The sequence below is a fragment of the Antedon mediterranea genome, chromosome 7 (assembly GCF_964355755.1).
Source record: "Antedon mediterranea chromosome 7, ecAntMedi1.1, whole genome shotgun sequence".
NCBI classification, from domain to species: domain Eukaryota; kingdom Metazoa; phylum Echinodermata; class Crinoidea; order Comatulida; family Antedonidae; genus Antedon; species Antedon mediterranea.
In genome coordinates, this window is record NC_092676.1 from 8,994,040 (window position 1) to 9,066,128 (window position 72,089).

Consider the following 72,089-nt stretch of genomic DNA (forward strand, 5'->3'; position numbering starts at 1 on the left):
GACGCACCTTAACAAGTTGAAGTGTGCCACTGATAAAAAAAAAAAGTACAATGCCAAAAAATTGTTATTATTAATTATATCGATGTACTTTACAAAGTTATATAAAGTCTAAACTAAAAACACCTTCGTATAGCTACTGTCACTACCTAAAACTTAAATTCCCGAATTATGTATATAATCAAAATAAAGAAAAAGAGTAACACACTAATCATTTTTATCTAGTCACGCCCTTGTTATGAATAAAGCGTTAACAATTATCGTTGGCGCCAAAGCCCGTTGCCAATTCAATCATAGGTTTCCGAGAGGGTGTATTGAATAGACTATTTAAATCGTGGTAAATATTAAGTTGGTATCATTTTCAATATAGTATTCCGAAATAGTGTAAAAAAATATAGCTATAGCTATAAAAAAATGTCTGGACGTGGTAAAGGAGGCAAAGCTAAAGGAAAGGCCAAGAGCCGATCAAGCCGTGCTGGACTTCAATTCCCAGTCGGTGGTGTTCACCGATTTTTACGAAAGGGCAACTATGCATCCCGGGTTGGTGCTGGTGCTCCAGTCTACATGGCTGCTGTACTTGAGTATTTGACTGCTGAAATCTTAGAATTGGCCGGTAACGCTGCACGTGATAACAAGAAAAGCAGAATTATCCCTCGTCATCTGCAACTTGTCATCCGGAATGACGAAGAATTACACCGTCTTCTCGGAAGTTTAACCATTGCACAGGGAAGTGTATTGCCAAACATCCAGGCTGTACTTCTACCAAAAAAGACTCAAAGCAAAGTCAAGTAAATCATCAAAGCAAACATATTTTACTTAAGACCTAACGGCTCTTTTCAAAGCCACCAAAATACAAAAAGAGACTTGATTAGTGATTTTTTCCTTATAAATGTTTATAATTGTATAAATGTACAATAGCTGGCCTCAGTTAATAATATTATACAATACAAAAATTTCGAAAATCGGTCGTAGGTTTTGATTCTCTAAATTAATATTTTGCCATTAGGTATCACATATTCAGTATGCGTTTACGACAACTTTATTCATTTAACTATTAATTAAATTAATACTGCCTTTAAAATTAAAGGTCAGATACATGTCCATCTATACGTTTTAATACTAGAATTGTTCATTATGGAATAAATTCTGTCATCAAAAACATAATTAGCCATTATAAATATTTTTTTAAAAATCAAGAATTGAAAATTGCCAGTGCTTATTATATGTTCAATGAAACATAATCATCTGAATTAGATCTCACATAATATAGAAAACGAATGTTTTATTAAATGATTTAAAATAATGCTTTAAATGTGTATTTAAAGACAATAAAGAACACACTTTTATGAAACTAAAAAAGGCGACGAGATGTTTCGTCCATACACGTCCGCGATTGAGTAGATAAAAATGAGGTTCGTCGCTGCGTTGTATCACTCATCAACCAACTAAACTGTTTGGTAAAGTTAAAAGCTAAGTTATGGCTGACCACCAAACTAAAACTAAGAAGCTTGTTATAGCCAAGAAGCCTGTTACTCTCCCAACGTACATCGACATGGTAACGGCAGCAATTGGTACTTTGAAGGACAAAAGCGGCTCATCTCGCGAGGCTATTGCCAAGTACATCCTAGCCTATTACAAAGTTGAACCCACTAAAATGAAAACTCATCTTCGTTTGGCTTTGAAACGTGGTGTCGAAAGTAACAAACTTGTTCAAGCAAAAGGTACAGGAGCCAGCGGTTCATTTAAACTGAACCAGACTACAGCCAAGGCTGATGAAGCTGCCAAGGCAAAAATGGAAAGATCAGAGAAGAAAGCAGCTGCAGATAAGGAAAAGAGTGTAGCAAAGAAGGCAAAACAATTAGCAGCGAAGAAGGCAAACAAACCAATTGTAAAGAAGGCTACCAAATTCAAGTCACCCAAGAAGTCTGAGAAAAATAAATCTAAGCCGAAAATGTCTATCAAGTCTCCTAAGAAGCCAAAGACAAATAAGCTAAAAAGCCGAAAGTTAAAAAGACATCAAAGAAGGTCGCCAAGAAGTGAAATACTGCTAATTTAATTCAAACCGAACGGCTCTTTTCAGAGCCACCATGTGTATAAAAGGGATTTATTTGCATTTTATTTCATTAGTTTCCAAATCTTGTTTTTAACTTTGAATACTATATATTATCTCTATTATAATAACGTACAATTAAGTTTTTAGAAAATTTTGTACAGATAGTTGTATTACCTTTTAATACTTATTTTACCGGTAGTACTGACATTAAAGCGTCGTGTTTCTTTGTCGTGAACGAAACATCACTATTATATCAAAATAATAACTAATAATTAAATTGAAATAATGACTCATAACATATTCTTCTTTTTTCCATAATTAACTGTGCTGTTGATTAAATATTTATATATATAAAAGAGTAGTCCTTTTATTTAATATTATTTTATTTTGCAAAGACAAACAACGATGATTTTATTGACCCTTGCACTTACATTCCTTTTTGTTCAGTTTTGTTCGTTACGATCATTGTATATATAGTTTCGATGGTGGACGACTGACCCAATTTTTCTAGTAATATTTATGTTACTGACGAAATGCAAATTGACATAATTACAGTTGAGCAACGTCCGCACAAAGCGTATAAATACTTCGGCATTTCGACAGTTTCCACACATTTCGAATAATTCTGAGTGATTCTTAATATCGATTAAACATGTCTGGGAGAGGTAAAGGTGGAAAGTGACTTGGAAAAGGAGGCGCAAAACGTCATCGTAAGGTTTTGCGTGATAACATCTAAGGCATCACAAAACCAGCTATCCATCGTTTTGCACGTCGTGGTGGTGTCAAGCTTATTTCTGGTCTTATCTACGAAAGAAACCCGTGGTATAATAAAAGTATTCCTCGAGAATGTCATCCGAGATGATTTGAGATTTGAGGAAGTTCCGAAAACTGATCGTTAAATGTATTCCGACTAATGAAACATTACGGCCAGGTTTCCCCGAATGGTAAGACATAATTATAGGAACTCAGAACACGCTTGTTAATGAACTCATCTCTTATTTACATTTAGTATTTACAAATCTTGCATTATTTATAAAACAAGCAAACGGATTATCACTTGGAATTTATTTAAGATAGAACTATTTAAAAAAATTTAATTAATAAAAGCAATATTATGTTCAAAATGTAAAACTATACAATTTTATAAAAGTATCCAAACAAAACATAATCTTATAATGCAATATACCATTTTATCATATTTATTTATATTATATCGAATCTCTTTTTAATACTGAATATCAATCTTTATATCGTTTTAGCTCTGTAATATAAATTTTCTCTGTATACATGTTTGTTTTATCTAGACTTGAACACAATTTCAAAATATTTTACATAATCTTCCTCTGTCTGTGTAATATCACCTAAATATTCATTGATAAATAGATAGATAGACAGACATATATATTGTAACCTTCACCATATTGTTGTTTATCATTGCAATAAAAGTGGGTTTCCCCCACAAAAGAGAAAAAAAATATATATTGCTGAAATTAAGCCTCAATAAATAATATTGTTGAGAAGAGGAACACATTTATACAGTATATAATTATATCCCATTTTCATGCATAAAGCAATAGTATCTGCCTCTGAAGCACCACCAACAAGATATTATTTTTTTTAAATATATCCCATGTATAAGCAATATTATTATCTATCTGCCTCTGACGTCTCCAAGCACCATGAACAAGCATTTTGGAACATCTTCATCCACGGTGACGCTTGTAATGTCTCCCGCCAATCTTGCGGCATCCATGGCCATTGCCACGTCAAAGTTGTACGCTCTGGATGAGGCATGATCGCCAGATGACGGCCATCTGCGGAGCAAATTGCCGCTACGCCATTGGGTGAGCCATTGGGGTTCAACGGGTATTCAGTTGTCACTTCTCCTTTGTCATCGATAAAGCGCACTGGTGCAAGATTTTCAGACAGAACTGTGTCTTTTGTTTCTTTGTTAGAAAACTTCATGTGCCCTAGAGAGAAACAATTTGAGTTGAGTAAATTTAATAACATTTTTAGTTAAATTAAAATATAAGTTTGTACTAAGCATCCATCATTATCAAGAGGTATCAATATCTAACCTTCTCCATGCTGTGTCCAGACACCAAGCACAGAGCCTTCCATTCCTTTCAGCATTAAAGCAGGGCTTTCATTAATCTTTACAGCAACAAAACGAGACTCAAAACGCTCGGAAAGATTATGAGCAAGATGGACTCCTTGCTGAGCTGATGCTGCGTCTAAAAGACAATAACAAATAATTCATAATAAACAGTCTGTCAACAAATGGATATCAAAAAGTAGTTCATATTTTCTTTTTACTTGTCAAAGAGGCATTACCTGCTTTACACCGGTGTCCTACTACCACTACACTACTTACTAAATATACCTCATGATACCTTACCTGTAGTAAGCTCCTTGGTGACATCTGGAGCAACCCAGCCTAGCAGGCCCATTAGTTGGCAGCCATTGCATACACCCAGTGAGAAAGTGTCTTTCCTTGCTCTAAATGCATCAAACTGAGCACGCACAGCTGGGTTGAACAAAATAGTTGCTGCCCAACCTAAAATGATTAATAAACATTATTTAAATAAACTAGAATAAATATTTATTTAGGTTACTATCTGTCTAATACTAGTATAATACTTGGTTACTGCTCCAGCATGTATTTTTGCTATGCTACAAAAAGTGCAATCAGAAAAGTATACCTTTTGCAGAACCACAAACGTCTGCAAAACTGAAGCCACCAACAAAAACTACTCCACGGAATTGATCGAGGGTGACTTTCCCGCAAGCTAAATCTTGCATATTGACGTCCCATGTTTCAAAGCCAGCCATGTGTAGTGTTGAACTCATCTCTCGATCTCCATTACTGCCTTCCTCACGGATCACAGCAACCTTTGGTTTCATTCCATCTATGGAAGGCCAATTATGATTATGTATATGGTAACTAATGAGCCAAATTTAACTCGTATTACTTTAACAAATTAAAATTCAGAACAAGATAATCAATATTCCAAAATTGGTTCTAACCTTTAGAGCATCTTTTTTTAACAGAATTCAAATTTGTTGCAACGGGGTCAAAGGTTAATTTAAATGGTGGTGCTGTTCTATTTGCTAAATTGCGTTGCTCCACTTCAACACACTCTGGATTTGCTTGTAGTTTTTCCAGTTGAAAACTAGTCTCTTCCCACACGTCTCTAAGAACAGTCATCTTTTCATTCAAGACTTCTTTCTCATTTACCGAGATGACAACCTATAATTGACATGTAAAATATTCAGATTCATTCTAAAAACCATCATAAATGATAAATGATCGTAAATAAATGTTCAAATATTGCTTCCATTTAAAAAAAAAAAAACTTACTATTGACCCTTGACCTGATCCACTAGAGTGACCAATTAGAGAACAAGGGACATTATTGTCACTGAACTGTCTACAAATGTCCTCACTAGCATTAGCTGTTACTTCTAACACCAGCCCTACTTCTTCAGCAAACAGAATATCAATTGCAGTTACTGAAAATAAATATATAAAGTCTTACAATGTATTATTGCTTACCAGAGGTTCTGGAACTATATGAAAGATTAAAATGACACTTTACAGATCCATTCGAGGCATTTATAGAGATAGCATAATGCTTACCATCAGGTTTGGAAAGTTTGACGTCAATACCACAATTCCCAGAAAACGCCATTTCTAATAATGTTGTTACAATACCGCCATCACTAATATCATGACCAGCTGATATTTTTCTATCTACAAAAGGATACAAAAGACAAAGTTGAATTCATATCTCTAAAGCTCTGTCTACACTATCAAACTTTATGTGATGTGATATGCCCATATATGGACATGATATCATATCACTACCATTTTTGGGCATTTCACTACCCTATTTAGGCGCATCACATTTTTTTGTCAAACTAGTTTGATAGTGTAGACAGCGCTTTATATTATAACTACAAGTAAATAAATTTATTGTAAACGTCTAATTAATAAGTCTATGAAAATGACTACCTTTGATAAGATTTTGCGTTGTGTTGAAAGCCCTTACAAACGTTTCCGGTTCATCGAGATCAGGCGAGGATTGTCCGAGTTGATTATAGCACTGAGCGAGGGCACTACCACCTAACCGGTTATGCCTTTTACCAAATGAAACCCAGAGCAAAGTCCCTGAAATAGAATATGTAAAGTCTTGTTTATAAATATATTATATTTTTTGTTTGTTTAGGTAGTTAATTTAATTGTACCTAACAAAATGTGCAATGTTATATTCACTTTACCTTTACTGTCTGGACATTTAAGGTCAGGGGTCACAGTTGCAGTAATATCTGGGCATGCCACATACACAGACACAACCAATGCACCTAAAAAATTGTAATTGATATTTCATTATTAGTAAGTAAATGGAGTAAAGAAGTGTATTAGTGTATTCAAGCTTAACTTATTAAAATAATTCACAAGATTGTACATCAGACTCTATACTAGTTATTAACAAGCATGAAATGTCTAACCTGGAGCTTTGATCGTTTCAGAGCCTATCCTGGCAGCCATACTCAAAGAGTCCTTCCCACCATCCACAGCAACACCCAACTTGCCCATCACCTCGCACATAGCCTCGCATGCATCATACAATGCAGCACCCTCACCAGGAAGCTTCGCTGGCCACATCCAGTTACCGCTACATTTGACATCTTTAAGATCGGAGACCCTAGCAAACACAAGATTGGTAAGGGCTTCTCCTACAGACATCCTGGCACCACAGCCAGGATCGACTAACCCTTTAATAGGCTGCTCTCCAATGGCTGTAGCTGAGCCTACAGTTTCAAAGTGGGAGAGTGCGGTAACAGCAACATCAGCGAGTGGTGTGTGCAGGGGGCCTACACATTGCTGCTGGGCTATCAGGCCAGTGACAGCACGATCAACCTAACAGAAACAATATATCCTGGTTATACACTTTCCATATTCCTTCACACAAATAGATTATGCAATATTAAAGATAAACAGATCTTTACCTTATTAGTCAAAAATCTTTTACTGGCTACTGAAGGTAGACGCAGAACACGGTCGAGTGCACATCGGACAGTCAACCCATCAGGTAGTGTTAACTGCATAAGTTTTGGTTTACATCGATCATACTTGAAAACCTGAGAGAAAAAAAAATATAATTCTATATAATTTTACAGACAGAAAGAGACACTATTATTATAACACATAATTATTTTCAATGGTTATTTATGATGAAATCTGTGAGATTGAGAAAAAGTGACCTCAGCTGAGATTTGAACCTGGAATCTTCTGCTTGATATGCAGACATCCTACCATTACACCACTGATGCATTCATGGTATGGTTCAAACTTATTACCGACACTACTCTACTATCAAGTCTCCATCATACCTTTTGCGGCATCTTTCCAAGAACCCATTCAAGTTGGAGATCAACTGGATAAGTAAGTGCTGTTCTTTTTATGCTTGGAGGTTCTGCATCACCCTTACCAGCTTCCACTTTCTTTTCCACCTCAAGACGAATCTGAAACAAAACAAAATATTTTTGTATTGCAAAACTCTTATGCACTCTATCTGTGCATGAAAAGGCATTCTTCAAAATTAGTAACACTGTAGTATTTAAATGTGTTTTTTCATACTTATCCCACAGTAAGCACAAACTTGCCAATTACAGGATGGATAAAATATTTTATAGTTTATCGTGCTTATAAACTAAGTTTTATTTCAGGCTTAGGGAGTGAAGTTGAAAGAGTCGTGAGTTACAACCCTTGACCTTGATTGAACCCTTGACCTTGGAATTGGAAGGCAAGCATGTTAAACCACCAAGCAACAGCTCCACTAAAAAAATTTAGAATAAAGTAGGTAAAAAAAATCATCCAAATATTACCTTCCCATCACCTGTAATGTCACCAACAAAAACAGCTGGACATTTCTCTCTGTCACAAATATCTTGAAGTTTTTCTTGATCCTCAGATCGTATTAGTATGGCATTGGACTCCTGGTATTCTGCACCCCATAGTTCTAAGGTGTTGATGGTTGGATCACCTAGTTGGAATTCCTTAGCTTTTATTAGAGCACCTGCAGGTTCACATATCTCCTTTAAAACATTACCTGTACACAAAAAAATGATTTAATTGGTCAGATGTTAGCCATAGTTTGACATAAAAATAAGTACATTTGTCTGACAAAGTGTCCCCTTAATAGGGATGTCCCAAATGAGGGGTGCTACTGTACTTAGTAAAATAATAAAAATAAGCACATTGCATGCAAACTCACCATTGCCTCCAGCTCCTTGATCATGTATACTACATATAGGGTTTGTATCAACCATCTCAATGCACGCCCTTATAACTCGGTTTAGTTTCTGTTCCATCTCCGCATCACCGCGCTGCACGGCTTCAAAGTCCAGTTTTTCTGTATTGTCACCTTGAACTTGAATGGAAGATGCAGCGCCCCCACCGACTCCGATGCGATAGATTGGTCCACCAAGTTTTACAATTTTCATTCCTGCATGGTAAACAATTATTTATCAGTCAATAATTAGTTTTCAATGGAGAAATAAAAACAAAATATTTTATCAGGTTACTATAATCTTATTTTATATGACAGACATATAATATCTATGTGGAGACAACAATAATAAGAAGTACAGTATTTTTTATGGTGTTGTATTTAGTTTGTTTAACAAACCTTTTTCTGCTTCGTCTTTAGTCGCATGCATACTCTCAAGCATCCCAATACCCCCGCTGAACATAATGGGCTTGACCCACTCTCTTCTGTCGCTCTCAGAAAGCATCATGCCAAATGAACGAGAGAAACCGGTTAGAACGGGTTCACCAAACTTGTTGCCGTAGTCAGATGCACCGTTGCTGGCCTCTACAGCAACCGACAGAGCAGGCGCCATGTTGCTAGGATAAACCATATTTTTGTCCTCCCATGGAAGGTCATACCCTGTTTAAACAAAATGTTCAATCAATGATAATAAATAATTAATTACACTGAATATATAACATTTATAAAAAGCAAAATTATGTAATTAAGCAAGCAATTATGCCTGTTCACTGCATGCGTTACTTAATATCTTTCATCCCATACTCTATTTATACATATAAGTGCCAGTAAATGAATATCTTTTAATTGTTGTTACTTTGCAAATCTTTGATAAGGTTTATCCTTTATATTTGTATATTTGTTATGTTTTATTTTCTGTTATATTTGTATTTATTTTGATTTTTGAGCGAGTAAAGTCTGACATCAATTTTCATAAGGACTACAAAATCTAATTTTTAGATTTATATAATTTACCTGGAATGTTCAAATTTCCAAAACAGTAGCCTGCAGTGCCAGCCACTACATGTGCCCCCTTCCCTGCAGCCTGAACATCACGTATCCTACCCCCAGTACCAGTTGTAGCCCCTGGGAAAGGTGCAACCCCAGTTGGAAAGTTATGGGTCTCTGCTGTGAAGATGATATGCCTGAGTGGTTCAGATTCCTCCATCACACTTGCTGACCCGGGATTGGCTGGTTTGAGAACTTTGACCTTATGGCCTTTGATTGCACTGAAAATCAAGTAAAGTCATCAAAGTGAGAAAAAACAGTATAGGTTCATTGACAACATTTAAAGCTCCTACTGTCCCCAAATATGGTAGTGATATGACATCATCATATCCATATATGGGCACATCACATTTTTTTACATAAAAGTTGATAGTGTAGACAGAGCTTTAGGCAATACTTTGTGGTTCAACAAAATGTGAATAAATATCATTTACGATGGAAATTATGCCTGTAGTATTTTATGGGCTATTTCATGACACCCTCTAGAACTAATAATTTCAGGTATAATGCCTAATTCTGTCCAGCACAACAAGATTTATACAAGAGTCATAGACACCATTCCAGTGAACTATATCGTGATTCGATTCGGAAAATATGGATATAAATATAAAAGCCACGTAAAATGTTAAGATACCTGCTGTTATCCGAGAATTTAATGACGTTGTTATCATTGCTGGTAGCTTGCGTTGACATCACCATCTTGAATAAAGAATGATCTTTTTCTTCTCCATCGATTACCATCTTACCCTTAAAAAACCAATGACGACTATGCTCACTAGAAAGAAGACAGAAAGCAAGAAAAAACCATTTGTAGGAATATTTTCAGGAATTTCTAAATACAGTAATGAAAGCTGAGAAATGTTGCATAGATGAAAAGAATTTAAGTAAAGAATGGTCTATGTCTTAGGATTATCCATGGTTACAAATACTATTTTACATTATTTTAGGCTAGAAGGCAAATAGACAATGCCACAATTGTTTTTCACCTGTTTTTTTTTTCAGTTATATATTGAGGCAGATGGTATCTTTGTTCTTTTTGACTGTTTTACTTCATTTACTTTATTTTTACCTCATTTTGATTTAGCTATTTAGCATATTCTATTTATATCTCTATCCAATCACTGATATACTCACAGCATTGCAATACTGTATTTTCAATAATTTAGGTTTGTATTAAATAAAGATATTACTTTTACAAGACAGTAAAGAATGTAAATAAATATTCATGACCATCATTCACAGATGGTAAAACTTCATGCGACTAAAACTAAAGTGCTTTGTACCTGTTAGACTGAGCCAAGTCAAAGAGTTCAACACTTGTTGGATTCCGTTTAACCTTTTCAATAAACATGTTGGTGTAAAAGTCTATGTCCCACGTATCAAAGGCAAGTCCTGCAGTAAAGAATAATACAAAATGTTTATAATGCAATATTAATAATAGAAATCTTCATCAACCATTTATTGGTCATGATAAGCTTTGGTTTATAAATTCAATAACAATGAATTCTTAAATGAACAATGTATCCACAGACCGATTAAATAATTACTGTACAGTAATATTAACTGGTTACTAGAACACACTTAAAAGAATATGAAATCATGTTGGATGTTAAGCTAAATGTAATGTTAAAGACCTATTCCCTACAATTTTTGCCTTGTCTTTTCTGTTTTATGGTAAATTATGATAAAAAGAAAGAAACAATGCACATGCACAATGCATGTTATGATTTATAGAAAGTCTCTAAATGATTAGAATCAACTTATTTTTCACATTTTTAACAGTTTTAAAGACGAAAAAGTGATCGCATACATATTTATTTTTACATTAAATGTAGTTTGTGACCTATAATTAGATCTAAAAACGTAGGAAATGGGACTTTAATCATAATATAATGATATACAGTATCAACACAAAGTTACCTATATTAATTTTAAAGTTAAGTTAATAGAAAAAACTGAAATAGAATTAAAAAACACAGGAGTTTAACACAGGTCAAAGTTCATCTATACTTGGGGAACATGATTGAGAGTACTACAATCACCTAATTCTTTGTTTGCCTTTTCCAGAGCAACTTTCCCTTCACCTATAACATCAATTTCTAAGACTTCTTCTGGTTTAGCTTTAATTTCAAAGCTGCTGATTGGTTCGTGGTAGCGACATTCCGTCATACGATCGTGAAGTACGGCTACCAGTAGCTTCTCTTCCTCGGGGCTGATAGACGCAGCAATGCCATGATCGTCGGCTACGTTTATAAGAAAGCGAATGGTTGATTCCAGCCGATTGGCAGATTGAGACGGCATTTGTTGACCAGGCCGTAGAGAAGTTCAACCTGTGTGTATAAAAATTAAACTTATTATATCATATACAGTAGATAGTGTAATGTAATGCCCATGATATTAAATATACAGTCAACATATTCTGCCATGCATGTTTATGCCCACCTTTCTTAATTTATGCCTATTACCTTATTGAACAACAAAAATTATGACTTTTACTTTTTCAGATATTACCTACCGAATAACAAAACATACAGTATTATTTATTAATACTTATTCTCAACTGAAACCGACACTAACACTGTACGACTAGACAAGAAGGGTAATTTGTTAATTAAAAAACATTTTCTGACCTAGGCCCAATTTCAATCAGAAGTCCATCAGGTTCTTGATCATCTTCAACTATGATTGACTTGGTCAGCAGGCTAAATTCTTCAAAAGGGGTACCTAAGATCCATTGTATTTTCTTCTGTTCTTCACCACTGAGGCAATCTATGAAAATAATACACAGTTTAATTGACATTTTCAAAATAATATTAGTTTGGCAAAACAATTTATTAAAATTTAAATTAGAAAGGAAAAGTACCTACCTCCGTTTACTTCCACATTAAAACATATTTCCGTTTTTAAATCTTGCAATTTAGAATTTTCCAACTGCTTTGCTAATTTCTTCCACAAAACATTTGAAGCCCCTGGGAGTAATGCCGGACTTTTATAAAACCGAGTAATGATAGTCATATTCTTTAAAAAAATAAATTATTAAATATTAGATCTATATTATTTTATATATTACAGTATTATTTATTATTATTGATGTTTACACTAAAAAAGTATAACTATAAAGTATATGACTTATAATAATAATAATAAGCTTTATTTAATCACGGATACTTAACTTCAACTGAAAGTTGTTTTTCAGTAAGACCGTGTTTAAAGGAAAATACCAACAAAAATAAATGTAAAAAGACCTTAATTACTATGAAAAGAGATAAAAAAAAACAAAAACAATTACAATGAAATAAAATGAAACAAGGGTACACTTACTAACTATAAAATTAAATAATACACTACATTTAAATAAAGCTACATGAAATTAGCAGTTAACAGTTTCTTAAAAAGAGAGACACTGTTCACATTTTTAATATCTTCATTTAGCTCATTCCTAACCTTGGCACCTCTATATGATAAGCTACGTTTTTTGGTTTTGGTACTATTAAATTTGGCTTAGTTCTAATATTATAGTAATTGTTTTTGATATTGAATTTATTTTTATTAAATATGGAGGTGCAAGGTTGTTCATAATCTTAAACATAACAATAGCTTCATTTATATATAATATTTCAGCTAAGTTCATCCAATTTAGACTTTGTAGAGCTTGAGTACTAGAGTGATCTGTAATTCGCGTAGCTTCAGAAATTAATTGTGTTACTGTAAGTGATAATTATTTGTTAGTTCTTTTAATTTTAAAGTATAGTAAGATGGAGTTGATGATAGAAGGTCACAGTTTATGTCCCCAATTAAAATAATTTCATTATCAGTATTATTTCTTTCAATTTCTTTAAGAATGTTTTCAAATTCATCAAATGTATCAGTACATGGATTAGGTGGGCGATACCATGCAATACTTAAAATAGGTTTCCTCTTCGGTTTAGTTAATTTGATAACAATTATTTCAAGATTAGGACTCATTAAATTAAAAGAACAGTTTTGACTTATATATACTGCTACACCCCCTCCTTCTCGGTTTCTATCCTTCCTAACAACATTAAAACCATTAATCTCAATTTCATTGTCAATCGCTTATAGTATTATCAAGACGTGTTTCATTTAAAGCTACAATGTCAATATTGTTATTTTCCATTAAGTATTTGATTTCATCAAATTTTCCAGGGAAGGTAACAATGTTTAAACCTAAAATATTAAGCACTTTTCCATTAAATACATTACCAATATATGTAAATTATCCTTAACGGAGTCAATTTCATTTTTTGAGTTGATTGTAGAAGAGTTCGTATCATTTGTATTATCTGTGGCATTCTCTTCATCACTCAGTTTCTGTTGAATTTCATATCACAGTATTTTGATTTGTGTCCTGGTTTGTTACAGTCCCAGCAGACAATAGAATGTCCAGTTTCCCCACAGAAGTGGCATCGTCAGGATTTTGCTCCTTGATGAACATAAGGACTATCAGTGACTCTACGTGTTGGCAGTATTTCAAGAGCAGCAGTGCTTAGTTGGTTTAGGTGGAGACCGTGTTGTGTAAATTTTCTTGAGTCATACTTGCTTCCCATGATAAAAGCATTTGAGTTGTCAATATATTTTCCTTCAAACGTTGATTTCAGAACTTTGTTTACCTCATAGACTCTGTTGTCAAAGATATATCTATCGAAACGAGGGCAAATACCTTAAATGAACACTTGACCACAGGTTTTTGGTTCTAGATATTTGATAATGTCATTCATATCAGAGATTACTTTTCGAAGAGAGTAGTTATTGGACGCACAATCATTGGTTCCGGCATGTATAATAACGTTGTTGATATTTGTTAGATTAGTATCTTTAACCCGTTGTTCTACGTCTTTGATGGTAGCGTCTCTTAGTGTGCACACTGTGGTATTTTTTAAGCCTCTAACTTTGATATGCTTTAGCATAGAATCGCCAATAGGTAAGTTCTTGATTGAGCTTTCGGTTCTCATTTGCTTTGTTGGTTTCTGAGAACTTGCTTCCTCTTCCTCAATGGTGTCATTTGTAATCGTTGGAATAATGGCATCAGTAGTATTTGTTTCACTAATTACATTGATGAGAGATTACTCAGGTGTCGATGTTATTTGATCAAGAGTCGATGTGGCAAGGTTAGATGGTGGTTGTTGTATGGTATCACCAAGCACATCAAACGTGTTACTTGAGATGGTGCTAATGCCATTTTGTTTACAGTATAGATTAGATTTAGATACAAACTTTTTGGGTATTGCTAAACTGCGCAAACAACAACAAAAGCTGCGCAAACCTCCTTCAAAACAATTATTATTGATTAGAACACAACTAGAACTATATAGGGAGACAATTTATGGGAAAAAGAATTTAAAATTCCTTTAAGTTTGCCTTTTTTTGGGTGAAAAACTTCAATTTTTGGGAAAATTACTGATTTAACAGCTCAAAGAACAAAAAAAGCTGCGCAAACCTCCTTCAAAACAAATAATATTGATAGAACACAACTAGAACTATATAGTGAGACAATTTATGGGGGAAAAAAATTGAAATTCCTTTAAGTTTGCCTTTTTTTGGGTGAAAAACTTCAATTTTTGGGAAAATTACTGATTTCACAGCGCAAACAACAAAAAAAGCTGCGCAAACCTCCTTTAAATCAATTAATATTGATTAGATAACAACTAGAACTATATAGGGAGACAATTTATGGGAAAACAAATTTGAATTTCCTTGGAGTTTGCCTGATATAGCGACTCCAGCTTTCCTTCTTTTCGCCTTCGAGTGTATACCTAACATATTCATTAAAGTTCGATTAAAGCGTTCAGGTTGTGCTAGATTAAACTCACTCACTCTCTTAACTATCTTTTAACTTCCCAGAGACGAGAAGTGTTTACACCTACTTGTTCATTCCTTGCAAGACATGCTTCCTGATGATGTCATCATCATGTCAACCCAATCACGTGTGTCCTCCGCAAGTAAAAACGCACTTGATGAACTAGAAAAGGAAATAACTACAAAACTTAAAATTCTAACCGCTCACAAATTTGATGACAAAGTGGAAGAAGTGAAAGATGATAAAGAAAAAAAAACAAAATCTGTAGAAGAGTGGAGGAAAGAGTTTAGACAAGACAAGAATATTTCTTACAAAAAACGCTGCTTGCTTATTTTTATTGCTAAGGTCAAGTCTGGGGGGTCACTTCATCAAGCCTAGATACTTATCCTATTACAAAAAAAAACTTCAATGGACTGTTTTGATAATAATTCAATGATTATCTGACAGTGAATTATAGTACCCATGTAATATCATGGGACTCATAAATACCAGAAATGCTTTGGGATTTGTTATTAGACTCTTTTCCCAGCCGTTTTTTTGGATTCAATACCTATAAATTATAGTCGAGTTTCCATTTTAACAAAAATGTCAAAGTGTAGTATTATACTGCTGCTTGATTTCATCTAATGAATGAGTTATCTCGTATGACGTAGCGGGCTAGAGCAGCAGCGTGAAAAAACTTAAAGAAGCGGAATCTTAATAAAAGTGATTGTTGCAAAAAGTGTTGTATAGAAATAGAAAGTGAAAAACATATGTTGTACACCTGTAACAGCATTCAATCAGATTTGAGGAAGTTCCGTAAACTGATCGGTTAAATGTATTCCGACTAATGAAACATTACGGTCAGGTTTCCCCGAATGGTAAGACATAATTATAGGAACTCAGAACACGCTTGTTAATGAACTCATCTCTTTATTTACATTTAGTATTTACAAATCTTGCATTATTTATAAAACAAGCAAACGGATTATCACTTGGAATTTATTTAAGATAGAACTATTTAAAAAAATTTAATTAATAAAAGCAATATTATGTTCAAAATGTAAAACTATACAATTTTATAAAAGTACCCAAACAAAACATAATCTTATAATGCAATATACCATTTTATCATATTTATTTATATTATATCGAAACTCTTTTTAATACTGAATATCAATCTTTATATCGTTTTAGCTCTGTAATATAAATTTTCTCTGTATACATGTTTGTTTTATCTAGACTTCAACACAATTTCAAAATATTTTACATAATCTTCCTCTGTCTGTGTAATATCACTTAAATATTCATTGATAAATAGATAGATAGACAGACATATATACTGTAACCTTCACCATATTGTTGTTTATCATTGCAATAAAAGTGGGTTGCCCCCACAAAGAGAAAAAAAATATATATTGCTGAAATTAAGCCTCAATAAATAATATTGTTGAGAAGAGGAACACATTTATACAGTATATAATTATATCCCATTTTCATGCATAAAGCAATAGTATCTGCCTCTGAAGCACCACCAACAAGATATTATTTTTCTTAAATATATCCCATGTATAAGCAATATTATTATCTATCTGCCTCCGACGTCTCCAAGCACCATGAACAAGCATTTTGGAACATCTTCATCCACGGTGACGCTTGTAATGTCTCCCGCCAATCTTGCGGCATCCATGGCCATTGCCACGTCAAAGTTGTACGCTCTGGATGAGGCATGATCGCCAGATGACGGCCATCTGCGGAGCAAATTGCCGCTACGCCATTGGGTGAGCCATTGGGGTTCAACGGGTATTCAGTTGTCACTTCTCCTTTGTCATCGACAAAGCGCACTGGTGCAAGATTTTCAGACAGAACTGTGTCTTTTGTTTCTTTGTTAGAAAACTTCATGTGCCCTAGAGAGAAACAATTTGAGTTGAGTAAATTTAATAACATTTTTAGTTAAATTAAAATATAAGTTTGTACTAAGAATCCATCATTATCAAGAGGTATCAATATCTAACCTTCTCCATGCTGTGTCCAGACACCAAGCACAGAGCCTTCCATTCCTTTCAGCATTAAAGCAGGGCTTTCATTAATCTTTACAGCAACAAAACGAGACTCAAAACGCTCGGAAAGATTATGAGCAAGATGGACTCCTTGCTGAGCTGATGCTGCGTCTAAAAGACAATAACAAATAATTCATAATAAACAGTCTGTCAACAAATGGATATCAAAAAGTAGTTCATATTTTCTTTTTACTTGTCAAAGAGGCATTACATGCTTTACACCGGTGTCCTACTACCACTACACTACTTACTAAATATACCTCATGATACCTTACCTGTAGTAAGCTCCTTGGTGACATCTGGAGCAACCCAGCCTAGCAGGCCCATTAGTTGGCAGCCATTGCATACACCCAGTGAGAAAGTGTCTTTCCTTGCTCTAAATGCATCAAACTGAGCACGCACAGCTGGGTTGAACAAAATAGTTGCTGCCCAACCTAAAATGATTAATAAACATTATTTAAATAAACTAGAATAAATATTTATTTAGGTTACTATCTGTCTAATACTAGTATAATACTTGGTTACTGCTCCCGCATGTATTTTTGCTATGCTACAAAAAGTGCAATCAGAAAAGTATACCTTTTGCAGAACCACAAACGTCTGCAAAACTGAAGCCACCAACAAAAACTACTCCACGGAATTGATCGAGGGTGACTTTCCCGCAAGCTAAATCTTGCATATTGACGTCCCATGTTTCAAAGCCAGCCATGTGTAGTGTTGAACTCATCTCTCGATCTCCATTACTGCCTTCCTCACGGATCACAGCAACCTTTGGTTTCATTCCATCTATGGAAGGCCAATTATGATTATGTATATGGTAACTAATGAGCCAAATTTAACTCGTATTACTTTAACAAATTAAAATTCAGAACAAGATAATCAATATTCCAAAATTGGTTCTAACCTTTAGAGCATCCCTTTTTAACAGAATTCAAATTTGTTGCAACGGGGTCAAAGGTTAATTTAAATGGTGGTGCTGTTCTATTTGCTAAATTGCGTTGCTCCACTTCAACACACTCTGGATTTGCTTGTAGTTTTTCCAGTTGAAAACTAGTCTCTTCCCACACGTCTCTAAGAACAGTCATCTTTTCATTCAAGACTTCTTTCTCATTTACCGAGATGACAACCTATAATTTACATGTAAAATATTCAGATTCATTCTAAAAACCATCATAAATGATAAATGATCGTAAATAAATGTTCAAATATTGCTTCCATTTAAAAAAAACAAAAACTTACCATTGACCCTTGACCTGATCCACTAGAGTGACCAATTAGAGAACAAAGGACATTATTGTCACTGAACTGTCTACAAATGTCCTCACTAGCATTAGCTGTTACTTCTAACACCAGCCCTACTTCTTCAGCAAACAGAATATCAATTGCAGTTACTGAAAATAAATATATAAAGTCTTACAATGTATTATTGCTTACCAGAGGTTCTGGAACTATATGAAAGATTAAAATGACACTTTACAGATCCATTCGAGGCATTTATAGAGATAGCATAATGCTTACCATCAGGTTCGGAAAGTTTGACGTCAATACCACAATTCCCAGAAAACGCCATTTCTAATAATGTTGTTACAATACCGCCATCACTAATATCATGACCAGCTGATATTTTTCTATCTACAAAAGGATACAAAAGACAAAGTTGAATTCATATCTCTAAAGCTCTGTCTACACTATCAAACTTTATGTGATGTGATATGCCCATATATGGACATGATATCATATCACTACCATTTTTGGGCATTTCACTACCCTATTTAGGCGCATCACATTTTTTTGTCAAACTAGTTTCATAGTGTAGACAGCGCTTTATATTATAACTACAAGTAAATAAATTTATTGTAAACGTCTAATTAATAAGTCTATGAAAATGACTACCTTTGATAAGATTTTGCGTTGTGTTGAAAGCCCTTACAAACGTTTCCGGTTCATCGAGATCAGGCGAGGATTGTCCGAGTTGATTATAGCACTGAGCGAGGGCACTACCACCTAACCGGTTATGCCTTTTACCAAATGAAACCCAGAGCAAAGTCCCTGAAATAGAATATGTAAAGTCTTGTTTATAAATATATTATATTTTTTGTTTGTTTAGGTAGTTAATTTAATTGTACCTAACAAAATGTGCAATGTTATATTCACTTTACCTTTACTGTCTGGACATTTAAGGTCAGGGGTCACAGTTGCAGTAATATCTGGGCATGCCACATACACAGACACAACCAATGCACCTAAAAAATTGTAATTGATATTTCATTATTAGTAAGTAAATGGAGTAAAGAAGTGTATTAGTGTATTCAAGCTTAACTTATTAAAATAATTCACAAGATTGTACATCAGACTCTATACTAGTTATTAACAAGCATGAAATGTCTAACCTGGAGCTTTGATCGTTTCAGAGCCTATCCTGGCAGCCATACTCAAAGAGTCCTTCCCACCATCCACAGCAACACCCAACTTGCCCATCACCTCGCACATAGCCTCGCATGCATCATACAATGCAGCACCCTCACCAGGAAGCTTCGCTGGCCACATCCAGTTACCGCTACATTTGACATCTTTAAGATCGGAGACCCTAGCAAACACAAGATTGGTAAGGGCTTCTCCTACAGACATCCTGGCACCACATCCAGGATCGACTAACCCTTTAATAGGCTGCTCTCCAATGGCTGTAGCTGAGCCTACAGTTTCAAAGTGGGAGAGTGCGGTAACAGCAACATCAGCGAGTGGTGTGTGCAGGGGGCCTACACATTGCTGCTGGGCTATCAGGCCAGTGACAGCACGATCAACCTAACAGAAACAATATATCCTGGTTATACACTTTCCATATTCCTTCACACAAATAAATTATGCAATATTAAAGATAAACAGATCTTTACCTTATTAGTCAAAAATCTTTTACTGGCTACTGAAGGTAGACGCAGAACACGGTCGAGTGCACATCGGACAGTCAACCCATCAGGTAGTGTTAACTGCTTAAGTTTTGGTTTACATCGATCATACTTGAAAACCTGAGAGAAAAAAAAATATAATTCTATATAATTTTACAGACAGAAAGAGACACTATTATTATAACACATAATTATTTTCAATGGTTATTTATGATGAAATCTGTGAGATTGAGAAAAAGTGACCTCAGCTGAGATTTGAACCTGGAATCTTCTGCTTGATATGCAGACATCCTACCATTACACCACTGATGCATTCATGGTATGGTTCAAACTTATTACCGACACTACTCTACTATCAAGTCTCCATCATACCTTTTGCGGCATCTTTCCAAGAACCCATTCAAGTTGGAGATCAACTGGATAAGTAAGTGCTGTTCTTTTTATGCTTGGAGGTTGTGCATCACCCTTACCAGCTTCCACTTTCTTTTCCACCTCAAGACGAATCTGAAACAAAACAAAATATTTTTGTATTGCAAAACTCTTATGCACTCTATCTGTGCATGAAAAGGTATTCTTCAAAATTAGTAACACTGTAGTATTTAAATGTGTTTTTTCATACTTATCCCACAGTAAGCACAAACTTGCCAATTACAGGATGGATAAAATATTTAATAGTTTATCGTGCTTATAAACTAAGTTTTATTTCAGGCTTAGGGAGTGAAGTTGAAAGAGTCGTGAGTTACAACCCTTGACCTTGATTGAACCCTTGACCTTGGAATTGGAAGACAAGCATGTTAAACCACCAAGCAACAGCTCCACTAAAAAAATTTTGAATAAAGTAGGTAAAAAAATCATCCAAATATTACCTTCCCATCACCTGTAATGTCACCAACAAAAACAGCTGGACATTTCTCTCTGTCACAAATATCTTGAAGTTTTTCTTGATCCTCAGATCGTATTAGTATGGCATTGGACTCCTGGTATTCTGCACCCCATAGTTCTAAGGTGTTGATGGTTGGATCACCTAGTTGGAATTCCTTAGCTTTTATTAGAGCACCTGCAGGTTCACATATCTCCTTTAAAACATTACCTGTACACAAAAAAATGATTTAATTGGTCAGATGTTAGCCATAGTTTGACATAAAAATAAGTACATTTGTCTGACAAAGTGTCCCCTTAATAGGGATGTCCCAAATGAGGGGTGCTACTGTACTTAGTAAAATAATAAAAATAAGCACATTGCATGCAAACTCACCATTGCCTCCAGCTCCTTGATCATGTATACTACATATAGGGTTTGTATCAACCATCTCAATGCACGCCCTTATAACTCGGTTTAGTTTCTGTTCCATCTCCGCATCACCGCGCTGCACGGCTTCGAAGTCCAGTTTTTCTGTATTGTCACCTTGAACTTGAATGGAAGATGCAGCGCCCCCACCGACTCCGATGCGATAGATTGGTCCACCAAGTTTTACAATTTTCATTCCTGCATGGTAAACAATTATTCATCAGTCAATAATTAGTTTTCAATGGAGAAATAAAAACAAAATATTTTATCAGGTTACTATAATCTTATTTTATATGACAGACATATAATATCTATGTGGAGACAACAATAATAAGAAGTACAGTATTTTTTATGGTGTTGTATTTAGTTTGTTTAACAAACCTTTTTCTGCTTCGTCTTTAGTCGCATGCATACTCTCAAGCATCCCAATACCCCCGCTGAACATAATGGGCTTGACCCACTCTCTTCTGTCGCTCTCAGAAAGCATCATGCCAAATGAACGAGAGAAACCGGTTAGAACGGGTTCACCAAACTTGTTGCCGTAGTCAGATGCACCGTTGCTGGCCTCTACAGCAACCGACAGAGCAGGCGCCATGTTGCTAGGATAAACCATATTTTTGTCCTCCCATGGAAGGTCATACCCTGTTTAAACAAATGTTCAATCAATGATAATAAATAATTAATTACACTGAATATATAACATTTATAAAAAGCAAAATTATGTAATTAAACAAGCAATTATGCCTGTTCACTGCATGCGTTACTTAATATCTTTCATCCCATACTCTATTTATACATATAAGTGCCAGTAAATGAATATCTTTTAATTGTTGTTACTTTGCAAATCTTTGATAAGGTTTATCCTTTATATCTGTATATTTGTTATGTTTTATTTTCTGTTATATTTGTATTTATTTTGATTTTTGAGCGAGTAAAGTCTGACATCAATTTTCATAAGGACTACAAAATCTAATTTTTAGATTTATATAATTTACCTGGAATGTTCAAATTTCCAAAACAGTAGCCTGCAGTGCCAGCCACTACATGTGCCCCCTTCCCTGCAGCCTGAACATCACGTATCCTACCCCCAGTACCAGTTGTAGCCCCTGGGAAAGGTGCAACCCCAGTTGGAAAGTTATGGGTCTCTGCTGTGAAGATGATATGCCTGAGTGGTTCAGATTCCTCCATCACACTTGCTGACCCGGGATTGGCTGGTTTGAGAACTTTGACCTTATGGCCTTTGATTGCACTGAAAATCAAGTAAAGTCATCAAAGTGAGAAAAAACAGACAACATTTAAAGCTCTGTCTGTCCCCAAATATGGTAGTGATATGACATCATCATATCCATATATGGGCACATCACATTTTTTTACATAAAAGTTGATAGTGTAGACAGAGCTTTAGGCAATACTTTGTGGTTCAACAAAATGTGAATAAATATCATTTACGATGGAAATTATGCCTGTAGTATTTTATGGGCTATTTCATGACACCTTCTAGAACTAATAATTTCAGGTATAATGCCTAATTCTGTCCAGCACAACAAGATTTATACAAGAGTCATAGACACCATTCCAGTGAACTATATCAGGATTCGATTCGGAAAATATGGATATAAATATAAAAGCCACGTAAAATGTTAAGATACCTGCTGTTATCCGAGAATTTAATGACGTTGTTATCATTGCTGGTAGCTTGCGTTGACATCACCATCTTGAATAAAGAATGATCTTTTTCTTCTCCATCGATTACCATCTTACCCTTAAAAAACCAATGACGACTATGCTCACTAGAAAGAAGACAGAAAGCAAGAAAAAACCATTTGTAGGAATATTTTCAGGAATTTCTAAATACAGTAATGAAAGCTGAGAAATGTTGCATAGATGAACAGAATTTAAGTAAAGAATGGTCTATGTCTTAGGATTATCCATGGTTACAAATACTATTTTACTTTATTTTAGGCTAGAAGGCAATAGACAATGCCACAATTGTTTTTCACCTGTTTTTTTTTTAGGTATATATTGAGGCAGATGGTATCTTTGTTCTTTTTGACTGTTTTACTTCATTTACTTTATTTTTACCTCATTTTGATTTAGCTATTTAGCATATTCTATTTATATCTCTATCCAATCACTGATAAACTCACAGCATTGCAATACTGTATTTTCAATAATTTAGGTTTGTATTAAATAAAGATATTACTTTTACAAGACAGTAAAGAATGTAAATAAATATTCATGACCATCATTCACAGATGGTAAAACTTCATGCGACTAAAACTAAAGTGCTTTGTACCTGTTAGACTGAGCCAAGTCAAAGAGTTCAACACTTGTTGGATTCCGTTTAACCTTTTCAATAAACATGTTGGTGTAAAAGTCTATGTCCCACGTATCAAAGGCAAGTCCTGCAGTAAAGAATAATACAAAATGTTTATAATGCAATATTAATAATAGAAATTTTCATCAACCATTTATTGGTCATGATAAGCTTTGGTTTATAAATTCAATAACAATGAATTCTTAAATGAACAATGTATCCACAGACCGATTAAATAATTACTGTACAGTAATATTAACTGGTTACTAGAACACACTTAAAAGAATATGAAATCATGTTGGATGTTAAGCTAAATGTAATGTTAAAGACCTATTCCCTACAATTTTTGCCTTGTCTTTTCTGTTTTATGGTAAATTATGATAAAAAGAAAGAAACAATACACATGCACAATGCATGTTATGATTTATAGAAAGTCTCTAAATGATTAGAATCAACTTATTTTTCAAATTTTTAACAGTTTTAAAGACGAAAAAGTTATCGCATACATATTTATTTTTACATTAAATGTAGTTTGTGACCTATAATTAGATCTAAAAACGTAGGAAATGGGACTTTAATCATAATATAATGATATACAGTATCAACACAAAGTTACCTATATTAATTTTAAAGTTAAGTTAATAATAGAAAAAACTGAAATAGAATTAAAAAACACAGGAGTTTAACACAGTTCAAAGATCATCTATACTTGGGAAACATGATTGAGAGTACTACAATCACCTAATTCTTTGTTTGCCTTTTCCAGAGCAACTTTTCCTTCACCTATAACATCAATTTCAAAGACTTCTTCTGGTTTAGCTTTAATTTCAAAGCTGCTGATTGGTTCGTGGTAGCGACATTCCGTCATACGATCGTGAAGTACGGCTACCAGTAGCTTCTCTTCCTCGGGGCTGATAGACGCAGCAATGCCATGATCGTCGGCTACGTTTATAAGATAGCGAATAGAACGCTCAATACGAGTCACATGGTTGATTCCAGCCGATTGGCAGATTGAGACGGCATTTGTTGACCAGGCCGTAGAGAAGTTCAACCTGTGTGTATAAAAATTAAACTTATTATATCATATACAGTAGATAGTGTAATGTAATGTCCATGATATTAAATATACAGTCAACATATTCTGCCATGCATGTTTATGCCCACCTTTCTTAATTTATGCCTATTACCTTATTGAACAACAAAAATTATGACTTTTACTTTTTCAGATATTACCTACCGAATAACAAAACATACAGTATTATTTATTAATACTTATTCTCAACTGAAACCGACACTAACACTGTACGACTAGACAAGAAGGGTAATTTGTTAATTAAAAAACATTTTCTGACCTAGGCCCAATTTCAATCAGAAGTCCATCAGGTTCTTGATCATCTTCAACTATGATTGACTTGGTCAGCAGACTAAATTCTTCAAAAGGGGTACCTAAGATCCATTGTATTTTCTTCTGTTCTTCACCACTGAGGCAATCTATGAAAATAATACACAGTTTAATTGACATTTTCAAAATAATATTAGTTTGGCAAAACAATTTATTAAAATTTAAATTAGAAAGGAAGAGTACCTACCTCCGTTTACTTCCACATTAAAACAAATTTCCGTTTTTAAATCTTGCAATTTAGAATTTTCCAACTGCTTTGCTAATTTCTTCCACAAAACATTTGAAGCCCCTGGGAGTAATGCCGGACTTTTATAAAACCGAGTAATGATAGTCATATTCTTTAAAAAAATAAATTATTAAATATTAGATCTATATTATTTTATATATTATTATTTATTATTATTGATGTTTACACTAAAAAAGTATAACTATAAAGTATATGACTTATAATAATAATAATAATAAGCTTTATTTAATCACGGATACTTAACTTCAACTGAAAGTTGTTTTTCAGTAAGACCGTGTTTAAAGGAAAACACCAACAAAAATAAATGTAAAAAGACCTTAATTACTATCAAAAGAGATAAAAAAAAAAAAAAACAATTACAATGAAATAAAATGAACCAAGGGTACACTTACTAACTATAAAATTAAATAATACAGTACATTTAAATAAAGCTACATGAAATTAGCAGTTAACAGTTTCTTAAAAAGAGAGACACTGTTCACATTTTTAATATCTTCATTTAGCTCATTCCTAACCTTGGCACCTCTATATGATAAGCTACGTTTTTGGTTTTGGTACTATTAAATTTGGCTTAGTTCTAATATTATAGTAATTGTTTTTGATATTGAATTTATTTTTATTAAATATGGAGGTGCAAGGTTGTTCATAATCTTAAACATAACAATAGCTTCATTTACATATAATATTTCATCTAAGTTCATCCAATTTAGACTTTGTAGAGCTTGAGTACTAGAGTGATCTGTAATTCGCGTAGCTTCAGAGTCGATGTGGCAAGGTTAGATGGTGGTTGTTGTACGGTATCACCAAGCACATCAAACGTGTTACTTGAGATTGTGCTAATGCCATTTTGTTTACAGTATAGATTAGGTTTAGATACAAACTTTTTGGGTATTGCTAAACTGCGCAAACACTGCGCAAACAACAACAAAAGCTGCGCAAACCTCCTTCAAAACAATTATTATTGATTAGAACACAACTAGAACTACATAGGGAGACAATTTATGGGAAAAAGAATTTAAAATTCCTTTAAGTTTGCCTTTTTTTGGGTGAAAAACTTCAATTTTTGGGAAAATTACTGATTTAACAGCGCAAAGAACAAAAAAAGCTGCGCAAACCTCTTTCAAAACAATTAATATTGATAGAACACAACTAGAACTATATAGTGAGACAATTTATGGAGAAAAAAATTGAAATTCCTTTAAGTTTGCCTTTTTTTGGGTGAAAAACTTCAATTTTTGGGAAAATTACTGATTTCACAGCGCAAACAACAAAAAAAGCTGCGCAAACCTCCTTTAAATCAATTAATATTGATTAGATAACAACTAGAACTATATAGGGAGACAATTTATGGGAAAACAAATTTGAATTTCCTTTGAGTTTGCCTTTTTTTGGGTGAAAAACTTCAATTTTTGGGAAAATTACTGATTTCACAGCGCAAACCCCCAAAAAAGCTGCGCAAACCTCCTTCAAAACAATTAATATTGATAGAACACAACTAGAACTATATAGGGAGACAATTTATGGAGAAAAAATTTGAAATTCCTTTAAGTTTGCCTTTTTTTGGGTGAAAAACTTCAATTTTTGGGAAAATTACTGATTTAACAGCGCAAAGAACAAAAAAAGCTGCGCAAACCTCTTTCAAAACAATTAATATTGATAGAACACAACTAGAACTATATAGTGAGACAATTTATGGGGAAAAAAATTGAAATTCCTTTAAGTTTGCCTTTTTTTGGGTGAAAAACTTCAATTTTTGGGAAAATTACTGATTTCACAGCGCAAACAACAAAAAAAGCTGCGCAAACCTCCTTTAAATCAATTAATATTGATTAGATAACAACTAGAACTATATAGGGAGACAATTTATAGGAAAACAAATTTGAATTTCCTTTGAGTTTGCCTTTTTTTGGGTGAAAAACTTCAATTTTTGGGAAAATTACCGATTTCACAGCGCAAACCCCCAAAAAAGCTGCGCAAACCTCCTTCAAAACAATTAATATTGATAGAACACAACTAGAACTATATAAGGAGACAATTTATGGGGAAAAAATTTGAAATTCCTTTAAGTTTGCCTTTTTTTGGGTGAAAAACTTCAATTTTTGGGAAAATTACTGATTTCACAGCACAAACAACAAAAAAAGCTGCAAAACCTCCTTCAAAACAATTAATATTGATAGAACACAACTAGAACTATAATTATAGGGAGACAATATATGGGAAAAAAATTGAAATTCCTTTAAGTTTGCTTTTTTTTGGGTGAAAAACTTCAATTTTTGGGAAAATTACTTATTTCACAGCGCAAAAAAAAAAAAAAAAGCTGCGCAAACCTCCTTTAAATCAATTAATATTGATAGATAACAACTAAACTATATAGGGAGACAATTTATGGGAAAAAAATTGAAATTCCTTTAAGTTTGCCTTTTTTTGGGTGAAAAACTTCAATTTTTGGGAAAATTACTTATTTCACAGCGCAAAAAAAAAAAAAAAAGCTGTGCAAACCTCCTTTAAATCAATTAATATTGATAGATAACAACTAAACTATATAGGGAGACAATTTATGGGAAAACAAATTTGAAATTCCTTTAAGTTTGCCTTTTTTTGGGTTAAAAACTATTAATGTTAAGTAAACTTAAAGGAATTTCAAATTTGTCTTCCCATAAATTGTCTCCCTATAGAGTTCTAGTTGTGTTCTATCAATATTAATTGATTTAAAGGAGGTTTGCGCAGCTTTTTTTGTTGTTTGCGCTGTGAAATCAATAATTTTCCCAAAAATTGAAGTTTTTCACCCAAAAAAAAGAAAACTTAAAGGAATTTCAAATTTGTTTTCCCATAAATTGTCTCCTTATATAGTTCTAGTTGTTATCTAATCAATATTAATTGATTTAAAGGAGGTTTGCGCAGCTTTTTTTTTAGGTTTGCGCTGTGAAATCAGTAATTTTCCCAAAAATTGAAGTTTTTTACCCAAAAAAAGGCAAACTTAAAGGAATTTTAAATTTTTTCCCCATAAATTGTCTCCCTATATAGGTCTAGTTGTGTTTTAATCAATATTAATTGATTTAAAGGAGGTTTGCGCAGCTTTTTTTGGAGGTTTGCGCTGGGAAATCAGTAATTTTCCCAAAAATTGAAGTTTTTCACCCAAAAAAAGTAAAACTTAAAGGAATTTTATATTTTTTCCTCATAAATCGTCTCCCTATATAGGTCTAGTTGTGTTTTAATCAATATTAATTTTTTTGTTGTTTGCGCAGTGTTTGCGCAGTTTAGCAATACCCAACTTTTTAGGTAGTTCAAATTCAGGTTCACTTGCAATATTCTGTAAACTAAGAATTTGTTGCTCAAGAGACCAGTTTCTTTCACTCATTTCTTTAAAAGCTTTACTAAGGTGAACAAAATTTGAATGGATTTCTTGAATTAGTGTAGCTAATTCAGAAACTTTCTCATCAGTTTGCTTTATTTTCAGCTTTAGTGATGGGATATGGTCCCATTATTTAGGTGTTTGAGTTGAACAATCAATTGCTTTCACAAACTCAGAGGATTTACAATTCTGACTGTATTCGTTGAGTGTTATTTCTTCAATTAACGGCGCTGTTCCAATATTTAGCTCGTCTTTTTTTATTTCCTTTCATAATCATAGCTTAATTTTCTGAATAGATCAATATTATCAGGAGTCGATGTTTCAAATGCAAGCCTATCAAAATGACTTCTAAGTTCATCATATGCAAAGCCATAAAAGCTAGAGTTTGTTATATCTAGAATGCTTGGAGCTTTTATATGACCATAGCTAGGCCACTAGTTTTCCATTGTTAGCTTTATTTGAAATTGGGCGGAAAAAGCTTGTGTACTTACTTGAACAATAGAAAGCTGGTGCATCAATTGTTCTTGCTTGAGCCTAAGATCCTCAACATGAAAAAACACTTAATATCCTGCTTATAATATTGACTTTGACAATAAAAATTACATCTCCATGTTGAGAAAACAACAGTTTAGACAATTTATCAGTCACTAGGTGGTAGAAAGTTGAAAACTATTTTATGGAGAAGATTTTTCAATAGCTTTTTTCAAGAGCTTCTTGGCTTGGCTAAGTCGAAACTGGTTTTAATTAATTAATTTTATCCTAAAAAAGTACAAGATTGCCCATATATTATTAGGCTATCTAGGACCAGGTTCTTTCTATGAATATAGGCTAGGCTATATTTATATGTAACTCGGCGTTTACGCCAAAAAAACATGAGCCTGGTTTTTATTTAGTAGGCCTAGCCTAGTCGACAACATCATTCCCGCACTTTCATCGTTCATTTTATAAGTTGTCCGTCCTAAATAAGGGCCTAGCTAGGCTTACCTAGCCCATTAAGCCTAGCCTAAATTGTAGTCATCAGAAAGAGCACTAATAAAAAAAACAGATGCACAATAAGTAATCACAAACTCAGAGGATTTACAATTCTGACTGTAATCGTTGAGTGTTATTTCTTCAATTAACGGCGCTGTTTCAATATTTAGCTTGTCTGTTTTTATTTCCTTTCATAATCATAGCTTAATTTTCTGAATAGATCAATATTATCAAGCATTAGGCGCAGGAGCCCCGGATAGCGTTACGAAGTCGTTAACTCTGTCAGCCCATGGTCAACCCAACTAATGTGTTTTTCCCAAGGACAACTTATCAATAACTAAACTTTGTCACCACCCATAAGTGTGCTGTTCATTTCCTATTGACCAATGAACACCAATGTAACTGGACCTGAGTTTCTTGCTATTCGACCTTGGGTGCAAATTATACAATTAATTGATGTTAAGGCCACTGACTACTCTTTTCTGTATAGAAACACTGAATTGACTGAATAATAAGAAAACCCTACAATAATTTCTACTACTACTTGATATGGTGTTACAAGAACTATATTAAAAGAATTGAATGTATGGAGAATGAAAAGTTAAACGTTATAACTTATGTAAAACATCACTTAGATGATATCTATCAGATATATCATTTTCTAAAAATTGTTTCATTAGTTAGAATAGATCACGGAAAACCAATACCAATACTGATCTGGACTCGGAAATTCAAAATGTAGCAGGCAACGTTTCACCAATGAAAACTTTCAAGACAAACAAAGTATCATAATTATCATGATATCCATTTTTATTTAATAACGATAAATCATGGATAAATGGATATAAATATTTCGTCTTTTTTGTTATTTTGTGATGGAAAATATATTGAGTGAACATTGGCACTGAGCTTAAATGTTCCCCGTCGGGCCACTCATCCCCTTAATGTCTGCTTTATAGGAGTGTCCCCTCAGTAAAGATTTGCTGTTTTTCCCCTTAATAATAAATTATGATGTCCATCTTATCCTCTCAATTTTAATGTGCTACACCCGATAATAGAATACACATCTAGCTCGTTTGTACTTAAAGAACCTAGTACATCTTTCGAGACGAGTGGAGGGTTACCCCGGGTGTATTAGTACATCACAGCCACTGATCACCAACTGGGCCCTCTGGGAGACCAGTCTTTGACTGAAGAGGTTACCCAGTATAAATATATATTTCAATTCAATTCAATAGAATAACTGTACAGTAGGCTCCCATTTGATGCAATGTGTTACCCAATGTGCTCAATTTGATTGTGCTACCCAAATCCATGCTATCCATTTGAAATAATTTGCTATCCATTTGAAAGAATGTGCTACCCAATAATCCGTATAGAATAATGTACAGTACAATTATATCCATTTGATTGTGCTACCTAATGTGCTATCCATTTGAAATAATGTGCTATCCATTTGAAATAATGTGCTATCCATTTGAAATAATGTGCTATCCATTTGAAAGAATGTGCTACCCGATAATCCTTATAGAATAATGTACAGTACTATATCCATTTGACTGTGCTACCTAATGTGCTATCCATTTGAAAGAATGTGCTACCCGATTCTCCTTATAGAATAATGTACAATACTATATCTATTTGATTGTGCTACCCAATGTGCTATCCATTTGAAATAATGTGCTATCCATTTGAAATAATATGCTATTTGAAAGAATGTGCTACCCGATAATCCGTATAGAATAATGTACAGTACAATTACATCCATTTGATTGTGCTACCTAATGTGCTATCCATTTGAAATAATGTGCTATCCATTTGAAAGAATGTGCTATCCATTTGAAAGAATGTGCTACCCGATAATCCGTATAGAATAATGTACAGTACAGTACTATATCCATTTGATTGTGCTACCCAATGTGCTATCCATTTGAAAGAATGTGCTATCCATTTGAAAGAATGTGCTACCCGATAATCCGTATAAAATAATGTACAGTACTATATCCATTTGATTGTGCTACCTAATGTGCTATCCATTTGAAAGAATGTGCTACCCGATAATCCTTATAGAATAATGTACAGTACTATATCCATTTGACTGTGCTACCTAATGTGCTATCCATTTGAAAGAATGTGCTACCCGATAATCCGTAGGCTATAGAATAATGTACAGTACAATTATATCCATTTGATTGTGCTACCTAATGTGCTATCCATTTGAAATAATGTGCTACCCGATAATCCTTATAGAATAATGTACAGTACTATATCTATTTGATTGTGCTACCCAATGTGCTATCCATTTGAAATAATGTGCTATCCATTTTGAAATAATGTGCTATCCATTTGAAAGAATGTGCTATCCATTTGAAATAGGCCTAATGTGCTATCCATTTGAAAGAATGTGCTACCCGATAATCATAGAATAATGTACAGTACTATATCCATTTGATTGTGCTACCTAATGTGCTATCCATTTGAAAGAATGTGCTATCCATTTGAAAGAATGTGCTATCCATTTGAAAGAATGTGCTACCCGATAATCCGTATAGATTGCACAGTATACAGTTATATCATAGTTATATCCATTTGATTGAACTATCTATTGTGCTATCCGTTTGAACTAATGTGCTGTCTGTTTGAAATAATTCAGGTTTTTTTTTTAAATATGTTTTGCTATCCATTTTAAACGTGCTAAACAAGTTACATATTTGTTGATATAAATTTGCGGTACACCACGTAGGCCTATATTAGTTCTGAAAAGAACTGTTGAGTTGCTTGACGTTTCGATTTAGGCCTACTCCAAAGTCAAAGTCTCCAAAGCTATTCCATCATGTCGTATTCGGGGAATCGCCCACAAGTGTTTTCTCAGAGAAGGGTATGTTCTGTATGGGGTTCTGTATGCTATTTGTTAATAATGTACAAAAAATGAAATGAAAAATCATATTAATTATCGGTATGTACGGAGGAAGCTCGAACAAGACGAAGCGCGAAACAAATAAAAGCGCAGCGCGAAACATCTGATAATATGATATACAATTTCTCAAAACATGAAAACACAGAATATATTATATTAATATAACTTTTTAATATTTCCAAAGGCTCGGACAAGGAAGAAGGGCCTTAAAAAACTGAATTGCTATATGTTAGACCACATTTCCATAACTTTTCAAAACTCATCGAACCCTCTGCTAGTAGGCCTAATTAATATAGGAGCGTATCGCCAAATCATTAGAGAAAAAAAAACATGGCATGAAAATGTAATTAATCAAACAACGGCCAAAGAATACCAACAATTTTAATTTAGGTTTCGATTCGTAATTACTAATGTGGTGGACTAAGCCTAGTTTGAAACTATAGTGACCATTTATTTTAGAAAGAAAGATAGACAAATTTGTTTCCATCTCCATGTTATTGTTAATACCAAGGCACTTTTCAATTAAAAATTCTGGCCTAGTATTCTTGCAAGGTCGTCACAGCTCCAGTTACAAAGGTCGTCACAGCTCCAGTTACAAACGGTGATACAAAGTGTCAATCATTTGACCAGTGAACAGCCCACTGGTAGGATAGTCCTTGAAACCGTCCGTAAAACACATTAATCACTCACATCAGTCATGCCGCTAATGGTTGAAAACCTCACTTTTTGGGGTTTTCAAACGTAACGCTATCCGGGGCTCCTGCGCCTAATGAGTCGATGTTTCAAATGCAAGCCTATCAAAATGACTTCTAAGTTCATCATATGCAAAGCCATAAAAGCTAGAGTTTGTTATATCTAGAATGCTTGGAGCTTGTATATGACCATAGCTAGGCCACTGGTATTCCATTGTTAGCTTTGTTTGAAATTTGGCGGAAAAAGCTTGTGTACTTACTTGAACAATAGAAAGCTGGTGTATCAATTGTTCTTGCTTGAGCCTAAGATCCTCAACATGAAAAAACACTTAATATCCCGCTTATAATATTGACTTTGACAATAAAAATTACATCTCCATGTTGAGAAAACAACAGTTTAGACAATTTATCAGTCACTAGCTGGTAGAAAGTTGAAAACTAATTTATAGAGAAGATTTTTCAATAGCTTTTTTCAAGAGCTTCTTGGCTTGGCTAAGACTGTCGAAACTGGTTTTAATTAATTAATTTTATCCTAAAAAAGTACAAGATTGCCCATATATTATAGGCTATCTAGGACCAGGTTCTTTCTATAAATATATGCTAGGCTATATTTATATGTAACTCGGCGTTTACGTCAAAAAAACATGAGCCTGGTTTTTATTTAGTAGGCCTAGCCTAGTCGACAACATCATTCCCGCACTTCCATCGTTCATTTTATAAGTAGTCCGTTCTAAATAAAAGGGCCTACCCTAGGCCTAGCTAGCTAGGCTTACCTGCCCATTATGCCTAGCCTAAATTGTAGTCATCAGAAAGAGCACTAATCAAAAAACAGATACACAACAAGTAATCAATGATATATCAATAATTTAACACACAAACAGAAAATGAAACCAACTTACAGTATGTTTAGAACGGGGCTAAGCTTGCAAACAAATACTGTGTAGGCCTACTACTCTCTCCGCGAGCGTAAACATTATTTAATCCACATGTGTTCGGTCATAGAGAAAAGTTTACTTTCTATTGACTATGGTTCGGTACGGTCTGATGATTTTGAAGAGCGCCACCAATAATTTAGTAAGTGAGTCAAAAGGTTGATACGAAGAATTAATAATGTCATTGAATGATATAATAATTGCATAATAATAAAGTAATACTAATTATAATCGAATGAAGAAATGATACATTTATTCTATAATATCATTCGTAATAAAAAATATTTACACAATTACGATTATTGACTCATTTAAAATCATGAACGACGCGAGTTGCGAACCTTTCAATTGATTTGATTAAAAATGACTATAGGAGGCTCCAAATATCTACGAAATATGTTATCCGAGATACAGAACAAAGAATTTGTAAACCAATTGAATATTTTTAATGACAGTAAATATGAAAATGTGTGTGTTTATTGGAGTGTGCATATCCATTCAACAGTATCGACTGTAAACATCGTGAGGTGGTTTCCACATTCGTATGATCAAACGGTAGCCTACAGGGTATGATCAACTAGCGTTCGTGTTCCCACCTATAATCATCCATTCATAGAAGTACTGATGAAGATATCAATCTGTGGCAAAAATAGAATGGACCCGAGACCTGGCTATCTTCGACTTTAAAATAATAGAAAGTTTTGAAAAATTTGTTTCTAGAAATGTACGTTGTATGATGTATAGGCCTATGTTTATTAAAAAAATTTTGTAGTTTTCTAAATTACATTGTACAAGTTGCGAAGAGAAAACTGTTATTTGATCGTAAGTTAACGTGTACATAAAGCAAAACTATCCATCCATAGGGTCATTTATCTTTTGCTAATTAATCTCCTCTTGCTTGATTGCACTCAAGCAACAATACTACAATTGTAATAGCACAATGGAAGATTAAAAGATAAACTAAATCACACAGTACAGTCTAAATACTAAAACAACTAAAACAATTCAATACAAAACTTAATTTAAAGGATTAGATCAGGCATCAAGTCTGCCCAAAATAATGATAAAAGTATGCACATCACTCACCTAAAATAGAGAGCCAATATCCTCATTGAGTGCATGGAGGTATACCACCATGTTGAGTGTAATAAAAATAACTTCAAAACTTTAAGTGTACAAACTGTACAACGTGTAAATATCACAATCTTCTTTAACTTGAATTGTACTTTAAACTTAGTACTCTTTTAGTATACCGTATATAATATATATATATATGTCTTTCAGTACTTTCAAATAGGTTCTCGAACTCAACGTTGTTCGAAATGTAAAAGTATATAAAGTTGAAATTTAATTAAAGTTGGAGTGTCCAGCACGTCCGATGGCAAGAGGCAAAGAGAAAGAAATCTCCCAAAACATACCCTAATGTCATCCAAAATTGTCAAACAAGGTTTACCCCTATTGGTCCATTCTTGTTACTAGGCAAAACTCAAGAGGGGTAAATTGACCGATTGGTCAATTCCCAAATTTAGGACCTCCCATTTAAATAGATAAACATGTAAGAAGATTAAAACAGAACAAAGAGAATTCTTAAAAGGATTAATTAACAAAATGATTAAAACATATGCAGTTCCAAGAAAAAGCAATATAATGCAAACATCTTAATGCTATATTGATAAACAATCTTGCCCACCCACTGCACCCAGCTGCATTACATTGTAGGTACATTGGAAAATAATAAAAAGTAAAGGAAAAGAAAACATGTCTAAAACATGACAGGGTTACATCCTCCCCTAACTTAAATTGCTACCTCCGGGAGCAAAAACACAAAATATCAAACATTACAAGTAGAGTCACCAGTCAAAGTGGAAAAAAAAAGGATTAAAATCGTATCTGTTTAATTTATCTTGGTGAACAGGAAGTGTGATATAAACTCATTCTGCCTGGACACAATTTCAGTAATATTCACAATAACTTTTTCGTTATTAAGTTGATTGCTATAGTCTTGAATTTTTTGAAGAATTATTATAGATTTTTTTGCAACAAAATCTTTCCAGTAGTTCAAAAGTTATGATAAATATCTAATTTTTCTGAGATATCCTTGTGGCTATTCTAATTATTACACATACCCCACTGCTCAAATGCATGTTGGCTATTCCAAACTTGCTGGCTAGTCTGAAGATAGTACAGTTGGTAGGGATTCTCATAGAAATATTTTCACTATAATATATCTATGGCATTCTCAATGTGTACACATAAGTAATTAAATAATTCCTTGCTGTTGGAAGTTTATTTTTAATATCAATAAAGTAAATAACAAAATAAAGAATTAGCTATAATTATAACACATTTAAAATGAATGCCTTTTATAATTAGTTACCTAAAGTAACTTTACTCCACTTTTTTTTACATATAATATAATAATTTATTTGGAAGCTACACTTTTGAAACAGTGGCACACTTCTTGAATGAAGGTGCATCCAGAGTAAGTAAAATAAATAAATATTATTTAACAATAGGCCTATTAGTACAAGAGTCAACTTATTTGACAAAAGAACGCATTTCAATTAGTCAATTTACATGTTGAAAAATAATCAAAATATTCATTAAGTACCTAAATATAATTAATAATTAATAATTAATTTCACTTTAATGTGTTTTTATTATTCTGTGCCTGCTAATTTTTTAGATAGACAATATAATGAACAAAGAACAGAATCCAATAAACATTAAAGGAAATGAACTAGGCCTACAGACCTATTGTTAATTGTAGACTCCTATGAAAAGAAATTTGAAGAACAAAAGGCATAATGGGTGGAAACCATTATACAGAATATAATAGATGATATCAGTAATGTGTAAATGTACTGGTGGTGTAAAGAAAGGGTAAAACAAAAAGAGATATCTTTTGATTTGTTAAATCTAGGCCAGTAGGTAGGTAGGTCTGTTACCATGTTTGTTTAAAACAATCAGGACAGACGATGGACTCGGACAGCCAGGCCCATAAATAAAATAGGGAGAGGCTTAGGCCATTCCTAGATCTAACCGCAAAATAATCAATTAAACTCTTAAAAATCAATCTAACCCCAATAAACTGAACTTAAATAATCTTTTCTATATCAGTAAAATTGTGCGTGAACTATAGTCAAAACCCGCTAAAAACTGGGCCTGTCGCGTTGGGCCCAATGTTGGTAGCAGGCTACTTATCCATGTGTGTATTATCGTTGACATTTTCGTTGGAGATTTTCAGTGTAGTTTTGAAAAGAAATGATGTTAGTCTTATACTAATACTAAATTAATTAGATTATTTTACGGAAAATATATTTTTATTAAAATTATAATTTTAATCGCAGAAAATAAATTTTGGAGAGTATAATATAAATAAAAAGCCTGATTGATAACAAAATAATTGCATCACCTTTTATTTTAACCTTGTGAAATGCGATTGTGTTTTGAAACTATAGGGTGGGTGTTTTCCAATGTTATTTTTAGTGCGCATATTTTGCTCACCACCGGCATCTGTGCTTATTTTTGAAATACTTAATAATAGATAAAATACATTTTAATATATAATAATATAAAATATATATTATATAATATAATTTTATTTATATGAATTTTATTGCGTATTTATTTTAAAATATGCAAATATGCCTCAATTATTAGTGACAAAGGACAAGGAAGCCCGGGTCAAAAACATATTCACACGTCGTCCACGATAAACACATTTTAAATTTAAAACAAAACATAGTAATTATTGTAATTTTGAATTGGTATAGGTCACATCTTTAAAATATAAGTTTCCTAATAATTATCTTCTAATGATCATGAATTATTATTAAAATAAAATATACATATGTCACATGTCGCCCTGCCAAACTAAACTTTATGAAAGGAGCTTTGCGCTGCGTGTGTAAACTCTCCAGAGTCAGGAGAGTTAGCCTGCTAATAGTTAACATATGGTAAATCAGTTGCTTATACATATACAAGTTAAGCTTAGTACTTACAAAATAAGAACATATCAATAGCTTAAACAAACTCTCAACCAAAACTGTAGTAACATAGCGAGAGCCAACAAAACGAACAAAAAACCCGCTCTGCTTACGCACGGTCTTTTATCACACAGTGTCACCTGTATTCCAATTACAGAATGACTACGCAGCGCCCTCAATACTCAATTCATCACATTTACATTGGAAGAATAGGGATGGAGCTTTGCGTCCGCAAACTCTCCAGAGTCACGAGAGAGTTAGCCTGCTAAACTTTACATTGGGAGAATAGGAAATAGAGCTTTGCGTCCGTAAACTCTCCGGAGTCACGAGAGAGAGTTAGCCTGCTAAACTTTACCGGAAGGCGATTGTTTCGCCTGAACGGTTTTCTATTCAAAGCATACAGGCAAGCATTGCACTGGTAGGTGGGGGGAAGACAACAGATAGAACAGCATTCGTGTTCTAAGATCTTGGCTCTTTAAGGAAATTAAATATACTTTTCTAACTTTCAAAATACGTTATATTTGATGGATTTTTACAAATCAAGGATAAATTTGTATGTTTTAAATACTTCTAAACACATTTATCTTGTTTAAAGTGATGAAATATGTTTCTGAAAAAAGTTAGGATATGCTGTAAAAACTTGTAGTAGGCCTACACATGTTATCAGGGATGGGTTCAACAGACTGTGAAAGTTCAGTAATAGTAGGTTCAACAATAGGTTCAATAATAGGTTCAATATTAGGTTCAATAATAGGTTCAATAATAGGCGTATCATTAGGTAAATCAATAATGGGACTTGGAAGAATCTCGGTATCTTCAAAACAAAGTTGAGAAACAGACACAGGCTCAGGGCAAGGTTGGAGGGATCATGGTGCGGAATCTAAACAAGATTGCGGGATGAGTAGAGGTTCAGAACAAGATTGCGGGATGAGTAGAGGTTCAGCACAAGCCACAGGAGAATCAAGGATAGTGACAGAAAGTTTAGGACTGGGTACAGATGATACTGGGGAGTCAACTACAGCTGGCTCTACATCTGTTGCAACTTCACTTGCTTCTTTAACATCACACTCACAAAAACTGGCGTGACTACAGACTCGATGCTCTCGTCAAAGGACGCATTTACAGGACTACTATCAGTGGAAACATTTCCAGCACTAATATGAGATATATAGCAGGAGTAGTTTCATGGACAAATTCTTGGGCATCTACATTCAGCGGAAAATGGGGTGAAATGGAAGAAACTGTAAACGTTTCTACAGGGAGTGTGACTGAGAAGTCTAATGGGACTAGCATTGTAACCTCCTTCTCACTGGATTCACCACTGTCATCATGCTCGCTCTCAGTGACATGAACTTTTGCCTTAGACCGCGTAATAGGGCGGTTTATCTTCTGTTTAGTAGGTTTTGCTGGTGGATCTTCTTTGTTTAAATAGTCGATGGGCAGAAGTATGTTTCGATGTAGTGTTCGTAGGCCTACTCGACCACTATTTGATTCTGGCTTCACACGGAGTCCCACTTGTCAGCGAGTTTGTGTTTACCCTGTAGTCCCAGATTTCGAATCAACACTCGATCACCTGGATGAAGATCATTGACTCGTACTTTCAAATCATGTCGAACTTTGTTCTTGCGTGCTGACTTCGCTGCCTCTTCAGATGCCATTTGATAGGCAAGCGATAGTTGGTCTCTCAGATCGTTGACGTACTTTATTGGGTCAGCGTTACCAAATCCATCTGGGCTAATTCCAAACCGTAAGTCAACAGGAAGTCTCGCCTCTCGTCCGAACATCAGAAAATAAGGTGAGAAACCTGTACTGTCATGCTTCATACAGTTGTAAGCATGAACCAAAGCACTGATATAGCGACTCCAGCTTTCCTTCTTTTCGCCTTCGAGTGTATACCTAACATATTCATTAAAGTTCGATTAAAGCGTTCAGGTTGTTCTAGATTAAACTCACTCACTCTCTTAACTATCTTTTAACTTCCCAGAGACGAGAAGTGTTTACACCTACTTGTTCATTCCTTGCAAGACATGCTTCCTGATGATGTCATCATCATGTCAACCCAATCACGTGTGTCCTCCGCAAGTAAAAACGCACTTGATGAACTAGAAAAGGAAATAACTACAAAACTTAAAATTCTAACCGCTCACAAATTTGATGACAAAGTGGAAGAAGTGAAAGATGATAAAGAAAAAAAAAACAAAATCTGTAGAAGAGTGGAGGAAAGAGTTTAGACAAGACAAGAATATTTCTTACAAAAAACGCTGCTTGCTTATTTTTATTGCTAAGGTCAAGTCTGGGGGGTCACGTCATCAAGCCTAGATACTTAGAGTATCCTATTACAAACAAAAACTTCAATGGACTGTTTTGATAATAATTCAATGATTATCTGACAGTGAATTATAGTACCCATGTAATATCATGGGACTCATAAATACCAGAAATGCTTTGGGATTTGTTATTAGACTCTTTTCCCAGCCGTTTTTTGGATTCAATACCTATAAATTATAGTCGAGTTTCCATTTTAACAAAAATGTCAAAGTGTAGTATTATACTGCTGCTTGATTTCATCTAATGAATGAGTTATCTCGTATGACGTAGCGGGCTAGAGCAGCAGCGTGAAAAAACTTAAAGAAGTGGAATCTTAATAAAAGTGATTGTTGCGAAAAGTGTTGTATAGAAAGAGAAAGTGAAAAACATATGTTGTACACCTGTAACAGCATTCAATCAGATTTGAGGAAGTTCCGTAAACTGATCGTTAAATGTATTCCGACTAATGAAACATTACGGTCAGGTTTCCCCGAATGGTAAGACATAATTATAGGAACTCAGAACACGCTTGTTAATGAACTCATCTCTTTATTTACATTTAGTATTTACAAATCTTTCATTATTATAAAACAAGCAAACGGATTATCACTTGGAATTTATTTAAGATTTAATTAATAAAAGCAATATTATGTTCAAAATGTAAAACTATACAATTTTATAAAAGTATCCAAACAAAACATAATCTTATAATGCAATATACCATTTTATCATATTTATTTATATTATATCGAATCTCTTTTTAATACTGAATATCAATCTTTATATCGTTTTAGCTCTGTAATATAAATTTTCTCTGTATACATGTTTGTTTTATCTAGACTTCAACACAATTTCAAAATATTTTACATAATCTTCCTCTGTCTGTGTAATATCACTTAAATATTCATTGATAAATAGATAGATAGACAGACATATATACTGTAACCTTCACCATATTGTTGTTTATCATTGCAATAAAAGTGGGTTGCCCCCACAAAAGAGAAAAAAAATATATATTGCTGAAATTAAGCCTCAATAAATAATATTGTTGAGAAGAGGAACACATTTATACAGTATATAACTATATCCCATTTTCATGCATAAAGCAATAGTATCTGCCTCTGAAGCACCACCATCAAGATATTATTTTTTTTAAATATATCCCATGTATAAGCAATATTATTATCTATCTGCCTCTGACGTCTCCAAGCACCATGAACAAGCATTTTGGAACATTTTCATCCACGGTGACGCTTGTAATGTCTCCCGCCAATCTTGCGGCATCCATGGCCATTGCCACGTCAAAGTTGTACGCTCTGGATGAGGCATGATCGCCAGATGACGGCCATCTGCGGAGCAAATTGCCGCTACGCCATTGGGTGAGCCATTGGGGTTCAACGGGTATTCAGTTGTCACTTCTCCTTTGTCATCGACAAAGCGCACTGGTGCAAGATTTTCAGACAGAACTGTGTCTTTTGTTTCTTTGTTAGAAAACTTCATGTGCCCTAGAGAGAAACAATTTGAGTTGAGTAAATTTAATAACATTTTTAGTTAAATTAAAATATAAGTTTGTACTAAGCATCCATCATTATCAAGAGGTATCAATATCTAACCTTCTCCATGCTGTGTCCAGACACCAAGCACAGAGCCTTCCATTCCTTTCAGCATTAAAGCAGGGCTTTCATTAATCTTTACAGCAACAAAACGAGACTCAAAACGCTCGGAAAGATTATGAGCAAGATGGACTCCTTGCTGAGCTGATGCTGCGTCTAAAAGACAATAACAAATAATTCATAATAAACAGTCTGTCAACAAATGGATATCAAAAAGTAGTTCATATTTTCTTTTTATTTGTCAAAGAGGCATTACCTGCTTTACACCGGTGTCCTACTACCACTAAACTACTTACTAAATATACCTCATGATACCTTACCTGTAGTAAGCTCCTTGGTGACATCTGGAGCAACCCAGCCTAGCAGGCCCATTAGTTGGCAGCCATTGCATACACCCAGTGAGAAAGTGTCTTTCCTTGCTCTAAATGCATCAAACTGAGCACGCACAGCTGGGTTGAACAAAATAGTTGCTGCCCAACCTAAAATGATTAATAAACATTATTTAAATAAACTAGAATAAATATTTATTTAGGTTACTATCTGTCTAATACTAGTATAATACTTGGTTACTGCTCCAGCATGTATTTTTGCTATGCTACAAAAAGTGCAATCAGAAAAATATACCTTTTGCAGAACCACAAACGTCTGCAAAACTGAAGCCACCAACAAAAACTACTCCACGGAATTGATCGAGGGTGACTTTCCCGCAAGCTAAATCTTGCATATTGACGTCCCATGTTTCAAAGCCAGCCATGTGTAGTGTTGAACTCATCTCTCGATCTCCATTACTGCCTTCCTCACGGATCACAGCAACCTTTGGTTTCATTCCATCTATGGAAGGCCAATTATGATTATGTATATGGTAACTAATGAGCCAAATTTAACTCGTATTACTTTAACAAATTAAAATTCAGAACAAGATAATCAATATTCCAAAATTGGTTCTAACCTTTAGAGCATCCCTTTTTAACAGAATTCAAATTTGTTGCAACGGGGTAAAAGGTTAATTTAAATGGTGGTGCTGTTCTATTTGCTAAATTGCGTTGCTCCACTTCAACACACTCTGGATTTGCTTGTAGTTTTTCCAGTTGAAAACTAGTCTCTTCCCACACGTCTCTAAGAACAGTCATCTTTTCATTCAAGACTTCTTTCTCATTTACCGAGATGACAACCTATAATTTACATGTAAAATATTCAGATTCATTCTAAAAACCATCATAAATGATAAATGATCGTAAATAAATGTTCAAATATTGCTTCCATTTAAAAAAAAAAAAACTTACCATTGACCCTTGACCTGATCCACTAGAGTGACCAATTAGAGAACAAGGGACATTATTGTCACTGAACTGTCTACAAATGTCCTCACTAGCATTAGCTGTTACTTCTAACACCAGCCCTACTTCTTCAGCAAACAGAATATCAATTGCAGTTACTGAAAATAAATATATAAAGTCTTACAATGTATTATTGCTTACCAGAGGTTCTGGAACCATATGAAAGATTAAAATGACACTTTACAGATCCATTCGAGGCATTTATAGAGATAGCATAATGCTTACCATCAGGTTCGGAAAGTTTGACGTCAATACCACAATTCCCAGAAAACGCCATTTCTAATAATGTTGTTACAATACCGCCATCACTAATATCATGACCAGCTGATATTTTTCTATCCACAAAAGGATACAAAAGACAAAGTTGAATTCATATCTCTAAAGCTCTGTCTACACTATCAAACTTTATGTGATGTGATATGCCCATATATGGACATGATATCATATCACTACCATTTTTGGGCATTTCACTAGCCTATTTAGGCGCATCACATTTTTTTGTCAAACTAGTTTCATAGTGTAGACAGCGCTTTATATTATAACTACAAGTAAATGAATTTATTGTAAACGTCTAATTAATAAGTCTATGAAAATGACTACCTTTGATAAGATTTTGCGTTGTGTTGAAAGCCCTTACAAACGTTTCCGGTTCATCGAGATCAGGCGAGGATTGTCCGAGTTGATTATAGCACTGAGCGAGAGCACTACCACCTAACCGGTTATGCCTTTTACCAAATGAAACCCAGAGCAAAGTCCCTGAAATAGAATATGTAAAGTCTTGTTTATAAATATATTATATTTTTTGTTTGTTTAGGTAGTTAATTTAATTGTACCTAACAAAATGTGCAATGTTATATTCACTTTACCTTTACTGTCTGGACATTTAAGGTCAGGGGTCACAGTTGCAGTAATATCTGGGCATGCCACATACACAGACACAACCAATGCACCTAAAAAATTGTAATTGATATTTCATTATTAGTAAGTAAATGGGAAAAAAAAGTGTATTAGTGTATTCAAGCTTAACTTATTAAAATAATTCACAAGATTGTACATCAGACACTATACTAGTTATTAACAAGCATGAAATGTCTAACCTGGAGCTTTGATCGTTTCAGAGCCTATCCTGGCAGCCATACTCAAAGAGTCCTTCCCACCATCCACAGCAACACCCAACTTGCCCATCACCTCGCATGCATCATACAATGCAGCACCCTCACCAGGAAGCTTCGCTGGCCACATCCAGTTACTGCTACATTTGACATCTTTAAGATCGGAGACCCTAGCAAACACAAGATTGGTAAGGGCTTCTCCTACAGACATCCTGGCACCACAGCCAGGATCGACTAACCCTTTAATAGGCTGCTCTCCAATGGCTGTAGCTGAGCCTACAGTTTCAAAGTGGGAGAGTGCGATAACAGCAACATCAGCGAGTGGTGTGTGCAGGGGGCCTACACATTGCTGCTGGGCTATCAGGCCCGTGACAGCACGATCAACCTAACAGAAACAATATATCCTGGTTATACACTTTCCATATTCCTTCACACAAATAAATTATGCAATATTAAAGATAAACAGATCTTTACCTTATTAGTCAAAAATCTTTTACTGGCTACTGAAGGTAGACGCAGAACACGGTCGAGTGCACATCGGACAGTCAACCCATCAGGTAGTGTTAACTGCTTAAGTTTTGGTTTACATCGATCATACTTGAAAACCTGAGAGAAAAAAAAATATAATTCTATATAATTTTACAGACAGAAAGAGACACTATTATTATAACACATAATTATTTTCAATGGTTATTTATGATGAAATCTGTGAGATTGAGAAAAAGTGACCTCAGCTGAGATTTGAACCTGGAATCTTCTGCTTGATATGCAGACATCCTACCATTACACCACTGATGCATTCATGGTATGGTTCAAACTTATTACCGACACTACTCTACTATCAAGTCTCCATCATACCTTTTGCGGCATCTTCCCAAGAACCCATTCAAGTTGGAGATCAACTGGATAAGTAAGTGCTGTTCTTTTTATGCTTGGAGGTTCTGCATCACCCTTACCAGCTTCCACTTTCTTTTCCACCTCAAGACGAATCTGAAACAAAACAAAATATTTTTGTATTGCAAAACTCTTATGCACTCTATCTGTGCATGAAAAGGCATTCTTCAAAATTAGTAACACTGTAGTATTTAAACGTGTTTTTTCATACTTATCCCACAGTAAGCACAAACTTGCCAATTACAGGATGGATAAAATATTTTATAGTTGATCGTGCTTATAAACTAAGTTTTATTTCAGGCTTAGGGAGTGAAGTTGAAAGAGTCGTGAGTTACAACCCTTGACCTTGGAATTGGAAGGCAAGCATGTTAAACCACCAAGCAACAGCTCCACTAAAAAAATTTAGAATAAAGTAGGTAAAAAAAATCATCCAAATATTACCTTCCCATCACCTGTAATGTCACCAACAAAAACAGCTGGACATTTCTCTCTGTCACAAATATCTAGAAGTTTTTCTTGATCCTCAGATCGTATTAGTATGGCATTGGACTCCTGGTATTCTGCACCCCATAGTTCTAAGGTGTTGATGGTTGGATCACCTAGTTGGAATTCCTTAGCTTTTATTAGAGCACCTGCAGGTTCACATATCTCCTTTAAAACATTACCTGTACACAAAAAAATGATTTAATTGGTCAGATGTTAGCCATAGTTTGACATAAAAATAAGTACATTTGTCTGACAAAGTGTCCCCTTAATAGGGATGTCCCAAATGAGGGGTGCTACTGTACTTAGTAAAATAATAAAAATAAGCACATTGCATGCAAACTCACCATTGCCTCCAGCTCCTTGATCATGTATACTACATATAGGGTTTGTATCAACCATCTCAATGCACGCCCTTATAACTCGGTTTAGTTTCTGTTCCATCTCCGCATCACCGCGCTGCACGGCTTCGAAGTCCAGTTTTTCTGTATTGTCACCTTGAACTTGAATGGAAGATGCAGCGCCCCCACCGACTCCGATGCGATAGATTGGTCCACCAAGTTTTACAATTTTCATTCCTGCATGGTAAACAATTATTGATCAGTCAATAATTAGTTTTCAATGGAGAAATAAAAACAAAATATTTTATCAGGTTACTATAATCTTATTTTATATGACAGACATATAATATCTATGTGGAGACAACAATAATAAGAATTGTACAGTATTTTTTATGGTGTTGTATTTAGTTTGTTTAACAAACCTTTTTCTGCTTCGTCTTTAGTCGCATGCATACTCTCAAGCATCCCAATACCCCCGCTGAACATAATGGGCTTGACCCACTCTCTTCTGTCGCTCTCAGAAAGCATCATGCCAAATGAACGAGAGAAACCGGTTAGAACGGGTTCACCAAACTTGTTGCCGTAGTCAGATGCACCATTGCTGGCCTTTACAGCAACCGACAGAGCAGGCGCCATGTTGCTAGGATAAACCATATTTTTGTCCTCCCATGGAAGGTCATACCCTGTTTAAACAAATGTTCAATCAATGATAATAAATAATTAATTACACTGAATATATAACATTTATAAAAAGCAAAATTATGTAATTAAACAAGCAATTATGCCTGTTCACTGCATGCGTTACTTAATATCTTTCATCCCATACTCTATTTATACATATAAGTGCCAGTAAATGAATATCTTTTAATTGTTGTTACTTTGCAAATCTTTGATAAGGTTTATCCTTTATATCTGTATATTTGTTATGTTTTATTTTCTGTTATATTTGTATTTATTTTGATTTTTGAGCGAGTAAAGTCTGACATCAATTTTCATAAGGACTACAAAATCTAATTTTTAGATTTATATAATTTACCTGGAATGTTCAAATTTCCAAAACAGTAGCCTGCAGTGCCAGCCACTACATGTGCCCCCTTCCCTGCAGCCTGAACATCACGTATCCTACCCCCAGTACCAGTTGTAGCCCCTGGGAAAGGTGCAACCCCAGTTGGAAAGTTATGGGTCTCTGCTGTGAAGATGATATGCCTGAGTGGTTCAGATTCCTCCATCACACTTGCTGACCCGGGATTGGCTGGTTTGAGAACTTTGACCTTATGGCCTTTGATTGCACTGAAAATCAAGTAAAGTCATCAAAGTGAGAAAAAACAGACAACATTTAAAGCTCTGTCTGTCCCCAAATATGGTAGTGATATGACATCATCATATCCATATATGGGCACATCACATTTTTTTACATAAAAGTTGATAGTGTAGACAGAGCTTTAGGCAATACTTTGTGGTTCAACAAAATGTGAATAAATATCATTTACGATGGAAATTATGCCTGTAGTATTTTATGGGCTATTTCATGACACCTTCTAGAACTAATAATTTCAGGTATAATGCCTAATTCTGTCCAGCACAACAAGATTTATACAAGAGTCATAGACACCATTCCAGTGAACTATATCAGGATTCGATTCGGAAAATATGGATATAAATATAAAAGCCACGTAAAATGTTAAGATACCTGCTGTTATCCGAGAATTTAATGACGTTGTTATCATTGCTGGTAGCTTGCGTTGACATCACCATCTTGAATAAAGAATGATCTTTTTCTTCTCCATCGATTACCATCTTACCCTTAAAAAACCAATGACGACTATGCTCACTAGAAAGAAGACAGAAAGCAAGAAAAAACCATTTGTAGGAATATTTTCAGGAATTTCTAAATACAGTAATGAAAGCTGAGAAATGTTGCATAGATGAACAGAATTTAAGTAAAGAATGGTCTATGTCTTAGGATTATCCATGGTTACAAATACTATTTTACTTTATTTTAGGCTAGAAGGCAATAGACAATGCCACAATTGTTTTTCACCTGTTTTTTTTTTAGGTATATATTGAGGCAGATGGTATCTTTGTTCTTTTTGACTGTTTTACTTCATTTACTTTATTTTTACCTCATTTTGATTTAGCTATTTAGCATATTCTATTTATATCTCTATCCAATCACTGATAAACTCACAGCATTGCAATACTGTATTTTCAATAATTTAGGTTTGTATTAAATAAAGATATTACTTTTACAAGACAGTAAAGAATGTAAATAAATATTCATGACCATCATTCACAGATGGTAAAACTTCATGCGACTAAAACTAAAGTGCTTTGTACCTGTTAGACTGAGCCAAGTCAAAGAGTTCAACACTTGTTGGATTCCGTTTAACCTTTTCAATAAACATGTTGGTGTAAAAGTCTATGTCCCACGTATCAAAGGCAAGTCCTGCAGTAAAGAATAATACAAAATGTTTATAATGCAATATTAATAATAGAAATTTTCATCAACCATTTATTGGTCATGATAAGCTTTGGTTTATAAATTCAATAACAATGAATTCTTAAATGAACAATGTATCCACAGACCGATTAAATAATTACTGTACAGTAATATTAACTGGTTACTAGAACACACTTAAAAGAATATGAAATCATGTTGGATGTTAAGCTAAATGTAATGTTAAAGACCTATTCCCTACAATTTTTGCCTTGTCTTTTCTGTTTTATGGTAAATTATGATAAAAAGAAAGAAACAATACACATGCACAATGCATGTTATGATTTATAGAAAGTCTCTAAATGATTAGAATCAACTTATTTTTCAAATTTTTAACAGTTTTAAAGACGAAAAAGTTATCGCATACATATTTATTTTTACATTAAATGTAGTTTGTGACCTATAATTAGATCTAAAAACGTAGGAAATGGGACTTTAATCATAATATAATGATATACAGTATCAACACAAAGTTACCTATATTAATTTTAAAGTTAAGTTAATAATAGAAAAAACTGAAATAGAATTAAAAAACACAGGAGTTTAACACAGTTCAAAGATCATCTATACTTGGGAAACATGATTGAGAGTACTACAATCACCTAATTCTTTGTTTGCCTTTTCCAGAGCAACTTTTCCTTCACCTATAACATCAATTTCAAAGACTTCTTCTGGTTTAGCTTTAATTTCAAAGCTGCTGATTGGTTCGTGGTAGCGACATTCCGTCATACGATCGTGAAGTACGGCTACCAGTAGCTTCTCTTCCTCGGGGCTGATAGACGCAGCAATGCCATGATCGTCGGCTACGTTTATAAGATAGCGAATAGAACGCTCAATACGAGTCACATGGTTGATTCCAGCCGATTGGCAGATTGAGACGGCATTTGTTGACCAGGCCGTAGAGAAGTTCAACCTGTGTGTATAAAAATTAAACTTATTATATCATATACAGTAGATAGTGTAATGTAATGTCCATGATATTAAATATACAGTCAACATATTCTGCCATGCATGTTTATGCCCACCTTTCTTAATTTATGCCTATTACCTTATTGAACAACAAAAATTATGACTTTTACTTTTTCAGATATTACCTACCGAATAACAAAACATACAGTATTATTTATTAATACTTATTCTCAACTGAAACCGACACTAACACTGTACGACTAGACAAGAAGGGTAATTTGTTAATTAAAAAACATTTTCTGACCTAGGCCCAATTTCAATCAGAAGTCCATCAGGTTCTTGATCATCTTCAACTATGATTGACTTGGTCAGCAGACTAAATTCTTCAAAAGGGGTACCTAAGATCCATTGTATTTTCTTCTGTTCTTCACCACTGAGTCAATCTATGAAAATAATACACAGTTTAATTGACATTTTCAAAATAATATTAGTTTGGCAAAAAATTTATTAAAATTTAAATTAGAAAGGAAGAGTACCTACCTCCGTTTACTTCCACATTAAAACAAATTTCCGTTTTTAAATCTTGCAATTTAGAATTTTCCAACTGCTTTGCTAATTTCTTCCACAAAACATTTGAAGCCCCTGGGAGTAATGCCGGACTTTTATAAAACCGAGTAATGATAGTCATATTCTTTAAAAAAATAAATTATTAAATATTAGATCTATATTATTTTATATATTATTATTTATTATTATTGATGTTTACACTAAAAAAGTATAACTATAAAGTATATGACTTATAATAATAATAATAATAAGCTTTATTTAATCACGGATACTTAACTTCAACTGAAAGTTGTTTTTCAGTAAGACCGTGTTTAAAGGAAAACACCAACAAAAATAAATGTAAAAAGACCTTAATTACTATCAAAAGAGATAAAAAAACAAAAAAACAATTACAATGAAATAAAATGAACCAAGGGTACACTTACTAACTATAAAATTAAATAATACACTACATTTAAATAAAGCTACATGAAATTAGCAGTTAACAGTTTCTTAAAAAGAGAGACACTGTTCACATTTTTAATATCTTCATTTAGCTCATTCCTAACCTTGGCACCTCTATATGATAAGCTACGTTTTTGGTTTTGGTACTATTAAATTTGCCTTAGTTCTAATATTATAGTAATTGTTTTTGATATTGAATTTATTTTTATTAAATATGGAGGTGCAAGGTTGTTCATAATCTTAAACATAACAATAGCTTCATTTACATATAATATTTCATCTAAGTTCATCCAATTTAGACTTTGTAGAGCTTGAGTACTAGAGTGATCTGTAATTCGCGTAGCTTCAGAGTCGATGTGGCAAGGTTAGATGGTGGTTGTTGTACGGTATCACCAAGCACATCAAACGTGTTACTTGAGATTGTGCTAATGCCATTTTGTTTACAGTATAGATTAGGTTTAGATACAAACTTTTTGGGTATTGCTAAACTGCGCAAACAACAACAAAAGCTGCGCAAACCTCCTTCAAAACAATTATTATTGATTAGAACACAACTAGAACTATATAGGGAGACAATTTATGGGAAAAAGAATTTAAAATTCCTTTAAGTTTGCCTTTTTTTGGGTGAAAAACTTCAATTTTTGGGAAAATTACTGATTTAACAGCGCAAAGAACAAAAAAAGCTGCGCAAACCTCTCTCAAAACAATTAATATTGATAGAACACAACTAGAACTATATAGTGAGACAATTTATGAAGAAAAAAATTGAAATTCCTTTAAGTTTGCCTTTTTTTGGGTGAAAAACTTCAATTTTTGGGAAAATTACTGATTTCACAGCGCAAACAACAAAAAAAGCTGCGCAAACCTCCTTTAAATCAATTAATATTGATTAGATAACAACTAGAACTATATAGGGAGACAATTTATGGGAAAACAAATTTGAATTTCCTTTGAGTTTGCCTTTTTTTGGGTGAAAAACTTCAATTTTTGGGAAAATTACTGATTTCACAGCGCAAACCCCCAAAAAAGCTGCGCAAACCTCCTTCAAAACAATTAATATTGATAGAACACAACTAGAACTATATAAGGAGACAATTTATGGGGAAAAAAATTGAAATTCCTTTAAGTTTGGCTTTTTTTGGGTGAAAAACTTCAATCTTTGGGAAAATTACTGATTTCACACCACAAACAACAAAAAAAGCTGCAAAACCTCCTTCAAAACAATTAATATTGATAGAACACAACTAGAACTATATAGGGAGACAATTTATGGGAAAAAAATTGAAATTCCTTTAAGTTTGCTTTTTTTTTGGTGAAAAACTTCAATTTTTGGGAAAATTACTTATTTCACAGCGCAAACAAAAAAAAAAGCTGCGCAAACCTCCTTTAAATCAATTAATATTGATAGATAACAACTAAACTATATAGGGAGACAATTTATGGGAAAACAAATTTGAAATTCCTTCAAGTTTGCCTTTTTTGGGTTAAAAACTATTAATGTTAAGTAAACTTAAAGGAATTTCAAATTTGTTTTCCCATAAATTGTTTCCCTATATAGTTCTAGTTGTGTTCTATCAATATTAATTGATTTAAAGGAGGTTTGCGCAGCTTTTTTTGTTGTTTGTGCTGTGAAATCAATAATTTTCCCAAAAATTGAAGTTTTTCACCCAAAAAAAAGAAAACTTAAAGGAATTTCAAATTTGTTTTCCCATAAATTGTCTCTTTATATAGTTCTAGTTGTTATCTAATCAATATTAATTGATTTAAAGGAGGTTTGCGCAGCTTTTTTTTTAGGTTTGCGCTGTGAAATCAGTAATTTTCCCAAAAATTGAACTTTTTACCCAAAAAAAGGCAAACTTAAAGGAATTTGAAATTTTTTTCCCATAAATTGTCTCCCTATATAGGTCTAGTTGTGTTTTAATCAATATTAATTGATTTAAAGGAGGTTTGCGCAGCTTTTTTTGGAGGTTTGCGCTGTGAAATCAGTAATTTTCCCAAAAATTGAAGTTTTTCACCCAAAAAAAGTCAAACTTAAAGGAATTTTATATTTTTTCCCCATAAATTGTCTCCCTATATAGGTCTAGTTGTGTTTTAATCAATATTAATTTTTTTGTTGTTTGCGCAGTTTAGCAATACCCAACTTTTTAGGTAGTTCAAATTCAGGTTCACTTGCAATATTCTGTAAACTAAGAATTTGTTGCTCAAGAGACCAGTTTCTTTCACTCATTTCTTTAAAAGCTTTACTAAGGTGAACAAAATTTGAATGGATTTCTTGAATTAGTGTAGCTGTTGTTTTAATTCAGAAACTTTCTCATCAGTTTGCTTTATTTTCAGCTTTAGTGATGGGATCTGGTCCCATTATTTAGGTGTTTGAGTTGAACAATCAATTGCTTTCACAAACTCAGAGGATTTACAATTCTGACTGTAATCGTTGAGTGTTATTTCTTCAATTAACGGCGCTGTTCCAATATTTAGCTCGTCTTTTTTTATTTCCTTTCATAATCATAGCTTAATTTTCTGAATAGATCAATATTATCAGGAGTCGATGTTTCAAATGCAAGCCTATCAAAATGACTTCTAAGTTCATCATATGCAAAGCCATAAAAGCTAGAGTTTGTTGTATCTAGAATGCTTGGAGCTTTTATATGACCATAGCTAGGCCACTGGTTTTCCATTGTTAGCTTTGTTTGAAATTGGGCGGAAAAAGCTTGTGTACTTACTTGAACAATAGAAAGCTGGTGTATCAATTGTTCTTGCTTGAGCCTAAGATCCTCAACATGAAAAAACACTTAATATCCTGCTTATAATATTGACTTTGACAATAAAAATTACATCTCCGTGTTGAGAAAATAACAGTTTAGACAATTTATCAGTCACTAGGTGGTAGAAAGTTGAAAACTATTTTATGGAGAAGATTTTTCAATAGCTTTTTTCAAGAGCTTCTTGGCTTGGCTAAGTCGAAACTGGTTTTAATTAATTAATTTTATCCTAAAAAAGTACAAGATTGCCCATATATTATTAGGCTATCTAGGACCAGGTTCTTTCTATGAATATAGGCTAGGCTATATTTATATGTAACTCGGCGTTTACGCCAAAAAAACATGAGCCTGGTTTTTATTTAGTAGGCCTAGCCTAGTCGACAACATCATTCCCGCACTTTCATCGTTCATTTTATAAGTTGTCCGTCCTAAATAAGGGCCTAGCTAGGCTTACCTAGCCCATTAAGCCTAGCCTAAATTGTAGTCATCAGAAAGAGCACTAATAAAAAAAACAGATGCACAATAAGTAATCACAAACTCAGAGGATTTACAATTCCGACTGTAATCGTTGAGTGTTATTTTTTCAATTAACGGCGCTGTTTCAATATTTAGCTCGTCTTTTTTTATTTCCTTTCATAATCATAGCTTAATTTTCTGAATAGATCAATATTATCAGGAGTCGATGTTTCAAATGCAAGCCTATCAAAATGACTTCTAAGTTCATCATATGCAAAGCCATAAAAGCTAGAGTTTGTTATATCTAGAATGCTTGGAGCTTTTATATGACCATAGCTAGGCCACTGGTTTTCCATTGTTAGCTTTGTTTGAAATTGGGCGGAAAAAGCTTGTGTACTTACTTGAACAATAGAAAGCTGGTGTATCAATTGTTCTTGCTTGAGCCTAAGATCCTCAACATGAAAAAACACTTAATATCCTGCTTATAATATTGACTTTGACAATAAAAATTACATCTCCATGTTGAGAAAACAACAGTTTAGACAATTTATCAGTCACTAGGTGGTAGAAAGTTGAAAACTATTTTATGGAGAAGATTTTTCAATAGCTTTTTTCAAGAGCTTCTTGGCTTGGCTAAGTCGAAACTGGTTTTAATTAATTAATTTTATCCTAAAAAAGTACAAGATTGCCCATATATTATTAGGCTATCTAGGACCAGGTTCTTTCTATGAATATAGGCTAGGCTATATTTATATGTAACTCGGCGTTTACGCCAAAAAAACATGAGCCTGGTTTTTATTTAGTAGGCCTAGCCTAGTCGACAACATCATTCCCGCACTTTCATCGTTCATTTTATAAGTTGTCCGTCCTAAATAAGGGCCTAGCTAGGCTTACCTAGCCCATTAAGCCTAGCCTAAATTGTAGTCATCAGAAAGAGCACTAATAAAAAAAACAGATGCACAATAAGTAATCACAAACTCAGAGGATTTACAATTCTGACTGTAATCGTTGAGTGTTATTTCTTCAATTAACGGCGCTGTTTCAATATTTAGCTTGTCTGTTTTTATTTCCTTTCATAATCATAGCTTAATTTTCTGAATAGATCAATATTATCAAGAGTCGATGTTTCAAATGCAAGCCTATCAAAATGACTTCTAAGTTCATCATATGCAAAGCCATAAAAGCTAGAGTTTGTTATATCTAGAATGCTTGGAGCTTGTATATGACCATAGCTAGGCCACTGGTATTCCATTGTTAGCTTTGTTTGAAATTTGGCGGAAAAAGCTTGTGTACTAATACTTGAACAATAGAAAGCTGGTGTATCAATTGTTCTTGCTTGAGCCTAAGATCCTCAACATGAAAAAACACTTAATATCCCGCTTATAATATTGACTTTGACAATAAAAATTACATCTCCATGTTGAGAAAACAACAGTTTAGACAATTTATCAGTCACTAGCTGGTAGAAAGTTGAAAACTAATTTATAGAGAAGATTTTTCAATAGCTTTTTTCAAGAGCTTCTTGGCTTGGCTAAGACTGTCGAAACTGGTTTTAATTAATTAATTTTATCCTAAAAAAGTACAAGATTGCCCATATATTATAGGCTATCTAGGACCAGGTTCTTTCTATAAATATATGCTAGGCTATATTTATATGTAACTCGGCGTTTACGTCAAAAAAACATGAGCCTGGTTTTTATTTAGTAGGCCTAGCCTAGTCGACAACATCATTCCCGCACTTCCATCGTTCATTTTATAAGTAGTCCGTTCTAAATAAAAGGGCCTACCCTAGGCCTAGCTAGCTAGGCTTACCTGCCCATTAGGCCTAGCCTAAATTGTAGTCATCAGAAAGAGCACTAATCAAAAAACAGATACACAATAAGTAATCAATGATATATCAATATTTTAACACACAAACAGAAAATGAAACCAACTTACAGTATGTTTAGAACGGGGCTAAGCTTGCAAACAAATACTGTGTAGGCTAGGCCTACTACTCTCTCCGCGAGCGTAAACATCATTTAATCCACATGTGTTCGGTCATAGAGAAAAGTTTACTTTCTATTGACTATGCATGGTTCGGTACGGTCTGATGATTTTGAAGAGCGCCACCAATAATTTAGTAAGTGAGTCAAAAGGTTGATACGAAGAATTAATAATGTCATTGAATGATATAATAATTGCATAATAATAAAGTAATACTAATTATAATCGAATGAAGAAATGATACATTTATTCTATAATATCATTCGTAATAAAAAAAATTTACACAATTACGATTATTGACTCATTTAAAATCATGAACGATGCGAGTTGCGAACCTTTCAATTGATTTGATTAAAAATGACTATAGGAGGCTCCAAATATCTACGAAATATGTTATCCGAGATACAGAACAAAGAATTTGTAAACCAATTGAATATTTTTAATGACAGTAAATATGAAAATGTGTGTGTTTATTAGAGTGTGCATATCCATTCAACAGTATCGACTGTAAACATCGTGAGGTGGTTTCCACATTCGTATGATCAAACGGTACAGGGTATGATCAACTAGCGTTCGTGTTCCCACCTATAATCATCCATTCATAGAAGTACTGATGAAGATATCAATCTGTGGCAACAATAGAATGGACCCGAGACCTGGCTATCTTCGACTTTTAAATGATAGAAAGTTTTGAAAATTTTGTTTCTAGAAATGTACGTTGTATGATGTATAGGCCTATGTTTATTAAAAAATTGTTGTAGTTTTCTAAATTACATTGTACAAGTTGCGAAGAGGAAACTGTTATTTGATCGTAAGTTAACGTGTACATAAAGCAAAACTATCCATCCATAGGGTCATTTATCTTTTGCTAATTAATCTCCTCTTGCTTGATTGCACTCAAGCAACAATACTACCATTGTAATAGCACAATGGAAGATTAAAAGATAAACTAAATCACACAGTACAGTCTAAATACTAAAACAACTAAAACAATTCAATACAAAACTTAATTTAAAGGTATTAGATCAGGCATCAAGTCTGCCCAAAATAATGATAAAAGTATGCACATCACTCACCTAAAATAGAGAGCCAATATCCTCATTGAGTGCATGGAGGTATACCTCCATGTTGAGTGTAATAAAAATAACTTCAAAACTTTAAGTGTACAAACTGTACAACGTGTAAATATCACAATCTTCTTTAGCTTGAATTGTACTTTAAACTTAGTACTCTTTTAGTATACCGTATATAATATATATATATATGTCTTTCAGTACTTTCAAATAGGTTCTCGAACTCAACGTTGTTCGAAATGTAAAAGTATATAAAGTTGAAATTTAATTAAAGTTGGAGTGTCCAGCACGTCCGATGGCAAGAGGCAAAGAGAAAGAAATCTCCCAAAACATACCCTAATGTCATCCAAAATTGTCAAACAAGGTTTACCCCTATTGGTCCATTCTTGTTACTAGGCAAAACTCAAGAGGGGTAAATTGACCGATTGGTCAATTCCCAAATTTAGGACCTCCCATTTAAATAGATAAACATGTAAGAAGATTAAAACAGAACAAAGAGAATTCTTAAAAGGATTAATTAACAAAATGATTAAAACATATGCAGTTCCAAGGAAAAGCAATATAATGCAAACATCTTAATGCTATATTGATAAACAATCTTGCCCACCCACTGCACCCAGCTGCATTACATTGTAGGTACATTGGAAAATAATAAAAAGTAAAGGAAAAGAAAACATGTCTAAAACATGACAGGGTTACATCCTCCCCTAACTTAAATTGCTACCTTCGGGAGCAAAAACACAAAATATCAAACATTACAAGTAGAGTCACCAGTCAAAGTGGAAAAAAAAAAAGGATTAAAATCGTATCTGTTTAATTTATCTTGGTGAACAGGAAGTGTGATATAAACTCATTCTGCCTGGACACAATTTCAGTAATATTCACAATAACTTTTTCGTTATTAAGTTGATTGCTATAGTCTTGAATTTTTTGAAGAATTATTATAGATTTTTTTGCAACAAAATCTTTCCAGTAGTTCAAAAGTTATGATAAAATATCTAATTTTTCTGAGATATCCTTGTGGCTATTCTAATTATTACACACACCCCACTGCTCAAATGCATGTTGGCTATTCCAAACTTGCTGGCTAGTCTGAAGATAGTACAGTTGGTAGGGATTCTCATAGAGATATTTTCACTATAATATATCTATGGCATTCTCAATGTGTACACATAAGTAATTAAATAATTCCTTGCTGTTGGAAGTTTATTTTTAATATCAATAAAGTAAATAACAAAATAAAGAATTAGCTATAATTATAACACATTTAAAATGAATGCCTTTTATAATTAGTTACCTAAAGTAACTTTACTCCACTTTTTTTTACATATAATATAATAATTTATTTGGAAGCTACACTTTTGAAACAGTGGCACACTTCTTGAATGAAGGTGCATCCAGAGTAAGTAAAATAAATAAATATTATTTAACAATAGGCCTATTAGTACAAGAGTCAACTTATTTGACAAAAGAACGCATTTCAATTAGTCAATTTACATGTTGAAAAATAATCAAAATATTCATTAAGTACCTAAATATAATTACAATTTTCACTTTAATGTGTTTTTATTATTCTGTGCCTGCTAATTTTTTAGATAGACAATATAATGAACAAAGAACAGAATCCAATAAACATTAAAGGAAATGAACTAGGCCTACAGACCTATTGTTAATTTGTAGAGTCCTATGAAAAGAAATTTGAAGAACAAAAGGCATAATGGGTGGAAACCATTATACAGAATATAATAGATGATATCAGTAATGTGTAAATGTACTGGTGGTGTAAAGAAAAGGTAAAACAAAAAGAGATATCTTTTGATTTGTTAAATCTAGGCCAGTAGGTAGGTAGGTCTGTTACCATGTTTGTTTAAAACAATCAGGACAGACGATGGACTCGGACAGCCAGGCCCATAAATAAAATAGGGAGAGGCTTAGGCCATTCCTAGACATAACCGCAAAATAATCAATTAAACTCTTAAAATCAATCTAACCCCAATAAACTGAACTTAAATAATCTTTTCTATATCAGTAAAATCGTGCGTGAACTATAGTCAAAACCCGCTAAAAACTCGGGCCTGTCGCGTTGGGCCCAATGTTGGTAGCAGGCTACTTATCCATGTGTGTATTATCGTTTACATTTTCGTTGGAGATTTTCAGTGTAGTTTTGAAAAGAAATGATGTTAGTCTTATACTAATACTAAATTAATTAGATTATTTTACGGAAAATATATTTTTATTAAAATTATAATTTTAATCGCAGAAAATAAATTTTGGAGAGTTTAACATAAATAAAAAGCCTGATTGATAACAAAATAATTGCATCACCTTTTATTTTAACCCTGTGAAATGCGATTGTGTTTTGAAACTATAGGGTGGGTGTTTTCCAATGTTATTTTTAGTGCGCATATTTTGCTCACCACCGGCATCTGTGCTTATTTTTGAAATACTTAATAATAGATAAAATACATTTTAATATATAATAATATAAAATATATATTATATAATATAATTTTATTTATATGAATTTTATTGCGTATTTATTTTAAAATATGCAAATATGCCTCAATTATTAGTGACAAAGGACAAGGAAGCCCGGGTCAAAAACATATTCACACGTCGTCCACGATAAACACATTTTAAATTTAAAACAAAACATAGTAATTATTGTAATTTTGAATTGGTATAGGTCACATCTTTAAAATATAAGTTTCCTAATAATTATCTTCTAATGATCATGAATTATTATTAAAATAAAATATACATGTCACATGTCGCCCTGCCAAACTAAACTTTATGAAAGGAGCTTTGCGTTGCGTGTGTAAACTCTCCAGAGTCAGGAGAGTTAGCCTGCTAAACTTTACATTGGAAGAATAGGGATGGAGCTTTGCGTCCGCAAACTCTCCAGAGTCACGAGAGAGTTAGCCTGCTAAACTTTACATTGGGAGAATAGGAAATAGAGCTTTGCGTCCGCAAACTCTCCGGAGTCACGAGAGAGAGTTAGCCTGCTAAACTTTACCGGAAGAAAGGCGATTGTTTCGCCTGAACGGTTTTCTATTCAAAGCATACAGGCAAGCATTGCACTGGTAGGTGGGGGGAAGACAACAGATAGAACAGCATTCGTGTTCTAAGATCTTGGCTCTTTAAGGAAATTAAATATACTTTTCTTACTTTCAAAATACGTTATATTTGATGGATTTTTACAAATCAAGGATAAATTTGTATGTTTTAAATACTTCTAAACACATTTATCTTGTTTAAAGTGATGAAATATGTTTCTGAAAAAAGTTAGGATATGCTGTAAAAACTTGTAGTAGGCCTACACATGTTATCAGGGATGGGTTCAACAGACTGTGAAAGTTCAGTAATAGTAGGTTCAACAATAGGTTCAATAATGGGTTCAATATTAGGTTCAATAATAGGAGTATCATTAGGTAAATCAATAATGGGACTTGGAAGAATCTCGGTATCTTCAAAACAAAGTTGAGAAACAGACACAGGCTCAGGGCAAGGTTGGAGGGATCATGGTGCGGAATCTAAACAAGATTGCGGGATGAGTAGAGGTTCAGAACAAGATTGCGGGATGAGTAGAGGTTCAGCACAAGCCACAGGAGAATCAAGAATAGTGACAGAAAGTTTAGGACTGGGTACAGATGATACTGGGGAGTCAACTACAGCTGGCTCTACATCTGTTGCAACTTCACTTGCTTCTTTAACATCAAACTCACAAAAACTGACGTGACTACAGACTCGATGCTCTCGTCAAAGAACGCATTTACAGGACTACTATCAGTGGAAACATTTCCAGCACTAATATGAGATATATAGCAGGAGTAGTTTCATGGACAAATTCTTGGGCATCTACATTCAGCGGAAAATGGGGTGAAATGGACGAAACTGTAAACGTTTCTACAGGGAGTGTGACTGAGAAGTCTAATGAGACTAGCATTGTAACCTCCTTCTCACTGGATTCACCACTGTCATCATGCTCGCTCTCAGTGACATGAACTTTTGCCTTAGACCGCGTGTAATAGGGCGGTTTATCTTCTGTTTAGTAGGTTTTGCTGGTGGATCTTCTTTGTTTAAATAGTCGATGGGCAGAAGTATGTTTCGATGTAGTGTTCGTAGGCCTACTCGACCACTATTTGATTCTGGCTTCACACGGAGTCCCACTGGTCAGCGAGTTTGTGTTTACCCTGTAGTCCCAGATTTCGAATCAACACTCGATCACCTGGATGAAGATCATTGACTCGTACTTTCAAATCATGTCGAACTTTGTTCTTGCGTGCTGACTTCGCTGCCTCTTCAGATGCCATTTGATAGGCAAGCGATAGTTGGTCTCTCAGATCGTTGACGTACTTTATGGGGTCAGCGTTACCAAATCCATCTGGGCTAATTCCAAACCGTAAGTCAACAGGAAGTCTCGCCTCTCGTCCGAACATCAGAAAATAAGGTGAGAAACCTGTACTGTCATGCTTCATACAGTTGTAAGCATGAACCAAAGCACTGATATAGCGACTCCAGCTTTCCTTCTTTTCGCCTTCGAGTGTATACCTAACATATTCATTAAAGTTCGATTAAAGCGTTCAGGTTGTGCTAGATTAAACTCACTCACTCTCTTAACTATCTTTTAACTTCCCAGAGACGAGAAGTGTTTACACGTACCTACTTGTTCATTCCTTGCAAGACATGCTTCCTGATGATGTCATCATCATGTCAACCCAATCACGTGTGTCCTCCGCAAGTAAAAACGCACTTGATGAACTAGAAAAGGAAATAACTACAAAACTTAAAATTCTAACCGCTCACAAATTTGATTACAAAGTGGAAAAAGTGAAAGATGATAAAGAAAAAAAAACAAAATCTGTAGAAGAGTGGAGGAAAGAGTTTAGACAAGACAAGAATATTTCTTACAAAAAACGCTGCTTGCTTATTTTTATTGCTAAGGTCAAGTCTGGGGGGTCACTTCATCAAGCCTAGATACTTATCCTTTTACAAAAAAAAACTTCAATGGACTGTTTTGATAATAATTCAATGATTATCTGACAGTGAATTATAGTACCCATGTAATATCATGGGACTCATAAATACCAGAAATGCTTTGGGATTTGTTATTAGACTCTTTTCCCAGCCGTTTTTTTGGATTCAATACCTATAAATTATAGTCGAGTTTCCATTTTAACAAAAATGTCAAAGTGTAGTATTATACTGCTGCTTGATTTCATCTAATGAATGAGTTATCTCGTATGACGTAGCGGGCTAGAGCAGCAGCGTGAAAAAACTTAAAGAAGTGGAATCTTAATAAAAGTGATTGTTGCAAAAAGTGTTGTATAGAAATAGAAAGTGAAAAACATATGTTGTACACCTGTAACAGCATTCAATCAGATTTGAGGAAGTTCCGTAAACTGATCGGTTAAATGTATTCCGACTAATGAAACATTACGGTCAGGTTTCCCCGAGTGGTAAGACATAATTATAGGAACTCAGAACACGCTTGTTAATGAACTCATCTCTTTATTTACATTTAGTATTTACAAATCTTGCATTATTTATAAAACAAGCAAACGGATTATCACTTGGAATTTATTTAAGATAGAACTATTTAAAAAAATTTAATTAATAAAAGCAATATTATGTTCAAAATGTAAAACTATACAATTTTATAAAAGTACCCAAACAAAACATAATCTTATAATGCAATATACCATTTTATCATATTTATTTATATTATATCGAAACTCTTTTTAATACTGAATATCAATCTTTATATCGTTTTAGCTCTGTAATATAAATTTTCTCTGTATACATGTTTGTTTTATCTAGACTTCAACACAATTTCAAAATATTTTACATAATCTTCCTCTGTCTGCGTAATATCACTTAAATATTCATTGATAAATAGATAGATAGACAGACATATATACTGTAACCTTCACCATATTGTTGTTTATCATTGCAATAAAAGTGGGTTGCCCCCACAAAAGAGAAAAAAAATATATATTGCTGAAATTAAGCCTCAATAAATAATATTGTTGAGAAGAGGAACACATTTATACAGTATATAATTATATCCCATTTTCATGCATAAAGCAATAGTATCTGCCTCTGAAGCACCACCAACAAGATATTATTTTTTTAAAATATATCCCATGTATAAGCAATATTATTATCTATCTGCCTCCGACGTCTCCAAGCACCATGAACAAGCATTTTGGAACATCTTCATCCACGGTGACGCTTGTAATGTCTCCCGCCAATCTTGCGGCATCCATGGCCATTGCCACGTCAAAGTTGTACGCTCTGGATGAGGCATGATCGCCAGATGACGGCCATCTGCGGAGCAAATTGCCGCTACGCCATTGGGTGAGCCATTGGGGTTCAACGGGTATTCAGTTGTCACTTCTCCTTTGTCATCGACAAAGCGCACTGGTGCAAGATTTTCAGACAGAACTGTGTCTTTTGTTTCTTTGTTAGAAAACTTCATGTGCCCTAGAGAGAAACAATTTGAGTTGAGTAAATTTAATAACATTTTTAGTTAAATTAAAATATAAGTTTGTACTAAGCATCCATCATTATCAAGAGGTATCAATATCTAACCTTCTCCATGCTGTGTCCAGACACCAAGCACAGAGCCTTCCATTCCTTTCAGCATTAAAGCAGGGCTTTCATTAATCTTTACAGCAACAAAACGAGACTCAAAACGCTCGGAAAGATTATGAGCAAGATGGACTCCTTGCTGAGCTGATGCTGCGTCTAAAAGACAATAACAAATAATTCATAATAAACAGTCTGTCAACAAATGGATATCAAAAAGTAGTTCATATTTTCTTTTTACTTGTCAAAGAGGCATTACATGCTTTACACCGGTGTCCTACTACCACTACACTACTTACTAAATATACCTCATGATACCTTACCTGTAGTAAGCTCCTTGGTGACATCTGGAGCAACCCAGCCTAGCAGGCCCATTAGTTGGCAGCCATTGCATACACCCAGTGAGAAAGTGTCTTTCCTTGCTCTAAATGCATCAAACTGAGCACGCACAGCTGGGTTGAACAAAATAGTTGCTGCCCAACCTAAAATGATTAATAAACATTATTTAAATAAACTAGAATAAATATTTATTTAGGTTACTATCTGTCTAATACTAGTATAATACTTGGTTACTGCTCCCGCATGTATTTTTGCTATGCTACAAAAAGTGCAATCAGAAAAGTATACCTTTTGCAGAACCACAAACGTCTGCAAAACTGAAGCCACCAACAAAAACTACTCCACGGAATTGATCGAGGGTGACTTTCCCGCAAGCTAAATCTTGCATATTGACGTCCCATGTTTCAAAGCCAGCCATGTGTAGTGTTGAACTCATCTCTCGATCTCCATTACTGCCTTCCTCACGGATCACAGCAACCTTTGGTTTCATTCCATCTATGGAAGGCCAATTATGATTATGTATATGGTAACTAATGAGCCAAATTTAACTCGTATTACTTTAACAAATTAAAATTCAGAACAAGATAATCAATATTCCAAAATTGGTTCTAACCTTTAGAGCATCCCTTTTTAACAGAATTCAAATTTGTTGCAACAGGGTCAAAGGTTAATTTAAATGGTGGTGCTGTTCTATTTGCTAAATTGCGTTGCTCCACTTCAACACACTCTGGATTTGCTTGTAGTTTTTCCAGTTGAAAACTAGTCTCTTCCCACACGTCTCTAAGAACAGTCATCTTTTCATTCAAGACTTCTTTCTCATTTACCGAGATGACAACCTATAATTTACATGTAAAATATTCAGATTCATTCTAAAAACCATCATAAATGATAAATGATCGTAAATAAATGTTCAAATATTGCTTCCATTTAAAAAAAACAAAAACTTACCATTGACCCTTGACCTGATCCACTAGAGTGACCAATTAGAGAACAAAGGACATTATTGTCACTGAACTGTCTACAAATGTCCTCACTAGCATTAGCTGTTACTTCTAACACCAGCCCTACTTCTTCAGCAAACAGAATATCAATTGCAGTTACTGAAAATAAATATATAAAGTCTTACAATGTATTATTGCTTACCAGAGGTTCTGGAACTATATGAAAGATTAAAATGACACTTTACAGATCCATTCGAGGCATTTATAGAGATAGCATAATGCTTACCATCAGGTTCGGAAAGTTTGACGTCAATACCACAATTCCCAGAAAACGCCATTTCTAATAATGTTGTTACAATACCGCCATCACTAATATCATGACCAGCTGATATTTTTCTATCTACAAAAGGATACAAAAGACAAAGTTGAATTCATATCTCTAAAGCTCTGTCTACACTATCAAACTTTATGTGATGTGATATGTCCATATATGGACATGATATCATATCACTACCATTTTTGGGAATTTCACTACCCTATTTAGGCGCATCACATTTTTTTGTCAAACTAGTTTGATAGTGTAGACAGCGCTTTATATTATAACTACAAGTAAATGAATTTATTGTAAACGTCTAATTAATAAGTCTATGAAAATGACTACCTTTGATAAGATTTTGCGTTGTGTTGAAAGCCCTTACAAACGTTTCCGGTTCATCGAGATCAGGCGAGGATTGTCCGAGTTGATTATAGCACTGAGCGAGGGCACTACCACCTAACCGGTTATGCCTTTTACCAAATGAAACCCAGAGCAAAGTCCCTGAAATAGAATATGTAAAGTCTTGTTTATAAATATATTATATTTTTTGTTTGTTTAGGTAGTTAATTTAATTGTACCTAACAAAATGTGCAATGTTATATTCACTTTACCTTTACTGTCTGGACATTTAAGGTCAGGGGTCACAGTTGCAGTAATATCTGGGCATGCCACATACACAGACACAACCAATGCACCTAAAAAATTGTAATTGATATTTCATTATTAGTAAGTAAATGGAGTAAAGAAGTGTATTAGTGTATTCAAGCTTAACTTATTAAAATAATTCACAATATTGTACATCAGACTCTATACTAGTTATTAACAAGCATGAAATGTCTAACCTGGAGCTTTGATCGTTTCAGAGCCTATCCTGGCAGCCATACTCAAAGAGTCCTTCCCACCATCCACAGCAACACCCAACTTGCCCATCACCTCGCACATAGCCTCGCATGCATCATACAATGCAGCACCCTCACCAGGAAGCTTCGCTGGCCACATCCAGTTACCGCTACATTTGACATCTTTAAGATCGGAGACCCTAGCAAACACAAGATTGGTAAGGGCTTCTCCTACAGACATCCTGGCACCACAGCCAGGATCGACTAACCCTTTAATAGGCTGCTCTCCAATGGCTGTAGCTGAGCCTACAGTTTCAAAGTGGGAGAGTGCGATAACAGCAACATCAGCGAGTGGTGTGTGCAGGGGGCCTACACATTGCTGCTGGGCTATCAGGCCCGTGACAGCACGATCAACCTAACAGAAACAATATATCCTGGTTATACACTTTCCATATTCCTTCACACAAATAAATTATGCAATATTAAAGATAAACAGATCTTTACCTTATTAGTCAAAAATCTTTTACTGGCTACTGAAGGTAGACGCAGAACACGGTCGAGTGCACATCGGACAGTCAACCCATCAGGTAGTGTTAACTGCTTAAGTTTTGGTTTACATCGATCATACTTGAAAACCTGAGAGAAAAAAAAATATAATTCTATATAATTTTACAGACAGAAAGAGACACTATTATTATAACACATAATTATTTTCAATGGTTATTTATGATGAAATCTGTGAGATTGAGAAAAGGTGACCTCAGCTGAGATTTGAACCTGGAATCTTCTGCTTGATATGCAGACATACTACCATTACACCACTGATGCATTCATGGTATGGTTCAAACTTATTACCGACACTACTCTACTATCAAGTCTCCATCATACCTTTTGCGGCATCTTCCCAAGAACCCATTCAAGTTGGAGATCAACTGGATAAGTAAGTGCTGTTCTTTTTATGCTTGGAGGTTCTGCATCACCCTTACCAGCTTCCACTTTCTTTTCCACCTCAAGACGAATCTGAAACAAAACAAAATATTTTTGTATTGCAAAACTCTTATGCACTCTATCTGTGCATGAAAAGGCATTCTTCAAAATTAGTAACACTGTAGTATTTAAATGCGTTTTTTCATACTTATCCCACAGTAAGCACAAACTTGCCAATTACAGGATGGATAAAATATTTTATAGTTTATCGTGCTTATAAACTAAGTTTTATTTCAGGCTTAGGGAGTGAAGTTGAAAGAGTCGTGAGTTACAACCCTTGACCTTGATTGAACCCTTGACCTTGGAATTGGAAGGCAAGCATGTTAAACCACCAAGCAACAGCTCCACTAAAAAAATTTAGAATAAAGTAGGTAAAAAAAATCATCCAAATATTACCTTCCCATCACCTGTAATGTCACCAACAAAAACAGCTGGACATTTCTCTCTGTCACAAATATCTTGAAGTTTTTCTTGATCCTCAGATCGTATTAGTATGGCATTGGACTCCTGGTATTCTGCACCCCATAGTTCTAAGGTGTTGATGGTTGGATCACCTAGTTGGAATTCCTTAGCTTTTATTAGAGCACCTGCAGGTTCACATATCTCCTTTAAAACATTACCTGTACACAAAAAAATGATTTAATTGGTCAGATGTTAGCCATAGTTTGACATAAAAATAAGTACATTTGTCTGACAAAGTGTCCCCTTAATAGGGATGTCCCAAATGAGGGGTGCTACTGTACTTAGTAAAATAATAAAAATAAGCACATTGCATGCAAACTCACCATTGCCTCCAGCTCCTTGATCATGTATACTACATATAGGGTTTGTATCAACCATCTCAATGCACGCCCTTATAACTCGGTTTAGTTTCTGTTCCATCTCCGCATCACCGCGCTGCACGGCTTCGAAGTCCAGTTTTTCTGTATTGTCACCTTGAACTTGAATGGAAGATGCAGCGCCCCCACCGACTCCGATGCGATAGATTGGTCCACCAAGTTTTACAATTTTCATTCCTGCATGGTAAAAAATTATTCATCAGTCAATAATTAGTTTTCAATGGAGAAATAAAAACAAAATATTTTATCAGGTTACTATAATATTATTTTATATGACAGACATATAATATCTATGTGGAGACAACAATAATAAGAAGTACAGTATTTTTTATGGTGTTGTATTTAGTTTGTTTAACAAACCTTTTTCTGCTTCGTCTTTAGTCGCATGCATACTCTCAAGCATCCCAATACCCCCGCTGAACATAATGGGCTTGACCCACTCTCTTCTGTCGCTCTCAGTAAGCATCATGCCAAATGAACGAGAGAAACCGGTTAGAACGGGTTCACCAAACTTGTTGCCGTAGTCAGATGCACCGTTGCTGGCCTCTACAGCAACCGACAGAGCAGGCGCCATGTTGCTAGGATAAACCATATTTTTGTCCTCCCATGGAAGGTCATACCCTGTTTAAACAAATGTTCAATCAATGATAATAAATAATTAATTACACTGAATATATAACATTTATAAAAAGCAAAATTATGTAATTAAGCAAGCAATTATGCCTGTTCACTGCATGCGTTACTTAATATCTTTCATCCCATACTCTATTTATACATATAAGTGCCAGTAAATGAATATCTTTTAATTGTTGTTACTTTGCAAATCTTTGATAAGGTTTATCCTTTATATTTGTATATTTGTTATGTTTTATTTTCTGTTATATTTGTATTTATTTTGATTTTTGAGCGAGTAAAGTCTGACATCAATTTTCATAAGGACTACAAAATCTAATTTTTAGATTTATATAATTTACCTGGAATGTTCAAATTTCCAAAACAGTAGCCTGCAGTGCCAGCCACTACATGTGCCCCCTTCCCTGCAGCCTGAACATCACGTATCCTACCCCCAGTACCAGTTGTAGCCCCTGGGAAAGGTGCAACCCCAGTTGGAAAGTTATGGGTCTCTGCTGTGAAGATGATATGCCTGAGTGGTTCAGATTCCTCCATCACACTTGCTGACCCGGGATTGGCTGGTTTGAGAACTTTGACCTTATGGCCTTTGATTGCACTGAAAATCAAGTAAAGTCATCAAAGTGAGAAAAAACAGTATAGGTTCATTGACAACATTTAAAGCTCTGTCTGTCCCCAAATATGGTAGTGATATGACATCATCATATCCATATATGGGCACATCACATTTTTTTACATAAAAGTTGATAGTGTAGACAGAGCTTTAGGCAATACTTTGTGGTTCAACAAAATGTGAATAAATATCATTTACGATGGAAATTATGCCTGTAGTATTTTATGGGCTATTTCATGACACCCTCTAGAACTAATAATTTCAGGTATAATGCCTAATTCTGTCCAGCACAACAAGATTTATACAAGAGTCATAGACACCATTCCAGTGAACTATATCGTGATTCGATTCGGAAAATATGGATATAAATATAAAAGCCACGTAAAATGTTAAGATACCTGCTGTTATCCGAGAATTTAATGACGTTGTTATCATTGCTGGTAGCTTGCGTTGACATCACCATCTTGAATAAAGAATGATCTTTTTCTTCTCCATCGATTACCATCTTACCCTTAAAAAACCAATGACGACTATGCTCACTAGAAAGAAGACAGAAAGCAAGAAAAAACCATTTGTGGGAATATTTTCAGGAATTTCTAAATACAGTAATGAAAGCTGAGAAATGTTGCATAGATGAAAAGAATTTAAGTAAAGAATGGTCTATGTCTTAGGATTATCCATGGTTACAAATACTATTTTACTTTATTTTAGGCTAGAAGGCAAATAGACAATGCCACAATTGTTTTTCACCTGTTTTTTTTTTCAGGTATATATTGAGGCAGATGGTATCTTTGTTCTTTTTGACTGTTTTACTTCATTTACTTTATTTTTACCTCATTTTGATTTAGCTATTTAGCATATTCTATTTATATCTCTATCCAATCACTGATAAACTCACAGCATTGCAATATTGTATTTTCAATAATTTAGGTTTGTATTAAATAAAGATATTACTTTTACAAGACAGTAAAGAATGTAAATAAATATTCATGACCATCATTCACAGATGGTAAAACTTCATGCGACTAAAACTAAAGTGCTTTGTACCTGTTAGACTGAGCCAAGTCAAAGAGTTCAACACTTGTTGGATTCCGTTTAACCTTTTCAATAAACATGTTGGTGTAAAAGTCTATGTCCCACGTATCAAAGGCAAGTCCTGCAGTAAGAATAATACAAAATGTTTATAATGCAATATTAATAATAGAAATCTTCATCAACCATTTATTGGTCATGATAAGCTTTGGTTTATAAATTCAATAACAATGAATTCTTAAATGAACAATGTATCCACAGACCGATTAAATAATTACTGTACAGTAATATTAACTGGTTACTAGAACACACTTAAAAGAATATGAAATCATGTTGGATGTTAAGCTAAATGTAATGTTAAAGACCTATTCCCTACAATTTTTGCCTTGTCTTTTCTGTTTTATGGTAAATTATGATAAAAAGAAAGAAACAATACACATGCACAATGCATGTTATGATTTATAGAAAGTCTCTAAATGATTAGAATCAATTTATTTTTCAAATTTTTAACAGTTTTAAAGACGAAAAAGTTATCGCATACATATTTATTTTTACATTAAATGTAGTTTGTGACCTATAATTAGATCTAAAAACGTAGGAAATGGGACTTTAATCATAATATAATGATATACAGTATCAACACAAAGTTACCTATATTAATTTTAAAGTTAAGTTAATAATAGAAAAAACTGAAATAGAATTAAAAAACACAGGAGTTTAACACAGTTCAAAGTTCATCTATACTTGGGGAACATGATTGAGAGTACTACAATCACCTAATTCTTTGTTTGCCTTTTCCAGAGCAACTTTCCCTTCACCTATAACATCAATTTCAAAGACTTCTTCTGGTTTAGCTTTAATTTCAAAGCTGCTGATTGGTTCGTGGTAGTGACATTCCGTCATACGATCGTGAAGTACGGCTACCAGTAGCTTCTCTTCCTCGGGGCTGATAGACGCAGCAATGCCATGATCGTCGGCTACGTTTATAAGATAGCGAATAGAACGCTCAATACGAGTCACATGGTTGATTCCAGCCGATTGGCAGATTGAGACAGCATTTGTTGACCAGGCCGTAGAGAAGTTCAACCTGTGTGTATAAAAATTAAACTTATTATATCATATACAGTAGATAGTGTAATGTAATGCCCATGATATTAAATATACAGTCAACATATTCTGCCATGCATGTTTATGCCCACCTTTCTTAATTTATGCCTATTACCTTGTTGAACAACAAAAATTATGACTTTTACTTTTTCAGATATTACCTACCGAATAACAAAACATACAGTATTATTTATTAATACTTATTCTCAACTGAAACCGACACTAACACTGTACGACTAGACAAGAAGGGTAATTTGTTAATTAAAAAACATTTTCTGACCTAGGCCCAATTTCAATCAGAAGTCCATCAGGTTCTTGATCATCTTCAACTATGATTGACTTGGTCAGCAGGCTAAATTCTTCAAAAGGGGTACCTAAGATCCATTGTATTTTCTTCTGTTCTTCACCACTGAGGCAATCTATGAAAATAATACACAGTTTAATTGACATTTTCAAAATAATATTAGTTTGGCAAAACAATTTATTAAAATTTAAATTAGAAAGGAAGAGTACCTACCTCCGTTTACTTCCACATTAAAACAAATTTCCGTTTTTAAATCTTGCAATTTAGAATTTTCCAACTGCTTTGCTAATTTCTTCCACAAAACATTTGAAGCCCCTGGGAGTAATGCCGGACTTTTATAAAACCGAGTAATGATAGTCATATTCTTTAAAAAAATAAATTATTAAATATTAGATCTATATTATTTTATATATTATTATTTATTATTATTGATGTTTACACTAAAAAAGTATAACTATAAAGTATATGACTTATAATAATAATAATAATAAGCTTTATTTAATCACGGATAC

At 34.0% G+C, this 72,089-nt stretch overlaps 4 protein-coding genes and 1 pseudogene across 4 annotated transcripts; 1 reads left to right on the forward strand and 4 right to left on the reverse strand.

Moving 5' to 3' along the window:
• Positions 1–271: 271 nt before the first annotated feature.
• On the forward strand, positions 272–789 carry LOC140054014 (histone H2A-like). The gene has a single exon (XM_072098807.1). It carries the CDS (start codon positions 412–414, stop codon positions 787–789), a length of 378 nt encoding a protein of 125 aa, XP_071954908.1. The 5' UTR covers positions 272–411.
• Positions 790–3,466: 2,677 nt separating this feature from the next.
• Positions 3,467–11,694, reverse strand: LOC140055389 (phosphoribosylformylglycinamidine synthase-like). Its single transcript, XM_072100727.1, has 19 exons — positions 11,436–11,694; positions 10,677–10,785; positions 10,028–10,168; positions 9,361–9,614; positions 8,746–9,006; positions 8,332–8,562; positions 7,943–8,166; positions 7,448–7,579; positions 7,064–7,195; positions 6,563–6,974; positions 6,332–6,415; positions 6,066–6,221; positions 5,691–5,804; positions 5,412–5,563; positions 5,078–5,300; positions 4,753–4,959; positions 4,449–4,607; positions 4,129–4,284; positions 3,467–4,020 (listed from the first exon to the last, which is right to left on the reverse strand). Exons 1-19 carry the CDS (start codon positions 11,692–11,694, stop codon positions 3,698–3,700), a joined length of 3,729 nt encoding a protein of 1,242 aa, XP_071956828.1. The 3' UTR covers positions 3,467–3,697.
• Positions 11,695–16,757: 5,063 nt separating this feature from the next.
• Positions 16,758–38,434, reverse strand: LOC140055707 (phosphoribosylformylglycinamidine synthase-like). The gene is made up of 22 exons (XM_072101080.1): positions 38,277–38,434; positions 25,348–25,498; positions 25,111–25,249; positions 24,500–24,810; positions 23,738–23,846; positions 23,091–23,231; positions 22,437–22,690; positions 21,823–22,083; positions 21,409–21,639; positions 21,020–21,243; positions 20,526–20,657; positions 20,142–20,273; positions 19,641–20,052; positions 19,410–19,493; positions 19,144–19,299; positions 18,769–18,882; positions 18,490–18,641; positions 18,155–18,377; positions 17,830–18,036; positions 17,526–17,684; positions 17,206–17,361; positions 16,758–17,097 (listed from the first exon to the last, which is right to left on the reverse strand). Exons 2-22 carry the CDS (start codon positions 25,493–25,495, stop codon positions 16,775–16,777), a joined length of 4,068 nt encoding a protein of 1,355 aa, XP_071957181.1. The 5' UTR covers positions 25,496–25,498; positions 38,277–38,434; the 3' UTR covers positions 16,758–16,774.
• A 2,750-nt stretch (positions 38,435–41,184) lies between these two features.
• LOC140055706 (phosphoribosylformylglycinamidine synthase-like) lies at positions 41,185–50,475 on the reverse strand (annotated as a pseudogene).
• Positions 50,476–62,912: 12,437 nt separating this feature from the next.
• On the reverse strand, positions 62,913–71,971 carry LOC140055724 (phosphoribosylformylglycinamidine synthase-like). Its single transcript, XM_072101104.1, has 21 exons — positions 71,791–71,971; positions 71,554–71,692; positions 70,943–71,253; positions 70,182–70,290; positions 69,533–69,673; positions 68,866–69,119; positions 68,252–68,512; positions 67,838–68,068; positions 67,449–67,672; positions 66,954–67,085; positions 66,570–66,701; positions 66,069–66,480; positions 65,838–65,921; positions 65,572–65,727; positions 65,197–65,310; positions 64,918–65,069; positions 64,583–64,805; positions 64,258–64,464; positions 63,954–64,112; positions 63,634–63,789; positions 62,913–63,525 (listed from the first exon to the last, which is right to left on the reverse strand). Exons 1-21 carry the CDS (start codon positions 71,936–71,938, stop codon positions 63,203–63,205), a joined length of 4,068 nt encoding a protein of 1,355 aa, XP_071957205.1. The 5' UTR covers positions 71,939–71,971; the 3' UTR covers positions 62,913–63,202.
• Between the last annotated feature and the right edge of the window lie 118 nt (positions 71,972–72,089).

Coding starts and splice junctions, on each gene's coding strand:
- LOC140055724 (XM_072101104.1), bottom strand. CDS start 71,938: ATGACTATCATTACTCGGTTTTATAAAAGTCCGGCATTACTCCCAGGG. Junction 67,086..67,448: donor ACATTACAGGTGATGGGAAG/GTAATATTTGGA, acceptor GTTTTGTTTCAG/ATTCGTCTTGAGGTGGAAAA. Junction 64,113..64,257: donor CGTTTGTGGTTCTGCAAAAG/GTATACTTTTCT, acceptor TAATCATTTTAG/GTTGGGCAGCAACTATTTTG.
- LOC140054014 (XM_072098807.1), top strand. CDS start 412: ATGTCTGGACGTGGTAAAGGAGGCAAAGCTAAAGGAAAGGCCAAGAGC.
- LOC140055389 (XM_072100727.1), bottom strand. CDS start 11,694: ATGCCGTCTCAATCTGCCAATCGGCTGGAATCAACCATTCGCTTTCTT. Junction 9,615..10,027: donor AAATTCTCGGATAACAGCAG/GTATCTTAACAT, acceptor CTTGATTTTCAG/TGCAATCAAAGGCCATAAGG. Junction 4,608..4,752: donor CGTTTGTGGTTCTGCAAAAG/GTATACTTTTCT, acceptor TAATCATTTTAG/GTTGGGCAGCAACTATTTTG.
- LOC140055707 (XM_072101080.1), bottom strand. CDS start 25,495: ATGACTATCATTACTCGGTTTTATAAAAGTCCGGCATTACTCCCAGGG. Junction 20,053..20,141: donor AAAGATTTTTGACTAATAAG/GTAAAGATCTGT, acceptor TGTTTCTGTTAG/GTTGATCGTGCTGTCACTGG. Junction 18,883..19,143: donor AACGCAAAATCTTATCAAAG/GTAGTCATTTTC, acceptor ATCCTTTTGTAG/ATAGAAAAATATCAGCTGGT.